General features: G+C 37.1%; 1 protein-coding gene across 1 annotated transcript; it reads left to right on the plus strand.

Moving 5' to 3' along the window:
- Nucleotides 1–5,837: 5,837 nt before the first annotated feature.
- On the plus strand, nt 5,838–22,948 carry P2RY10 (P2Y receptor family member 10). Its single transcript, XM_002763034.7, has 2 exons — nt 5,838–5,939; nt 19,750–22,948. Exon 2 carries the CDS (start codon nt 19,763–19,765, stop codon nt 20,783–20,785), a length of 1,023 nt encoding a protein of 340 aa, XP_002763080.1. The 5' UTR covers nt 5,838–5,939; nt 19,750–19,762; the 3' UTR covers nt 20,786–22,948.
- The last annotated feature ends 49,141 nt before the right edge of the window (nt 22,949–72,089 follow it).

Below are 72,089 nucleotides of genomic sequence, written 5' to 3' on the forward strand. Positions count from 1 at the left end.
AGAACTTTGAAAAATCTGCACCTGTCAACATGAACTTCATAGCTTTTTATTAATTAGTTTTCTGATGAGACTAGTAGTGATAGTAACAAATGTGATGTATTTGTGATACTGTATGGTAAACTATGTCAACAGTCAACATTTGCATAAATCAGTGAACCAATATTTTCCAAAAGACCAAAGCAGGTTGTTATTAATAATGCACCCTTAAAAGAATCATTAAAAGTACAAGATAGACCAATGAATTATATTGAAATAGAATGAAAAATGTTTATCAGCATGTTTTCAGAATCCACACTGCAATTATCTTGTAAAAAGCTACTGCTCATCTAATTTTGATATGATATGAAAGAAAAAATTTGTACATTTTTTCTGAAGAGGCTATTAAAACACTCCTCCCTTTTTTATCTACATACTCATGTGAGGCTGGATTTTTTCCAATATTGTAACTAAAACAACGTATTACAACAGATTGAATGCAAAACCAGATATGAGAATCCAAATACCTTCTGATAAGCCAGAGATTTAAAAGTTTGCAAAAATGTAAAACAATGCCACTCTTCATCTATTTTGGTAAAGTAGTTATATTTTATAAAAATGTGTTATTTTTATTAACATGTAACAAATTTATTATTTTAATGAATATGTGAAGTGTTCGTTAAATACTTTTTTTAAAAAAAGTATTACTTATTTGAGGAATGTTGATTTGGAAAATCTTCCTTTGCTTGTCAGTGCCTAAAATTGCAGACAGTTAGAACCTATTATTCTGTGTTTGTAGTACTCTCTTCCTAAATACTTTTTTTCTGTTTTAATATGAAGGATCTATTCACACCACATTATTTTGTAAAAATAGAAACCCAGAGGGTCTGGAAACATACCATATTCTTGAGTAGAATGCTGAACGAAAAGGCTAGTAGGGGAAAATAGGGTGCAAATATAGTCTTCACCTATTCCATTATTTTCTCAATAGTCAATCCTGGTGACACATATGAAAGTTAATAAGTCTCATAGCAAAATGCCTGAAGTGTAAAACTAAGACAAGAGATGCCATTCTTTACCTCATTCCTTTGCCTCTCGCTCATTGTTTATGGCTTTGACTAAATGGGCACCTAAGAGATCACTCACAATTTATTGAAATCTCATTTTCTAGTTAATTCACAGCACATTGACCCAAATGGCCGTTAATTTGACTGAATAAAATCTCATCTTATAAAAATTTTCTGAAACACAATTTATTAAAAATTCATGTTATGTGAATCATTTTTCTTGTCAAGACTACAGATTCCTCACAGGGGCCCTCAAGAACTGGCCATGTGCTAAACCTGTCTCCAAAACAAGCCTTTGAGTTTCAGAAAAAAAGAACCTGTCTTCCAGCTACAAAGTATGTTTTTTTTCCCTGAAAGAAGTTATACTTCCTCATATGACTCTAAAAAAAAGTCTTAATGGAAAATATGCAAATATTGAACCCTTTGAAAGATTTATTTATTCTTATTCATGAAAATTCATTTCCTCTTTCATTTTGTTGATTACAGTTTTAAGAGTTATTTGAGAAAAATATTTTTTGAACTACCTTCTATCTTAATTATTGTTATTGTTCCAATTCAGGCTCTAATTACCTCAAACATATTGATCTAGCCTCTAAAAGAGATCTTCACCTCCTCTTTTGCCCCCTCCTGCAATCCCTTCTGTGCACTATTGTCTCAGTGATCATTCAGAGAACAGTAGAAAGAAAGCAGACTCTAGAGCCAGAGAGATGTGAGTCTGAATCTTGCCTCTCCCACTTCCTTGTTTATAATCTTTGAGAAGTTAACTAATTTCTCTGCACTTCAATTCATGAATGGTTAAAATGGGAGATAATATTAGTCCCTATTCCATAGGACTGATGAATTAAATTAGATGATGTGTGCAAGTTGCCTAGAATGATTATAGGACATGGAAAATACTCAATAATAATTTTATTTTCCCTCCTCCAACTCTATTTATTTATTTCAATTATTTCCTGTATCCCAGGACTTGTATACTCTAAGGCATGTTTGTAGAACTCCATCCTCCAAGCTTCTTTCCCTCTGTTTCCTACTATGCTCTATGGGTCAGACAAAATTTTGTCCTCACTTTCACACAAACAGTACATGTTTATTCTCCATTCATGTACTTGGCAATATTCCTTCTCTCTCTTGGAATCCATCGCCTCCTGTATTCTCTTTAAATTTTCTGAACTTCAGACACTCAAGTGTTCCTCTGTAGATTTCATTATTTGCATATCCTGTATAGTTTTGTGGGGTTTCTTTTGTAGTTTTTTTTTAAAAATAATCACAGGATTAAAAATTTAGTTATCCACTTTAGCCTCTTCTTAAGATATATTATCTAAGAAATAACATATTTGTATGGCTAATTTTATTATATTTGAAAGATTTAATGAATATATAGCTTTAATTTTTAAGCTTTTCTTCATACCATCTAAAATACAACAAACCTTGGTATGTCTCCACTAGGACATATTTTATATTTTGGGACACACTGCTTTAAGCAAAACTTGCCCATCAAGAAAGGACCATAAAATCACCTCCAACAGATTCAGCCCATGGTTAATTTGTCTTCTTAATTTTCACACAAATTAACAGTAAATCATATACTATGCTATATTTTCTAATTATTTTATAAGTAATTAACTTGTCACTTAAACTGTGGAATCTTGGAGGATAGGAAACACAGTTTTTGCTTCTAAAACCCAGCCTTCCTATACAGCTTTGGAGAAATTTCTCATTGTTGTAGTTCATTAAGTATTTGTTAAATGATTAGTTTCTAAAAATGCTTAGGAATACCCTGCAGATATATAATCAGACATGGAAAACTCTTGATGGTAGTTTATCTGAAGCAATTTAGTTTCACTAGCTCTAATAAAAAAGAATTGAGGTTTGCAGTTCACTCTGTCCTTTATTTTTCATTTTTTGATTCCACTAATGTTCCAGAAAGGAGTGGAAATTGTTTCAGAGGAAGAATGTTATAAGAAGGTAATATAAGTTAAGAGTAGATAAATAGTAATAATAAAATTGGCAAAGACATAAAAATTGAGATACGATAAAAACAAATCCCACAAAGCACACCATAAAATATCTCCACACTTGCTACCAGTAGACTCTAAGTTGGTTCAAGATTTCAGACTTTGTAGAAGAGACACATGACCAATTATAAAGTCAGTGTTTATAAAAAATAAAATCTAACCATTTGCTTATGGAAAAAATCTAGCTTCTACCTATGCAACTATCTTGCATGTTCTTCACATGTACCCCAAAAGCTAAAATGCAATAAAAAAGAAATCTAGCTTCTCTTAATACTAAATCACATAGAGCTCTGGGGTTACCTGGGAAACACAATACATGGTAATGAATAACATCCTCAACAATAGCTATCACTTCTCATATATTGATACAGTTAAAATTAAAAGACTTTGGAGCACCAAATCATGAATTTTCCACAGCCTATGGGAGACATAATTTATCAAATAAAGTAAACTTTGATGACATACATAAGAATAAGGGAAGAATTTAGAAATATTGGTAAAATAGTACAACTGCACTTCTTTTAAGGCTCTTATAATTAGGGTACTTATTACTTGGTTTCAGTTTATAATGATTTGTGGGCCATAAGTCACACCTAATAACTAAAATACTTTCTTCTAAAAGTTAATTGAAGATGATTGTTAGGTTATCAGCTTGTCTTGTTTTTCCACAGATTTTTTTATTATAATTGTAATAGTTCATTTTCATGCTGCTGATAAAGACATACCTGAGACTGGAAAGCAAAAGAAGTTTAATTGAACTTATAGTCCCACATGGCCGGGGAAGCCTCACAGTCATGGTAGGAGGCAAAAGGCACTTCCTACATGGTGGCAGCAAGAGAAAATGAGAAAAATGCAAAAGCAGAAACCTCTTATAAAAATGTCAGGTCTCATGAGACTTACTAACTACCATGAGAACAGTGTGGAGGAAACTGTTCCCATGATTCAAATGATTTCCCACCAGGTCCCTCCCACAACATGTGGGAATGTATGGAGCACAATTCAAGATGAGATTTGGGAGGGGACACAGAGGCAAATCACATCAATAATTAACACTCCAAATTTACTTGAGTTAAAATTTTTCTACATTTGAATTGAGACACTGACTTCTGGTTTTCTTTTACTTCCCTTTTTAGGTTTTGTGATAGAAGAACATACTTGCGTGCAAGACAGAAATGAAGTAAACTGGCAGACTTCCTTCTCACGATGTGAAGGTTTCATCTATGAAATAAAGTTGGGATGTGGTGATGATAGCCAGTTGTAAGAAAAGGATTTATTTTCTTTCTCCATCCCAGGGTTTTACAGGTCTGGAACTTTTGTTTGTCTGTTTTTCAAAGGAGATTATTACCCTAAGAAAACTGGCTCATACTGGCCATAGTGAGGAAAAGAACTGCCAAATGGACTGAAATGTGGATTGGCCTGTCAGTTTATTCTCTTTTCAGTAGGGATGCCAAGTTGGAAAGCCAAATTAACAACAGCTAGGAGCTGAAAAAATATTTGAAATCAAAATTAAGAAGGGGATTGCAAGATTAAACGTGTCTCATTTGACATACATCAGCCAGGATGAGTACTGTCTCCCTTTGCCAGTCTTCACAACTTATGACGTTTCCAAGCTCTTAGTTTCCAATGCTGACAGCTTCTCTTTTTTATGTCCTGACACTCTTTTGATTTGTATTGGACATCTTTGAGTATTGGGTGTGGTTCTACTCAGTTTGCTAGTGGTTCCAGTGCTATAAAAAGAGCTTGTTGCTTATCCAGGTTGCCCTCCTGTAAGAATGTTGTCATCAACTTTTTTCTTTAATCAGTCTTATCCATGAGTCAAAATTCTCCAGTTTGACCCATCCTACAGTAATTATTTTGTCTTCTTTGCTAAGATTGTTACTCAGAAAGCTCTTTGCAGCTACTGGTCTTGGGTTTTGAATGTGGTTTGCTTACATATCCACAGAAGTTTGCGCTGCATTTTAAACCTTGTTTCTCAAAACTACTCTCAGACTTAGTTGACACTATAGTCCTCAAGCATGTGATCTTTCTGTATTCACATGGTTTTGAAGGCCCCATATACACTGTACATAAATACAAGAATTTTAGTACATTGAAGGGAGACTGTAATCAATAATATTCATTTATTTATTCATGCATTCTTTGATCATTTGTTTATTCATTAATTCCCATATGTATTTATTTAATAACAATTCATGAAAATGCCTTGTGCTGGACAAGTTGGGAATACAGCTATGAGTCAGACATGATCTTTGCTCTCAAGCAATGTGTAGTCTAGTAAAGGGCTAATAAATATACAAAAATAACCCAAACTATGTTTTACATTGTGAGCCTCGAGATGAAGGGGTTGGGAGAAAGGCACTCCAGATGGAGAGAACATCTTCAGCAGAGGTACTTCTACTGTTTCTAATTTTAACTTGTATTTTAATTTTGCCTTTGCCCCTCAGGCTTGCACAAGCTGCAGCTTTCCTGTTACTAGGTAAACACTCTTTAGATTTGCCTGAAAATTTCACCTTACCACGGAACCTACTGGAATCAATCTAGTGAGAGTCTAGGTATGTCACTTGTAAAGGATAGAGATAAGTTGAGGAAGGCTGCTATATAGCCATTGCGTGAGTATGTATAGCCTCTGACTCCCTGCTATTTGAATTTCTCTCCACCAATTAAATAAAAAAAATGAAATTTGAGTAACGTCATTTGCTCAAGGGACTTACCTTTCTTCTGTGAAAATAAGGTTTCTGTGGTGAGACACTAGATAAACTCAACTTCCTCTTTCAACAACAAATGTGTCAGTTATTAGCAGGATCCATGCTGCCAGAGTAAAGCTTTTTACCCTTTGCTCCCTGCAAAGAAACAAGAGTGCTTATCCCAGCTAAGCTCCAGGGTAAGTTAATGCCTAGCACCTGGGGATTGGTGGTTTCATGTGGGAAGACTGGTGTGATCATAAAGATCAGAACAGAGGTGGATGTGGGGCCAGAGTCTGTATTTAAATTGTCCCTGGTTTCTCATCTCAGACCTCTTATAACAGGAGCAAAGTTAACTACCGTTAAGTTTGACCAGAGTCCAAAGTTAAGGTTAATGCCATCAGTCCTCTTCATTATGCCAGGAGCATGGAGTCTGTGATGCAGCTCACTCTTTGATGAGGGCTCTTTATAGCGTGGGACCAAGGAAGATGGCACAAAGTGGTAAGAAAAGTGCACAGTGAGACTCACTGGGACAACTTGACATATTCAGCCAATAAGAGGCAATTTGATTTTTTATGGTGTATAATTTATCTAGCTACATGATGAAAAAAGATTTTTAGGTGTGAAAGTCTTGCTTTGGAAAATTGAACTTTCAGAGATACCGAGATAAATAGTAGAAAATAAGACAATATATTCTGGGGGCTGTAAGGGCTCTTAGAGGTCCAAATTCCTCATAATACAGTCAGGGAAACTGAGAGGCAGTGAAGTGAAGACACTTATGTTCACTCACCTTGTTAGTGGTATAGGTGGAACGAGGACCTGTATCTTTAAATTCATGTTCCCTTTCCCCTACAGCAGTTTGCATCTCCCAGAGAATACTGTAAACGTATTTGTGACTTTGTCATTTTTTAGGTTAGGAAAGGAGAAAATATCCAAGGTAACTTCAGAGTCTGCTCGGAGTGGTTCCTTGATCCTTTGAAAACTCCTTTTTGACTGAAGTTTAGCCTTACTGGATAGGAGAGCCCATGAGTGAGGTACTCATTTTTTCAGTTATTATTGCTTCAGTTATTCAGTTATTACTCTGAATGCTAGCAACTCTCTCATTCTGAGCTAAGAAGATTAAATTGAAAGGAGACTTTCAGCTAGGGAGTCCCTTAAAGGAGACTGTGCCAAATCAACTGGAACCAAGATTAGTCTGTATAGAGAGATACCAGATTTTGCTGTGCTTTCCAGGGAAATAGGCTCAGTTCCAAGAATCCTGCAAGTGAAAATATTTTTATTTCAGTTGTTCAAATGGATGTGTGGAGTCATTATAATGTCTATTAATTGGAGAATCTGTCTCTTAGCAATTGCAACACAGTAAAATTAATCACTTATGAGAGCAGATGAAATACAGGTATACAGAGAAAGAAAATGGTGTAAAGTATTCTCAGAATCAGACCACACATTTGGGGCAATTGTTTTTGTGATAGTTCCTGTTAAACACAGATTCTTTGGCCAAATGCAGTTTTTTGGGGGCTCAACTGGGAAAGCTGTAGAGTTCAAGTTGTACAGACTACTTAAATCCAAAGACACCAAATGAGTACACACATTTCTGGGTGGTATTGGTTTGAAGTAAGTGAGTTGGTGTCTTAAAAGACAGGCCAGCCTATGTCTCCTACAGCTCTGTCTTGGCTCAAACAAAGAGAACAGAGCTGTTTGTAGTAAAATGAGACTTTCTACAAGTTCTAACAATCAGGACAATGGCTTCCTGGAGGTCTATGATTTATTTTAAAAGCTTTTGTCCAAAAGGTTTACTTATACTTCGATCTGTATATTTTGCAGGGAAGTTTTTACCTAGTATCAGTCCATATACATCACAGGTAGAGTGATGAAGTAGATAGATCAATACACAAGGAGTCAGAAGTCTGTGTCATAGTTCACGTTCTGCCAATGACTTGTGTGGTCTTTGGTGAGTTATTTCATTTCTGCAGGTCTCAATAATCTTATCTATTATAATGGAATAGGGCTTGGAATACATGGTTTCTAATTTCCTACCTAGCAGTAAAATGATTTGATATAGGCTGTTAGATATCTAAGTAGAGTTAAATGTCATGAAGTGGTGAATAATGGGGCCATAATAGGGAAATCTATCTAGACAGGACACTCGGGAAATGTAGTTTAGATCTCCAAGAGGACAAAGTATCCTTTCCCAATGGCCATTATATTTATTTCAGGAATTCATGAGAGCTTCAACTTTTAGATCGCAAGCAAATATTTTGTAAGTAACTTCCCTTTTTCTAAAAATGATAAAATGCAAGAAAAAAGATAAAACTTGCTGAAATCTTATTTCCATAGTGACAATGACACTGAATCAGCATTTCTCAATCTTTTAAAGCCAAGGTTCCCCTTGAGAAACAGAAATATTTCACCACAAGGTTACTGTGAACTTGCCTTCCTAGAAACCAGACCCTGAACTTGTAGGAAAATCTGCTCCATCACATTGACATTTCTCAAGTACTAAGTGTCAAACAGCCAAGGAGATTTTGTAGATCTGTACTTTCATAGTTTGTATTAGAGAAATAATAACATTTTTATTTTTTTCAATTTTTTTATGATAAAGAATATGTTTTTTCAAGTAGTACTTATTTTCTACCTCTCTCTTTAAAAATTAATGCTCGGGAGGCTGAGGCGGGTGGATCACGAGGTCAAGAGATCGAGACCATCCTGGTCAAGATGGTGAAACCCCGTCTCTACTAAAAATACAAAAAATTAGCTGGGCATGGTGGTGCGTGCCTGCAATCCCAGCTACTCAGGAAGCTGAGGCAGGAGAATTGCCTGAACCCAAGAGGCAGAGGTTGCAGTGAGCCGAGAACGCGCCATTGCACTCCAGCCTGGGTAACAAGAGTGAAACTCCATCTCAAAAAAAAAAAAAAGAAAAAATACTGATCTAGATCTTCTAGTCCTCTGTTAAAGTTACACTTCTTAGGAGATGTTCTAAACCTGGAAATGTACAGGATCCAACCAAAGGCCCTTGGAGATGACTCTGTATACAAATAAAGAGAAAATAAACTTACATTTATTTAATGCTTACTGCGTATCAGATGTGAAAATAGGTACTTTCACAAAATTATTTTTAAATTTGTATTTTAATAGTTTTTGAACTACAAGTGCTTTTTTTTGTTACATGGATAAATTATATAGCAGTAAATACTGAGATTTTTAGTGTACCCACCACATGAGTAGTATATATTGCACCTAATGTGTAATATTTTTGTGCCAAGCCTGTCTCAACCTCCCCCTTCTGAGTCTCTATAATCCCTTTATCACTCTGTATACCTTTGCATAACCATAGATTATCTGTCACTTATAAGTGAGAATATCTGGATTTTGGTTTTTCACTCCTGTGTTACTTTAGTTAGAATAGTGGACTCAAGCTCCACCCAAGTTACTGCAAAATACATTATTTCAATCTGTTTTATGGCTAAGAAGCATTCCATGGTATATATACACCACATTTTCTTTATCCATTCGTTAGTCAATTGGCACATAGATTTATTTCACATCTTTGCAATTGTGATTTGTAGGATTGCTGTATCAAATGGTAGATTTACTTGTAGCTCTTTAAGGAATCTTCATACCATTTTCCATACAAGTTGTACTAATTTACATTCTCACTAGCAACATAGAAGCATTCGCTTTTATCCACACACACCAGCATCTACTGTTTTTTTACTTTTTAATAATGGTCATTCTTGCAGTAAGTTGCTATTTCACTCTGGTTTTCTCTGATGATTAGTGATGATGAGCATTTTTTTCATGTTTGTTGGCCATTTGTATATCTTCTTTTAAGGAATGTCTGTTTATGTCCTTTGCCCACTTTTTAACGGGATTATTTGTTTTTCTATTGCTGATTTGTTTGAGTCCCTTGTAGATTCTAGTTTCTAGTCCTTTGTCAGATGCATAGTCTGCAAATATTTTCTGCCACTGAGTGGTTTGTCTGTTTACTCTGATTATTATTTTCACACACATTTTTCTTTAATATTCAAAACAATTTATGTGGCAGGAACTATTATAATTTTACAAAAGAGGAAACTGAAGCCTGGGAATATGAAGTAAATTGTTTCAGGCCAGAAAGCCAACAACTGAGAAATGATATGATACCAGGACTTCCCAAAGAGCATGATTATTTCCACCCATAAAATGCTTCCACAATGGTAAAAATGATATTTAATTAGGCCACCTTCCTAAATGATTGAAAATCCAATAAAATTCATACCTGAAAGTTCAAATTCAAACTTTAAGTTGTTGTTTTGTTAATGTCGTAATTGCTTTAATTCATTTTAAGGATAAAAATAATTTTACTTCCTCTAAAAAGAAAATGTCTATACTTGCAGGATGTGTCCAAATCTGTGTGTTTCTGATATTATATAGGCTTATTTGGAGTTGATGTAGATTTATTCAAGAAACAACAGAGTTCCCAATTTTAGCTGCTACTTTTTGGTTCTGGCTGTGAGCTGTTGAATCAAGAACACCGGAGTCATGGAGATCAGATTGGATTGGATAATTCATGTGAAATTCAGTGGCTAAAAATAAAAGAAAAAGGTAAGACGAGGCAAAGCAAGTTAAGTTCCCAGATGACATGTAAAAGTTGTCCTCTAGAGAGTGGGAGGGGACCCCATCAGCAACTTTCTTTCTCTGTTTAATTTTTAATTCTCCTCCCAGGATGACAAGCCCACAGACGGGCCTCAGCATTAAATAAAATGAAGAAGTAAATTTGATAAACATGTTTATTTAGTGGTGACAGTGACCTAATGATGAGTGGTGAAAAGACAGGGAAGATTGAGAGTGAAGATTTATAGAGTTGGTACCAGCTGCATAAGTGGCGGCAGTGGCAGTGGTGATGGTATTGGTTAGGGGCAGGGTCCAGAGGGGGAATTCTCATAAAATTATGCCAAATGGGAGCTAGAAGGAAGTTAAAGTTCATGTCATTCAAATAATATTATTTTAACAATGAGGAAATGAAACTCAGAGCAGGGAAAGAGCATATCAGAGCAGCACAAAGAGTAAATATTACTGAAATCTAAGTATCTTAGCTCCAAATCCAGTACTCTTTTCAACGTATTCTACTGCTTTTAAGTCTTCTCTGTCCCACAACAAGTCTTGTTCTATTCAGTCACTTCTGTTGTAAAGAAATTGTTCCAGTACTTCTATCTACAGATTTATTATGATTTGAATTCATAAGCACAGCTCCATAAAAAACGTTAGTTTTTTTATAATTCTATCCTGACACCTGGTGTGCAGCAATATGCCATATATGCATAATGCATATGCATAAAACTGCTAGAACTAGAACTGAGAACAATAGCTTTTTTTTTTTACCTTTGAGGAACAGTCTTACCCATAGAAACACCACTTTAAAATATGTTTCTGTCCCTATAACAAGTTATTCAGTTAAAAGTTATTTTAGCTTTCTGTGCTTATGAAAAGCCTTATTACAGCTGAAATCATAACAACTCTGAACTGCTGAGACTCAATTTTCTAATCTGTAGGAGTGTATAATAATAATTCACTCAAAATTCCTACAAAGATTAAAGGTAACATACGAATAGCACTTAGCTAGTGACAGACAGGATGTGGAAATGTCTTCACTGGGACTTTAGGAAACTGATAAAAAATTCTAATGCCATAATAACATAAGCTCACTTTGGCTGTACCTTTGTGAAAACCACAATGTTGAGCTAGTTGGTTGGGAAGAGCAGCTGCTGTTAGGTAGATGATATTGGTACCTACTAAGATATTAGACTGAGCTCCTATGAATCATATTTAAAGACCTGCCATACCTTTGTATTCTGAGAAAACATTTAGTTATTTCCACAAAATAAAGTTTTCGGTGATCCAATTACTAATTAAGCTTATGGGATTTCTGTTGGATTTCAAATAGAAAGCTGGATTGCCTGCTTGGAGCTCTTAGGTGTCCGGATTTCTTAGACCAAAACCTTATTATTCTTGCTTTGACCACATTTTCTTCAGTGGCAGAAAGGGGGAAAAATATGGCTGTCACTTGGGAGAGTGGTTCATGGGAGAGACTTTAGAAGTAAAAATGCCTAAGGCTCTGCTAATACGTGTGTATGCTCCATAGTCTTACTTTTATAAACCAATGCATTTGAGCTTAACTCCTATTGCATGCCTAACCCTTTGCTAGTCAAAGTGAATGATAGGAAAGTTTAAGATGTAGAATCTTCCCTCGGTGATTTTGCATTCTCACAGTTAAGCCTATAAACTCAGTAGGAGTTCAAAGAAGAGGGGGGTGAGAATAGAGATGCCCAATGTGAGGATACAATGGGAGTTGAGATGTGATATTGAGAAGTAAAATACTGACGTATGAAAAGAGCTCCAGGTTAAGAGGAATTTGATGGTCTTTTGGTCATTACTTTGTGACATTCTTATTATCAGAAACATCTTGGAGCCACACATTGATTTTTCTTTTTGTTTTTCCCCTATTTTTTTCTTCAACTTTCATTTTAAGTTTATGGGTACATGTGCAGGATGTGCAGGGTTGTTACATAGGTAAATATGTGTTATAGTCATTTGCTGCACAGATCACCCAAGTATTAAGCCCAGCATCCATTAGCTGTTTTTCCTGATGCTCTCTTTCACCCCACAGCTCCCAACAGACTCCAATGTTTGTTGTTCCTCACTATGTGTCCATGTGTTCTCATCATTCAGCTCCCACTTTTAAGTGAGAACATATGGTGCTTGGTTTTTTGTTCCTGCATTAGATTGCTGAGGATAATGACTTCCAACTCTGTCCATGTCCTTGCAAAGGAAATTATGTCATTCTTTGTATGGCTGTACAGTATTTAGAGTCACAGTTTGTAAGTGAATCTTGTTATTTCAGAGATGGTGGCTGATTTTTCTGCTTTTCTTGTTAGATTAAAACTCTATGCTGGTCATTCCCTTCAGGATTTGGCACTCATCAACAGATCCTTCTTTCAAGTGAAAAGACATCTCTATCAATGGTCCTGATCTTTGGAATAGGAAGTATGTACTCTGTAGAGAGCACTTCCAACTAGAGATACCAAGAGTAATTTCTTCTGTAAGGCTGGTATTTGAGGCACTGGGAATTCTATTCTTACCTCTAAGTAATTCACAGCCACAGAAGTACTGACTGAAGTGAGGTTGTGGGGACATGTATGCCACCTTGAAGTGCATTAAAGAATGGATAAAAAGTGAAGAAAAGAAAAAATTGGTTTTAAAAACCATTAAGAGAAGGGCAGGAAGGCAACAAAGAGCTAGAATAAGGTGCACAGACAAGAAAATTACCTTGGGAGCCGGAGAGACTTGATAACAAAGATCTAGCTGAGGATGCAGGAAACCATGATTTTCTAGTAGTGAAAGGAAGCAATCAATGAAAGAGTATCCTGAGGGAGGTAAGAAGAGTGTGATAATTCATCTGGGGCAACAGGAAAGATAGCTGTGCTGGGAAGTAAGAAGAGTGCAGCTACAAATAAAATTGTGTGTGTTGGGAAAGGACAATAGATGAAGTTGATTTCTTCTAACCTAATAATCTTAATTTACTCTTTGAGCTAAGGGGTAAAACAAATAATGTTCTGAAAAAAGTGGGGGATGGATAACAGGAGAGAGAGAAAGAAGCTTTAGTAGAATAGTAAAGGGGCTGATTAGCCACCGTGGGAATAGAAGAAGATACTAATTAGGCTCATGCAAAAAGAAGCTAGAGGAAAAAAATCTTAGATTGGAGATCATTAATTTCTACTTGTGCCATTTAAAAAGCATACTGGTATTTTAACAGGAAAATTTAGCCATTTGGATAGTAAGAAAGAATATGGGTTATGAACTTAACCTGGGATTAGGGCCCTGCCAGGCTGGTGCAGCAGAAGAATGGAGAACAACGAAATTGTGTATTCTTGTGTAAGAGTGGCTAATTTGGCCAACTATTTATTCTGGGTTAGACACAGGAGGAAATAAGATGAGGAAGGATGCTATGTGAGGCTAGGAGAAATGAAGACATTTAGCTATTGAAGATTTCTGGAAATGTATGATGCAAGTTAGTATAGTGCAATTTGTAGTGAAGCTCAGTCATTATATTAGAAAGAGAAAGCCATTTCAAGAGGTAGGAATTGATGAGGGTTGGCAGATAGTACTACACTGAAAACTACTGGAATAAGAAAGAGGTTCAGATTGTCAGCAGAAGTGGATGCTATTAGTTGCTTCATATGAAGTTGCTCTGGAAAAATGCAAAATTGTGATACCTTTTTTATAACATTTCACATTTTGTAAATGAAATTATCTTTGACTCCTCAAGCAGTCTTCAAAATTGCTCAATTCGATAAGTGACTTTTACTTTAAATTTTAATATAATAGGGTGATCAACTATTCCCTTTGCCTTGGACTGTCACAGTTTTAGCACTGAAAATACTATGTCCAACAAAACCCTCAGTCACAGGCAAACTTGAACTGTGACTTCCTACACACTCCCATAGTGATTTGGATTCCCTGTGTCCCATTTTTTAAAATTCATTTTCCACAGGGTTGCCAGCATGACCTTTCTATTTTCTATTTATTTATTTTAAAAATATTATTTAGTTACTTATTTTTGAGACAGTATCTTGCTCTGTCACACAGGCTGAAGTGGAGTGGTGCAATCTTGGCTTACTGCAACGTCTGTCTCCCCGGCTCAAGCGATCCTCCCACCTCAGCCTCCTGAGTGGCTGGGACCACATATGTGCACAACTGCACCCAGCTAATTTTCATATTTTTTTTTGGTGGAGACAAGATTTTGCTGTGTTACCCAGGCTGGCCTCAAACTCCTGAGCTCAAGCAATCTGCCTACCTGGACATCCCAAAATGCTGGGATTACAGGTGTGAGCTACTGTGCCTGGCCACCAGCCTGACCTGTCTAAAACACAACTATGGTGATATCACATATCTTCGCAGAATCCTTTGATGATTCCTTATGAAGTGCATTAAAAATCTTTCATGATCCTGCCCACTCCCAAACCTGCTTATTAAAAAGTTGACTTCCAATCTTTCTGTTCTACTCAGGTGTTATTTCTGCTCCCACAGAAATGTCATTGTTACCTTTTTCATGGAATGTTTGAAATCTGTTATGGTTAGTTAACTTATGGCTACCTAGTTTCTATCCATAGGATATGTCTGACCACCTGTGATTTCTAAATTAATTCATTTTCTCTTTCTCAGACCTCTACAGGTATGGCTTTTCTGAGGTGAAAAGGATAGGTGTAGGGAATATTGGTAGGTGCAGCCCATGTCAGAAGAAAACCTTTTAGGGAAATGGTAGGCATCAGAAATGTATTTGTTGATATATCAAGGTTTTTTTATTTGTGCTTAATCCTTCTAAACAGAAACTTTGAACTATTATGTAAGCAATTCAGTCCAATTATACTTTTTATATATTCTTTGAGTGCTTACTAGGCTGGGTCCTGGCTACAGAGTGATGAACAAGGGAGATCTTTTTGTGGCACTGACGGACTTACCAGCATAGTGAGAGTAACAACCAATAAACAAATTTAAAATACCCAACTTACAAATGTTGATGCTACAAAGAGAAAGAACAGAGAATGTGAGAGCGTGTAATGATGTATAGGATTATCTAGATTAAGTTGGTGGTTAAGGTCTCTCAGACCCACAGACTGGGATTAAAAAGGAACAAGACATGAATTTTATGACTTCTGCACAACTTATTTAACCTCTTTGAGCCACAATTTTCTCATCTGAAATGTGGAAATAATTATAGGGTTCCTGTGAGGATGAATGAGATAATGAATAAAGTGTTTAGCCTGTAAACACTCATCCCTAAATGAGTGGTAGTCATATATAATGTTAATGGTAGACATGGTATGGGGAATGAACTTTAGGGGAAGGACTAGAATGCAAACAGTTCAGTAAGGGAACTGTTGCAATAGGCAATAGGGTTGATGACAGTAGCCTGGATTAGGATGGTGATAGTAGAAGTGAAGCTAGATTAGAGAGCATTTTACATGGAAGGAAGGATCACCTGGATTTTTATTGTCCATGGGAGGAAATACAGTGGCAAGATTCAGAATTGCTCCCTAATTTTCACCTTGAGTGTCTGGGAGAGGAGTCAGAGCACTGACTGAAAAGGGAAGCACAGACTCAGGAATGAATCACTAATCTCACATCCCTGTGAGACAGGAACCACAAATATGTCTACATTGAAGGGGAGAGAAATTGGCAACACAAAGGGAGCAAACTGCCCACAAATAGATAACAATAGAGCCAGAGTCATAGAGAGACAGAGAGATGGAGAGAAAGAGACAGGGACAGAGAGACAGAGAAAGAGAGACACAGAGATGGAGTGGGGGAACAGAGAGAAGGAGAATACTCTGATTTTATTCCTTCTTTCCAGCATTTTCTTGTTGGTGGCTTCTTAGCTTCTCTTTTCATATATTTCAGAAATGACACAATTGTCCACAGCAAGCTAAATGCTCCCCCTCTCTGAGAGTCTACATTTCTGCTTAACCTCAAAATAAATACTTCTGCCTTGTCTCATCATGGGGATTTTACATTTAATGGTCACTAAGAAGCTTTGGTGGGGGGACCTTCTTACCGTCTCTTCAGATTGAAGCAGAAAAGAGGTTTTTGGAAGGAAGCCATGCAAATCTCTAAGCTCACAATGAACTGTGAATTGCAGAGGCATAAGAACCTACAGCGGGTGGGGCGGGGGTGGAACAAAGGTATGAACTTGACCACTAGCTTGCTGTTTTCGCATAATTGGGCTCCATTTTTTAACAATGAGGTATTAACAGAACATTCCCCTTTAGTAACTGAAACTTTCTACACCAGTGAAGCAAAACAATTCGCCATTTCTTTTAAGTGCTAAAGTGGAAGTGTGACTGGACGAGGGTAGGGTTATGAACAATTCTCAGTTCTTGAAATTGTAATGCACTGATGCTCTTTCTTTGCTCTTTCACAGCCTGTGTGTGGACAATAGATGATAGTAGAAGCAGTGCCAATACTGCAATCAAAGTAGGTGTTGAGATGGGAACTGTGTTGCATAAGTAAGGACAGGTGCTTAGTTCTACTCTGACTGACTAACTAGAGGAATTCTAGTGCTATGTGATTATGAGTTCCTACTATGGGATTAGAATGGTTCTACCACAATGTGCTCTTCAAGTGTCACAGTGAAATTGAAATAATATATTTTGTAGCAACATGGATGGAGTTGGAGGCCATTATTCTAAGCGAAGTAACACAGGAGTGGAAAGCCAAAAACCAGGTGTTCTCACTTATAAGTGGGACCTAAGCTATGAGCATGCAAAGGCATGTGGAGTGATAGCTAAGACAGCCTTATTCAACTAAGTAGTCCGTCCTAGTCAGGGAGAGGAAATACCACAGGCTTCAGAGCAAGCCAGGAACGATAGTAAATCTTATCTTTACCATTTTTTGCTTTGCTATTTAAAGCAATTTATTGAATGTCTCTGAAGCTCAGTTTTTTAAATCTAGATCATAGGGTGGTAATAGTTCCTACATCATAGAATGGTTGTGAAAACTGAATTAAATAATATGCTTGAAAACTTCCATTACAGATTCTGGGATACATCCTTGATGGTCACAACATAATAATTATTTCCTATCTTTCTACCTGTGAGTGCCCCTTCTACCCTCCATCCTAAGTAACACATATATAAGCAAAATGACTGCCTATTTAAGACATATAACGAATAAGAGGGCAAACAGGGGGAAGAAATAGAACAGGGGGGAAAGTAAAAGTATTATTTACAGTAATAGCAGCTCATAACATCCACACTCTTTTATCTGTAAATTCATCGCTTGAGACTCTTTTTTTTTTTTTTTTTGAGACAGAGTTTCGCTCCTGTTACCCAGGCTGGAGTGCAATGGCGTGATCTCGGCTCACCACAACCTCCGCCTCCTGGATTCAGGCAATTCTTCTGCCGCAGCCTCCTGAGTAGCTGGGATTACAGGCATGCGCCGCCATGCCCAGCTAATTTTTTGTATTTTGAGTAGAGACGGTGTTTCACCATGTTGACCAGGATGGTCTCGATCTCTTGACCTTGTGATCCAACTGCCTCGGCCTCCCAAAGTGCTGGGATTACAGGCTTGAGCCACCCACGCCAGGCCCCAAGGCTCTGTTTTTGTTATCACAAATCTATTTCCTGGAGCAGGACTTAATGCTATCTAGGAAGCCATTCTGCTACTCACGGGGAGAATCTAAAACCGGGTTACTCCTTTGTTTTTTGTAAACTTACTTCAAGCAAAACAAAACAAAATAAAAACAATAAACAACAAAAACACTTCCCCATCTGAGAAACAAGCTCAGAACGTTATTTTTTTCCACTTCTAGCTTGAAATACAATAAACATTCCTGCAACATGCACAGAAGTTATGTTTGTGAACTTTGTCTTAGGGAGAAAAACAAAGATGAGGAGAAGGGTATACATGAAGGCAAGGCCCCTTGTCCTCCCATTTCAAGTCTCAGATCTTCCATTAATAGCTGTGTGGCCATTATAATCTCTTCTCTCTGGGCCTTGCTTCTCTCTCTATTATGTGGAGGCTGAATTTAATGATTTCCAAAGGTCCTTCCCAGTCTGAAATTCTACAAGATAGTTAAAGCAAAATGAGGAATCTGTTGCTCTCCTTACCATTCTTATGTGCAGGCAATCAGCATAATTCCATGCCCAGCCTCTGATAATCTCTAAAGATTATGCTACTCTCTATATACCTTAATATAATACATAATAAAAATAATACTAAATCATAAAATATGATTAAGAAATTCCAAAAAAGAAGGAATCTCATCATATTGATTAATGAATAAAGAAAGCATTACATTTTGAACCATCTTCAAAAAGTGGTTTTAGTGATCCTGTTTTGTGAGTGACCAAAGCAGTGTTCATTGTGACTGTTGGATAACTTGCCATGTCAGTGTTGCCACAGCAGTGCAGGATTCTACTTAGTGGTAGAATTGATTTTTTCCCCTTCAAGATTTTCAAGAAGGAAAATACTCTATTTCAGCCTATAAAATCATGTATTATTAGAGCGTTATTATGTAAATTTGGATATCCAAGCCTAGGGAGAGAGACAAACTGCAGGATAACCTCAGAGTCACAAGCTATTATGATAGAATAATGAGACCACATTCTCAGGTCTTGAAAATCAGCCAGGACACTGACAATGCAGGCTTTTGGAGGTAGGACCATTTTCCAAGTGCAGGGGTTTCAAGATAAGAAGTCTGGGGCAGGAAACGGTGGCTCATGCCTGTAATCCCAGCACTTTGGGAGGCTGAGGAGGGCGGATCATGAGGTCAGGAGATCGAGACTATCTTGCCTAACATGGTGAAACCCTGGCTCTAGTAAAAGCACAAAAAATTAACCAGGTGTGGTCGCACACAGCTGTAGTCCCAGCTACTCAGGAGGCTGAGGCAGAAGAATCGCTTGAATACCAGAGGCAGACATTGCAGCGAGCCAAGATTGTGCCACTGCACTCCAGCATGGGTGACAGAGCAAGACTCTGTCTCAAAAAAAAAAAAAAACAAGAATCAGCAGCAGTAACCAGGACCCAATGGGCAAAATGGCAGACAAAGGACAGGCAAGGGAACATAAAAGGTGTGCCTGAATTTCTGCCATTGCAATTAGTTGTGAGTAGTATTCATTCTAACCAGAGCTTTGGACAAGATGAATTTGGAGGCAAAATAAATATACTCGAATGCTATACTGTTTTTGCTGTGGTGAGAATAAAAGATTTGCTATTTCAAGACATTTTTGCCTGCAAAAATACAACTTAGAGAATCTAGGAGGGCAGTTGTGGCCAATTTTATGGTTCCTTAACTATTACATAGGGTGACTTTGGATCAATACTGTATCTTCTTTGAGCCTTAATTGTTTATATGTAAACAGGTCTCTTCTAATTATAATACTCTGTGCCTCCATAAGTATAAAAGAGAGATCTAGGTGTTAGGTAATGAACTAACTAACCATTATACTCTTTATTTTGTTTTGATTTGGACAGGAACTGTAAATCCATGGCTTACTTTGACGAATATACTGAAACATTCAAGATGCGCAGCAACAGTACCAGCACTGCTGAGACTTACTGCAATGTCACTAATGTGAAATTTCAGTACTCCCTCTATGCAACCACCTATATCCTCATTTTCATTCCTGGTATTCTGGCTAACAGTGCAGCCTTGTGGGTTCTATGCCGCTTCATCAGCAACAAAAATAAAGCCATAATTTTCATGATCAACCTCTCTGTGGCTGACCTTGCTCACGTATTATCTCTACCGCTCCGGATTTACTATTACATCAGCCACCACTGGCCTTTCCAGAGAGCCCTTTGCCTGCTCTGCTTCTACCTAAAGTATCTCAACATGTATGCCAGCATTTGTTTCCTGACGTGCATCAGTCTTCAGAGGTGTTTTTTTCTTCTCAAGCCCTTCAGGGCCAGAGACTGGAAACGTAGGTATGATATGGGCATCAGTGCTGCCATCTGGATCATTGTGGGGACTGCCTGTTTGCCATTTCCCATCCTGAGAAGCACAGACTTAGAGAACAACAACAAGTCCTGTTTTGCTGATCTTGGATACAAGCAAATGAATGCAGTTGCATTGGTCGGGATGATTACAGTTGCTGAGCTTGCAGGATTTGTGATCCCAGTCATCATCATCGCATGGTGTACCTGGAAAACTACTATATCCTTGAGACAGCCACCAGTGGCTTTCCAAGGGATCAGTGAGAGGCAAAAAGCAGTGCGGATGGTGTTCATGTGTGCTGCAGTCTTTTTCATTTGCTTCACTCCTTATCATATTAACTTCATTTTTTACACCCTGGTAAAGGAAACCATCATTAGCAATTGTCCCATTGTCCAAATGACACTGTATTTCCACCCTTTTTGCCTGTGCCTTGCAAGTGTCTGCTGCCTTTTGGATCCAATTCTTTATTACTTTATGGCCTCAGAGTTTCGTGACCAACTATCACGCCATAGCAGTTCTGTGACCCGCTCCCGCCTCATGAGCAGAGAGAGTGGTTCTTCAATGATTGGTTAAAATTAAAATGTCTCTTTAATTATAACTTTGTTTACCTACGTTCTTTGTCTTCTTTCAAAGGCCAGAATTGCCAATCAGTTTCTTTATATGGACCTTGTAAACAGCAGAAAGAAGTGTTTGCTTGTGTGATATTCATAGTCACAGGGGTGTGATGATGAAGGCAGAGTGTGAAAAATGTAAGAGAGGAAGAGAAAATAGGTTTATTTGCCTCCTCTTTGAAATTCAAGACACTTTCTTATTTATGAAACCTAGATCAAGTTTTTACAGATATAAATAAAAGTCGAATAGTTTCCCTTAATTTTTTTCAATAAGTTATTGTTAATAATGCACAGTAAATACATGAAATTTTCCTAGTATGTAAAAAAATAACTGTCATATAAACACCTTTATTTCTGAGTGAAAGTAAAAATGTCTAGTCTTTCTAACAGGTAAATTTTTCTAACAGGAAAGACAGTGTGAAGAATTGAAGCAGTATGTGCATACATTTCAGAACCACAAACCTGTTACTAAAGAAAAGGCATGGAAATACGTTCATTCCTTGAAAATGTGTTGGATGCCTGTTGTGCTCTGGGTTGTCACTTTGTTAGGTACTTCGTTTTTTTTTTTTCATATGTTGTTGGGGTACAGGTGGTATTTGATTTTATGAGTAAGTTATATAGTGGTGATTTGTGAGATTTGGGTGCATCCAATACTGGAGCAATGTACACTGCACCATATTTGTAGTTTTCAATCCCTCGTCACCCTCCCACTCTTCCACATATAACATCTCATCTGGCCCTCCTCATAAACCTGTGTAAGTTGCCAATACAAATGAATAAATGGAGCCTCAGAGAGGTTAAGCAATTTGTCTCAGGATCAACAGTGGTTAGCCAAAATTGGTCAAGTATAATACATCACAAATGCTTATGTTATTCCCTTGTTTTGTTGTTATATTTATTAGGTCTATAATAAATTAATTCTCAATGATGAAGACTCAGACTAAAGCTAAACCAATTGAGATCCAGGGCATTTCAACATGATTTGCCTGGAATTCTCTAAAAAATCTGTATGTTGTGGCTTTGGCATGTCAAGCTTCAGGTTGCAAGGTCTTAAGTGGTAAATGGATGTGTTGTCTTAATATTGTTCTAAGATACAGAATCCTGATGATAAGGAGTATAGAAAACTCAAATAATTCAATATTTCTAAAAAAATATGTATTTTAAGGCATGATACAGGTCGTACAAACCCCATAAGTAGATTTAAAAAAACCCCCTACAAAATAGAGTGATAAACATTCTATAAAATGTTGAAATGTGTTTGGAGTTCACCTAAGCTTACTTTTCCTAAATAATACTATATAGTATTGTACACAAATTTATTTTTGAAACGTTTAGGAAGATTTCTGTGAGCATTACTGACAATATCTCCATTAGAAGCAAAAAGTATTATTACATCATAAATACAAGAAAAGTATATGTGCTCTTTCTGGCAGTCTTTTTATCTTTTTTTTTTTTTCAAATGTTATGGGTGTTGTTTCAGCATCATTTTAAAAAATTTGAATACAAACAATCCCTCAGATTATCAGGTTGAAATGTATGAAGCTCACCTCATCACTCTTATCTTTTATGTCTTCAATATAAATAACATAGACATTTGTTGTGCAAGGAGGAAAAAGGAAATAGTAGTTCTGAGAATATTCATTTGAATAGAGTGGCTGTGGAAGAATGAATAACAAAAAGAGAGATTTTTTTTAAAGATCTCTCACTGGGAAAAGAAAGAGTTATGCAATTATAAAGTAATCAAACTGGTTTTTCTTGTACTTTATTAATCTGAATCTAATGACACTTCCTTAGGAGGGTTTCCAGATGTGCTTGTAGTTAATGGCAACATTATCATACTGACTACATAGACAGGCCTATTCTAAGGAGATGACTTTGGAAAAAACCTATTTGGAACTCCACATTCTGCTACGTCTGTGGAGAAATGGAACCCCAGTTCTTAAGAGTCACACTTTATATTCCCTACTTTCAAGTGGTTGACAAAAGGTCGTGCTTGAAGCACAAGTTGTATGGAATAGTGAGCCAATTAAACAACATGCTTTTTTTTTTAACTACCATTTAATTGGAATCTTTGAGCTTTTTCTGACATGTGAATTGCAATGTAGTGAGAGAGAAAAACGTAAAACCATTCGAGAAATTGACAATCAGTTCTTTAATTTTAAAGGGGATATCTTACATAATGCCAAAAGAAAAGGTGACCGTGCTTCAGCTGATGATATAGCAGTGCAAGAAATCAGTGAAATTGCTTTAAGGTATTACAATAAACAACAATTTAAAAAATTATTCCTATGCTTGTCACAATGACATAATTTGAGCCAAACAAAACATCAAAACATATATCCTTTAATTAGTTTTTCAAAAAGTCAAAACTAAAGCTAAACATTGCCCCCCAAATCTCTGCAAGGCACTTAGCAAAATCCACACAGAATCCATTCAGAATCTCATAATGCTAATTTTACTGATGAAACACTGTTTAAACTTCTGATAGTTTTGGTAAAAATGGGAAGGAATTCAGTAAAAATGGGAGAAACATAACCTTTGTAACAATTTATGTGAGCTTAAATGCCATTTATGCATAATCAGATATGCTGTTTCTCTTTACATTTTAAAATAACTTAAAGAGGGTTATTGGTTAGCCAGGCATGGTGGTGTGCAACTGTAGTCCCATCTACTTGGGAAGTTGAGGTGGGAGAACCACTTGAACCCGGGAGATGATGTCAGTGAGCTGAGACTGTACCACTGCACTACATCCTGGGTGACACAGCAAGACTCCATCTCAAAAAAAATAAGTGTTATTGGATTTTTTGTAACTCAAAGGACAAATGCCTGAAGGGATGGATGCCTCATTCTCTATGCTGAGCTTATTTCACACTGCATGTCTGTATCAAAACATCTCATGTACCCCATAAACATATACACCTACTATGCACCCACAAAAATAAAAATACAAAAGCTTTAAATACTACCACAGATTATAGGTATAGCATTTGCCACTTATCAAATGAATTACCATTATAAAGTAGGTATTCTGAAGACTGTACAAGAATTATAGTGCCAGCTTCTGCTTCTTGCGAGACCCTCGGGAAGCTTATAATTATGATGGAAGGTGAATAGAGAGCAGGCATGTCACATTGTAAGAGAGGCAGCAAGAGAGAGTGAAGAAAAAGGTGCTACACTCTTTTAAACAAACATCTTGCATGAAATCATAGAGTGAGAACCCACTTATTACCTTGAAGACAGATCAAGTCATTCATGAGGAATCTGCTCCATGAACCAAACACCTCCCTGCATGCCCACCTCCACCATTAGAGGTCACATTTCAGCATGAGTTTTAAAGAGGATGAAACATTTCTACAATATCAGCACTAAATACAGAGGAAGAGTAAGCCTTCTTATTGGAAATCCTTCTGTGTTAGGGGTGGAAAGAGAAAAAAGCTAAGGAGTGCCTAGTACTGAGTAACATAGCTTGGCTAGAAATATAGAAAGGAGCAGTAATTAACAAGGCTGTAAACGTTAGAAGTTTAGAATATAAAGGGCCTTAAATGTCAGGTATATAATTTGTACTTTTGTGTGGTGAGGTGAGGCAAGATGGATCATAAAAATAGTGGAGATAAAAAAGCTTATACAGATCTTGAGAAACAATGATATGGCATGGCATAATAACACGGGCAAAAGCCTGCTGGCAAGTAAACACTATTGCTTACTCCTTCATTTTGAGATTTGGATTATCTAGATGATTTCACAGACATACACATGAATTATAAGAAACGTACAACAGGAATAGCTGTCATTTATTGAATCCAACTATTTGAGGGGCTTTACATGGATCATCATATTTAATTTTCTTTGTTTTCTATTTTTTTTTGACAGAGTCTTGCTCTGTCACCCAGGCTAGAGGTTGGAGTGCAGTGGAGTGATCTCAGCTCACTACAACCTCCACCTCCCAGGCTCAAGCAATTCTCCTGCCTCAGCCTCCCGAGTAGTTGGGACTATAGGTGAGCGCCACCACACATGGCTAATTTTTTAAATTTTTAGCAGAGACAGGGTTTCAATATGTTGACCAGGCTTGTCTTGAACTCCTGACCTCAGGTGACCTGCCCACCTCAGCCTCCCAAAGTGCTAGGATTATGGGCATAAGCCACCACACTCAGCCAGGGCATCATATTTAATTTTCACAATCCCATGAGGTAGATACTATAATTAATCCCACTTTTAAGATGTAAAACACATATAGATAGTTTAAGTAACTTTTTCAAGAATACACAGCTAATAGATGATAATGTCAGGATTTTTAACTCTGAAAATCGGAATCCAGAACTCATGTACTTAAGATGGTATTATTGGCCTACGTATTACTATAATACAATAAATTTCATGGGAAATGTTCATACTTTAAAAATGCTCTTCCCTAGTATCCAACATAACTATACAATTAAAATGTATAGTTATGATACTTGTGTTGTATTTTTTTTTATTTTCCAACATTCTAAAACTTTGTGCACAACTATAACTTGTCAATTTACAATACAATTTTTTAAAAAATAAACTAAAAATTTTAAACCCTCATTTTATTACACTCCTCTTTATAAATGCTTATTCTAGTCTCTCGTATGATTGCAAAGTTAAGGATAAATGCGAATAAATATAGTATGGATGGCCTCAGCCATAAGTACACATATTTTTATTTGTAAAAACTAGAAAAAGACATTGAAATATTAAAATTCGCAACATTTGAGAGATCTGATTATAGATAATTATTATTTTCTACTTTAAATTTTTCTGATTTTTCAAAACGTTTTTGGTAAGCATATTATTTTTAATCAGAAAGTGATAAATATTATAAAGCATGAGTAGACAATTAGACAAAGAAAAAATACAATTGCTTCAGAACAAACAAAGGTTTTAAAATAAATTTAAAAATCCAATAAGGCAAAAGAAATGTTTGGCAGACATTAAATTACATAAAATGGGAGTGTACGTTTTGCAACATCCATGAAATTTTTATAAACATTGATTATATGCTAGGTAATAAAGGCTCAGATGCAAATAGGAGGAATTATGCATATGATATTACACAAACAAAATTAGAATTACCAAAAATGTAAATATTAGAAAATTTAAAAGGACACATGTTGATTACAACATGAGATAAAAAATTTTAAAATACTGTGGTAAATCTAATGCCAATAAGTTTGAAAATCTTACTGAAATGGATGACTTTCTGTGTCAAAGAATTATCAAAATAAAGCAAGAATAGAAAATTTGAATAATTGACTACATAAGAATTTTTCTTTTGAGTTACAGTCTGCTCTAGAATTTATTTTTTATAATTTTAATCTCATTTTGAATTTTAGATTCAAGAGAGTCAGAAGTGCATGTGCTGGTTTGTCCCATGGGTATATTTCATGATGCTGAAGTTTGAGCTTCTGTTCATCTTACCAACTAAACAGTGAACATAGTATTCAGTAGGTAATTTTTCAACCATTGCCCTATTCTCTCTCTCCTCCCTTTTTGAGTCTCTGGTATCAGCTGACCTAATCTTTATGTCCATGTGTACTCAATGATTAGCTCCCGTTTATAAGTGAGAATATAAAGTATTTGTTTTTCTGTTTCTTATAAATTCACTTAAGTTAATGGCCTCCAGCTGCATCTCTGTTGCCAAGGAGGACATGCTATTTTTTGTGGCTGTGTAGTATTCCATATACAGTTTCTTTATCCAATCGACTATTGATAAGCACTTAGTTTAATTCTATTTCTTTGCTATTTTTAATAGTGCTGCAGTAAACGTGTGAGTACAGGTGTCTTTTCGTTAAAATGATGTATTTTCCTGTGGGCACATACCCAGTCATGGGATTGCTAGGTTGAATGGCAATTCTATGTTTAGCTCTTTGAGAAATCTAGATATTGTTTTCTATAGTGGTTTTTATTATTTGCTTTTCCTCCCACAGTTTATGTGTTCCTTTTTTACAAATTCCATACCAGCATATATTGTTTTTGAACTTTTAATTATAGCCATTCTGACTTTTGTGAGATGAAATCTTACTATAATTTTGATTTACAATAATGTGATGATTAGTGCTGTTGAGCAGTTTTTCATGTGTGTGTTGGTTACTCATATGCCTTATTTTGAGAAGTGTCTGTTGATATATTTTGCCTATGTTTTAATGGGGTTATCTATAGTTTTCTTGTTGATTTATTCAAGTTTCTTGTAGATTCTGGATATTAGTCCTTTGTTAAATGCATACTTGCATTCTTCTCCCATTCTGTAGATTATATGTTTGCTTATAGTTTTGTTGTTGTTGTTGTTTGTTTGCTTCTTTTGTGTATAGAGCTTTTTGGTTTGATTAAGTCTCAATTGTCATTTCTTTTTTCGTTTTTTTCTTCATTTGCTTTTTGAGGATTGGTCATAAATTATTTGCCTGGGACAATGTTCAGAAGAGTATTTTCTACTTTTTCTTCTATCATTTTTATAGCTTGAGGCCTTATTAAATTCTTTAATCTATCTTGAGTTAATTTTTGTATGTGGTAGGAAGTAGAGGTCTAGCTTTATTCTTCTGCACTATTTATTAAATAGGGTATTGTTTCACTAGTGTTTATTTGTGTCAACTTCATCAAAGATCAGTTGGTGTGGGTGTGTGTATTTAATTCTGGGTTCTCTATTTGGTTTCATTGGTCAATGTGTCTTTTTTTTGTACCAATATCATGCTGTTTTGTTTTCTGTCACCTTGTAGAGTAGTTTAAAATTGGGAAATGTGATGCCTCTGGTTTTGTTCTTTTTGCCTAGGACTGTTTGGCTATGTGGGTTCTTGATTGTTTACATATTAATTTTAGATTTTTTTCTAATTGTGTAAAAAATGATGCCTGTAGTTTGCTAGGAATAGTATTGACTGTACAAATTGCTTTAGGATATTTTAATGATATTAATTCTTCCAATTAATGAGCATCAAATGTTTTTGCATTTGTTTGTATCATGTATGATTTCTTTCAGTAGTGTTTTGTAGTTGTCTTTGTAATGATCATTCACCTTCTTGGTTAAATGTATTCCTAGCTATTTTATTATTATTTGGCTATTACAAATGGGTTTACCTTCTTGATTTGCTGTTCAGCTTCAAAGATACTAATGAATAAAAATGATAATAATTTTTGTACATTTGTTTATTAACCTCAAAACTTTACCGAAGTCATTTATCAGGTCTAGGAAACTTTTGGCAAAATTATTAGGATTTTCTGGGCATAGAATCATATCATTAGTGAAGAGAAATAATTTGACTTCCTCTTTTCCAATTTGGATGCCTTTTATTTCTTCTTCTTGGCTGATTTCTCTCAGTAGGAATTCCAGCACTATATTCAATAAGAGTGGTGAGAGTGGACAGCCTTGCCTTATTTCATTTCCTTGAAACAATGCTTCCAACTTTGCCCATTCACTATGATGTTGGTTGTGGGTTTGTCTCAGATGGCTCTTATTCTTTTGAGGTATCTTCCTTTGATGTTTAGTTTTTTTAAATGTTTTTAACATAAAGGATTATAGATTTTACTAAATGCTTTTCTGTATCTATTGAAAAGATTTTACAGCTTTTGTTTTTAATTCTGTTTATGTGATGATTCACAATTATTGACCTGCCTATGTGGAACCATCCTTGCATCCAGGAAAAAAAGCCTACTTGCTCATGGTAAATTACTATATTAGACCATTTTTACATTGCTGTTAATATAAAGAAATATCTGAGACCAGGTAATTTATAAGGAAAACAGGTTTAATTTGCTCACAGTTCTGCAGGTCACAGAGGAATCGTGATGCTAGCATCTGCTCAACTTCTGGAAAGGCCTCAGAAAACTTATAATCATGGCAGAAGGCAAAGAGGAAACAGGCACATCACATGGCCAGAGCAGGAGCAAGAGAGAGGAAGGGGCAGGTACTGCACACTTTTAAATGACCAGGTCTCACTAAAACTCACTCACTATTGTGAGTGACACTATAGTGACCACTATAGTGGTGTCACTAAAGGCAATGGTGTCAAACCATGAGAAATAATCCCCATGATTCAATCATCTCCCACTAGGCCTCACCTTCAACACTGAGGATTGCAATTCAAAATGAAATTGTGTGGAGATGAAAATACAAATCATATAATTCCATCCCTGCCCCTCTAAATATCAAGTTATTTTCACATTGCAAAATATAATCATGCCTTTTCAATAGTTTCCCAAAGTCTTAGTCATTCTAGCATTAACTCGAAAGTTCAAAATCTAATGCTTCATCTGAGATAAGGCTGGTCTCTTCCACCTATGAAAATGTAATATTAAAAACAAGTTAGTTACTTCCAAGGCAAGATAGGGTACAGATATTGAATATCATTCCAAAACGAAAAATGTCAAAAGGGGCTAAATGTTCCATGCGAGTCCTAAATCCAGTAGAGCACTCATTAAATATTAAAGCTCCAAAATGATAGCCTTTGACTTCATTTCCCACATTAAGGACACACTGGTACAAGCAGTGGGCTTATAAGGCCTTGGGCATCTCTGTACCTGTGGCTTTCCAGGGTTCAGCCCTGGAGGCTGCTCACACAGTTGTTGAATCACTGCAACTTTTCCATGCCGAGGTTGCCAGCTGTCAGTAGATTGCTAAGACTTAGATTCCCAAGACTCATCCACTCTTGTACTCTGTTCATCAACAGGTTTAACATCATATGGTAACCTCCAATGCTTATGTCAGTCTTTGTCCCCTGGAGCTATAGCCCAAACTGTATCTGGGCCCCATCTAGCTGATGCTGGAGCCAGAATGGTTGGGATGTGAACAGTGTCTTGACACTGTGCAGGGCAGCCAGACCCTGAGTGTTGCCTTTGAAGACAATATTTCCTCTTGGGCCTCAGGGCATGCGATGGGAAAGGCTGCTGCAAAGTTCTCTGATATGCCTTCAAGTCCTTTTCCTCATCCTCTTGGATATTAGCACCTGGCTTCCTTTTTGTTATGCAAATTTCTCTATTGAATAATTAAAATAAATGTGGAGAGCTGGCTCCACAGTCTGCTTGTATTTCTTTCCCAAGAAAGAATTTTCTTTCTCTATCACATGGCCAAAGTACAAATTATTCAAATTCTTATGCTTTTCTTTCTTTTTAAATGTAAGACCAAATTTAAGTCATTTATTTGTTCCCACATATGAGCATAGATTGTTAGAAGCAGCCAGGCTAAATCTTGAATGCTTTGCTGCTTAGATATTTCTTCCACCATATACAATAAATCATCATTCTAAAGTTCAAAGTTTTGTAGTTCCCTAGGGTAGAGGTACAATGCAGCCAAATTCTTTACTAAAGAATGACAAAAGTGACCTTTGCTCCAGTTTCCAATAAGTTTTCCATTTTTATTTGAGACTTTTGCAGTCTAAATTTGATTGTCCATATCACTATTAGTATTTTGGTCACAACAATTTACCCAGTCTTTCAGATGTTCTAAGCTTTCCCTCATCCTCCTGTCTTCTTCTGAGCTATCTACACTCTTTCGACCTCTGCCTGTTACCAAGTTCCAAGGCTGCTTCCAAATTTTCAGATATATTTGTAGCAATATAGCAATATTTTATTCCTAGTACCAAATTTCTGTAATAGTCCATTCTTTCATTGCTACAAAGAAATATCTGAGACTCGGTAATTTATAATTAAAAGAAGTAAAATTGGCTCATGGTTCATCATGATGTACAAGCATGGCACCAATGTCATTTGGCTTCTGGGGAGGCCTCAGGGAGCTTTTACTTATGGTGGAAAGTGAAGTAGGAGCAGGCACATCACATAGCAAAAACATGAGTAAGAGGCAGGCAGAGTGCCACACATTTTTTGATAATCAGACCTAGTGAGAATTTACTCACTAATGCAAGGATGACACAAAAGCGATGATGAGAAACCATTCATGAAATATCTGCCCCCATGATCTAATCTGCTCCCACCAGGCCCCACTTTCAACATTGTGGATTACAATTCAGTGTGAAATTTGTATGGGGACACAGATTCAAACCATATCAATTGGCTGTTTGTTGAACTTCTGGATTTGGTTTGCCAGTATTTTTTTCAGGATTTTTTGTCTATATTTATCAGAAATATTGGTTTGTAGTTTTATTTTTAATGTGTGTGGATTCTTGCCAGGTTTTGATACCAGGATGATACTGGTTTATAGAATGAGTTGGGGATGAATTCTTCCTCCTTTAGTTTTTAGAATAGTTTCAGTAAGATTGGTACCAGGTCTTCTTTGTACATCTGGTAGATTTGACCTTGAATATGTCTAGTCCAGGGATTATTTTGGTTGTCAGGTTTTATTTTTATTATTGTTATTAATTTCATTTTTCAAGTGTTTACTGGTCTATTTAGGATTACGATTTCTTCCTGGTTCAATGATAGGTAATTGGGTGTTTACAGAAATTGTTTTATTTTCTATAGACTTTTTAGTTCACACAGAGGTGTTCACAGTAGTCTCTGGGGTTCTTTTTCATTTTTATGGAATCACTTGTAGTTATTACATTTATCATTTTTAATTGTACTTACTTAGATCTTCACTTTTGTTCTCAGTTAATATATGTAGTGGTCTATTTTATTTATTCAAAGAACAAACTTTTAATTTAATTGATTCTTTGCATGTTTTTTGTTGTCTCAATTTTATTTAGTTCTGCCCTAATTTTGATTATATCTTTTCTTCAACTACCTTTGAGTATAGTTTTTCTTTCCTTTTTTGTAGTTCCTTTGGGTATAACATTTGATTATTTATTGAGATCCTTTTATCCTCTTGATGTAAGTGTTTAACCCTATAAACATTCCTCTTGTTATTACTTTTGCTATATCCCAAAACGTTGCATAAGTTGTTTCTCTACTTGTACTTTTTTTTTTCAAAATTTCTGCCTTTATTTTATTGTTTACCCCAAAATCATTCTGGAAAAAGTTGTTTAGTTTCCATGTATTTGTATGGTTTTGATAGTTCCTCTTGGTATCAATTTTTAGTTTTTTTTTTCCATGGTGGTCAAAGGAGATGCTTGGTATGATTTTAAATTTGCTGATTTTTTTGAGACTTGTATGGCAAATATGTGGCCAATTGTAGGTTTTCTTCATGTGCAGATATGAGGAATGTATTCATTGTGATTGTTGGATGCAGTGTTCTGTGGATCTCTATTAGGTTCAATTGGTCAAGTTTCAAATATAAGTCTAGAATGTTTTTGGTTAGATTTCTACCTTCATAATCTATCTAAAGCTATCAGTGTGGTGTCAAAGTCCCCCACTATTATTATGTGGCTTTCTAAGTCTTTTCTAAGTTCTAGTAGTAATTGTTTTAAAAATACATGTGATGCAATATCGGGTACATACATATTTAGAATAGTTAAACTTTCTTGTAGAGCTAAACATTTTATTATTATGCAATTCCCTTCTTTGTGCTATTTTACTGGTACAGGTTTAAAATCTGTTATATATATTATATATATATAACATATATATTATATATAATATATATATCATATATATAACATATATAATATAGATATATATTAAATATATATATATTTATCCATCTCTTTATCTTGAGTATATGGGTGTTGTTACATGTGAGATGGGTTTCTTGAAGACAACAGAGATATGGGTCTTAGTTTGCCATTCTGTGACTTTTAGAAATATATATATATATATATAAAATACTTTAAGTTCTGGGATACATCTGCAGAATGTGCAGGTTTGTTACATAGGTATACACATGTCATGATGGTTTGCTACACCCATCAACCTATAATCTACATTAGGTAAATACCTAATATAGGTAGAGAAATCTCCTAATGCTATCCCTGCCCTAGCCCCTCACTCCCTGATAGAACCCAGTATGTGATGTTCCTCTTCCTGTTTCCATGTGTTCTCATTGTTCAACTCCCACTTAAGAGTGAGAACATGTGGTGTTTGGTTTTCTGTACTCATGTTAGTTTGCTGAGAATGATGGATTCTAGCTTCATCCATGTCCCTGCAAAGGACATGAAGTCATCCTTTTTTTATGACCACATAGTATACCATGTTGCAAGTGTGCCTTTTCAGAGGAGTGTTTATCTTTTAAGTGCGGTGTGTAGGATGTTTATGTTCAAAGTTAATATTGATATGTGAAGTTATTTTTTTTCTGTTGTAATGTCATTAGCTAGTTGCTTTTTAGTCTTTGCTGTGTTGTTGTTTTATGGGGCCCATGTATAATATGCTTACTTGTGCTTTTGTTCTGGTAAGCATTATTCTTTTGTTTCCATGTTTACCACTCCCTTAAGCATCTTTTGTTGGACTACACTGGTTGTGGTGAATTCCCTTAGTGATTGCTTGTCTAGGAAAGACTTTTTTTCTTCTGTGTTTCAGAAGCTTAGTTTGACAGGATGTAAAATTCATGACTGGTATTTATTTTCTTTAACATGCACAAGAAAATTTTTGAAAAAGTATTAAATGAATTTCCAGCAAAGGCTAAACCTAATATATTATTTAACAATTTCAATTAGCACATAATTTCAATTCTATATCATTACTAATAAAATCCAGAAATGAAAGTCAACTTTTAATTTACTCTGTAATGCAGCTTTTATTCTTATTACAAAACACAATAAATAATATAATGTATAAATATAGAGTAAAAAATGCTAAATAAATTGCTGGCAAACATAATTCAGCAACGCATTAATTTCTTGATACTACCATATGTAAGCAGTAAATCTGTAGCATAATCTATTGAAGCATGATTTTAGTGTAAATTTAAGAACATAAGAACTGTTCAACATAATGTTTTATCATATATAAATTAATCTGAAATATCAATCCTTCTTTTCTCATTCCGAAACTGAAAATAAAACTAACTTTAAGGGGAAAATCCAAACACTTGTCAATCTGTGAGAGATGGATTAATAAAACAATAAGTATTATCTGGCTGTTCCTTACTAGTTATTATCAAGTGGTCAAAGAGGAAAGAAAGCACATATGTGTCATATGATTTTCATCATTTTATCAGCAATGGAATCCAATGATGGATTCTACCATTAGGTTCCAGAACAAATGACCTTTAGAATGTCTTCAGCCACTTGGCAACCTATGTATACTTGACCCATAGAAGGTAATTTTTAGTTTTCAAAGTACATCATCAGTCTCATCAAAATTTGAGAAAGAAGAAATATTTGCTAACAGTCTCTATAGACAGTCTCTGTCCAGGCCAAAAAACTGTTATATATATACACATATATATATGTATATATACATATATATGTATATATAACATATATGTGCATAGTGCATATGTGCACATATATGTTTTATACATATGTGTGTGGTGTGTATGTGCATATATGTGTTTTACACATATATATACAGAAAGAGAGACAGAGAGACAGACAAAATTTAAACAAAGTTGAAAACATGAGTCAATGCTGTATTTTGGGGACATCTAGTATATTTTTAAAACTAAGATCTGTGTCTTTTAGAAGGATAGCTCTAAAGACTTTCATCATATAATTAATGAGCCACCAAGAAATATAGGTCCTCATTTCACTGCATTAAAAAGCAAATTTCTTCTTGCTATTCAAAACACATGAAGTGTTTGAGGGAGAGGAATTTAGCCTATGCTTTTTTTTTATGGAAAATCAAACATACTTAAACAAGTAATACTGAGTTGCTTTCTCATTGCCACAGCAATGAGTCACTAGTTCCTGATACCCAGTGTGGCTATACTTGGATTTTTGACATAAATCTAAAGATGTCTTGGACACACATTCCTTCCAACCACAAACCAAATGAGTGTGACCAAGTTCTCTCTATGATTGAAAACACATGCAAACCATAAGGAAGGCAGGTCGGAATAATAATATGTTTGTAAATGATGTAAAAAATGAGACAGATTATGGGAAGAAACCCATATTAGTTTGTCCTTACTTTTTCTTGGCTTCTACCTGCTTTAGAGATTGTTTTATTTCCCTACTATGAGTGGACAGAGGCTTTGTTTCTTTCCTCTGCTGTTATAACAGTCTCTGTCCTGTCATTATTTTCTTCACTCACTCAAATAATCATGATAGTGAAATACGTGCTTGATTTTCAAGTCAAACAGACAGGCTTCAGGTTCTGGTATTTACACTTACCAGTGGTTTGACCTCATGTAAGTTATTTTATGTTATTTCCTTGGGACTTTCTGAGCCTCAGTTTTCTCATACATTAAGAGAAGCTACCAATATTTTCCTCTCAAGACTGTCATGAAAGTTAAATAATGAGTATGAAAGGGCTCTAATTTGTTTCATCATTCATTCTGTACTTGCAATGAATAAAATTCACTTTTCTAGGTCTCTGAGGGCATAAAGTGAAATAAGACAGTCTCCACCTTTGAAGCAATTCATTAAGATCTATATATTTTCTATCCTACATTCTACCCTATATAAGTGCTTATCAAAACTTAACCAGTTTATGTCTCATTCCATCAGGGTTTGGATCCAAGCTCTTCAACATAATAAAATGATTTTTATGAATGTGTTCATGCCTCCTGAGGGCATCACACATTACCCTTCAGGATATATATATACATTTAAAATAGAGTTTTTGGTGACTATGTGACAAAGGAATGACTAGCACTGGGAATTCCGAATGTCCCACCTTCCCAAAGTTCAGCTTTCTATAAATAATATATAGAAGTGGTTTTGTGTGCTGACAATGCTTGAAGACTAGTATTGTTAATAGGTTAGTGCAAGGAGAAAAGATAACTCCTTTTCAGGAAAGCAATTTAGAAAACTATAGCAGGAACTTCAAAGATGTTCACTCACATTAACTTAGTAATTGCACCTTGAGGAATGTCTTAGTAAGTTGCATTTGAAAAAACTGACTTCCAAATAAAAATTTATTTTAGTGCAAACAATTGTAAGCAGTGTAAATGACAAATATCAAAAGAATTAATACATAAAATATACCATATCTATCTGATATAATGTTGCAGAGCCATTAAAATTACTTTATGAATATTTTAATGAAATAAGAAAACACTTTTGTTAAAATAATGATTAATATAAAATGCGGTGGACTCTTCTAGATGGCGGGGTAGGAGCAGCTCGGGGTTGCAGCAGCTCGGGGTTGCGGCTCTCAGTGAAGGCTCAGAGGGTGAGTTCAAGCTGCATTTTCAGATGGATCTTTGTTGCCCACAGAACGGGGGGATTCCCAGGTAGAGGAGAGACATGGAGCGCCACCACGGCTGTTTTGGCCGGCACTGCCATTGTGGCCAGCACAGCAGCGCAACAGCACTCTGCACAAGGCGCACTGATCTGGATGCCCTGTTAAACTGGCAATCTGAGATTTGGGAGGGCAGATTAGCATATCCATCTGATTGAACGGGACTTGGACAGTGACCCACACCAGGAGATTCCCGGGAGGCAACACTTGAGCTGGCGCAGTGGGTTGCTGCATGGGAAATTGCATGGATCCCAATCCCCAATCAGTGGGTGACTGAAATACCTGGGAGAGAGTCAACCTTTCAACTTAGGAAAGGGAAAAAGAGGGGCTCTGAGGTGGCAAGCCAGGTGACCAGGCTCGGCAGGTCCCACCCCCACAGGGTCAAGCAGGGCGGCGATTCCATACGCCCAGGGTTGAGAGTTTCACTGCGGATGCAACTGAGCCTGGGATGGTGCAGCTCAGTGGGGGAGGCGCGTCCCCCATTGCTGAGGCAATCTGCCCCATGGAAGTATACTCCCATTGCTGTCACAGCCTGCCATTGCCGAGGCAACCTGCCATAAGAGATACTCTGCCAATACAGAGGCAACAGAGCAGAGCACATGACAGCAGGGTGGAGTGCTCAGCAACAGGGCGAAGCCCAAGGCAACAGAGGAGACCCCGCCACAGTAGGGTGGAGCCAACGCCAACAGGGCGGAGCCTTGGCAGGCAAATAGTGACTAGACTTCCCCCTAGCTGGGAAAGAAAGTGCAACAGATACTCATAAAGAAAGCCCTAATGCCCAGAGATAGGGCATCTGAGGAAAAAAAAAGAGTTTTATGAGTTCTGCTGCAGCAGACTTAAAAGTATCTGCTGAACAGTCCTCAATGAACAACGAAGCTCACAGCCCAGCACTTGAGCTCCTATAAAGTACAGACCGTCTCCTCAAGCAGCTCCCTGACCCCTGAATATCCAAAGAGTCACCTCAAAAAGGACTGATCAGACTGACATTTGGTGGACATTATTCTGGGACAAAGATAGCAGAAGAAGAAACTGGTAGCACCCCTCACTGTTCCGCAGCTGCTACAGGTGTACCCAGACAAGCAGGGCCTGGAGTGGACCTAAGCAGTCGTACAGCAGACGGGTTAGACTGTTAGAAGGAAAACTAAGCAACAGAAATACTTCACCATCAACAATCTGGGTGTCCACTGAGAGAACCAACCAAAAAGTCAGCACCTACTCAGACCACAGGAGGATAAACCCACAAAGATGGGAAGAAACCAGCGCAAAAAGGAGGAAAACACCCAAAGCCAGAACACCTCGCCTCCTACAAAGGACCAAAACTCCTCATCAGCAAGGGAACAAAGCTGGATGGAGAATGACTGTGACAAAATGACAGAATCAGACATCGGAAGGTGGATAATGAGAAACTTCTGTGAGCTAAAAAAACATGTTCTAAATCAATGCAAAGAAACTAAGAACCTTGAAAAAAGATTTGAAAAAAGATTTGAGGAAATGATAACAAGAATGGACAACTTAGAGAGGAATATAAACAAATTGAAGGAGCAGAAAAGCACAACACGAGAACTTCGTGAAGCATGTACAAGCTTCAACAGCCGAATTGACCAAACAGAAGAAAGAATATCAGAAGTCGAAGATCAACTCAATGAAATAAAATAAGAAACCACGATTAGGGAAAAAAACGCAAAAAGGAATGAACAAAGTCTCCAAGAAATGTGGGATTATGTGAAGAGACCTAACCTATGTTTGACAGGTGTGCCAGAATGTGATGAAGAGAATGACTTCAAGCTGGAAAATACTCTTCAGGATATTATCCAGGATAATTTCCCCAACCTAGCAATACAGGCCAATACTCAAGTCCAGGAAATAGAACACGACAAAGATATTCCGAAAGAAGAGCAACCCCAAGGCACATAATCGTCAGATTCAACAGGGTTGAAATGAAGGAGAAAATACTAAGGGCAGACAGAGAGAAAGGTCTGATCACCCACAAAGGGAAGCCCACCAGACTCACAGCAGATCTCTCGGCAGAAACTCTACAAGCCAGAAGAGAGTGGGGGCAAATATTCAACATCCTTAAAGAAAAGAACTTTCAACCCAGAATTTCATATCCAGCCAAACTGAGCTTCAGAAGTGAAGGAAAAATAAAATCCTTTGCGAACAAGCAAGTACTCAGAGATTTTGTCACCACCAGGCCTGCTTTACAAGAGCTCCTGAAAGAGCCACTACACATAGAAAGGAAAAACCAGTACCAGCCATTCCAAAAAAATAACAAATCCTAAAGAGCATCAAAGAAAAAAAAAAAAAAGAAGAAGAAGAATCTGCACCAACAAAGGGGCAAAACAGCCAGCTAGCTTCAAAACGGCAGTATCAAATTCACACATAACAATATTAACCCTAAGTGTAAATGGGCTAAATTCACCAATTAAAGGACACAGACTGGCAAATTGGATAAAAAGCCAAAACCCATTGGTGTGCTGTATTCAGGAAACCAATCTCACATGCAAGGATGCACAAAGGCTCAAAATAAATAAATGGAGGAAGATTTACGAAGCAAATGGACAGCAAAAAAAAGCAGGAGTTGCAATTCTCATCTCTGATAAAATAGATTTTAAAGCAACAAAGATCAAAAGAGACAAAGAATGTCATTACATAATGATAAAAGGATCGATACAACAAGAAGAGCTAATGATCCTAAATATATATGGACCCAATACAGGAGCACCCAGATATATAAGGCAAGTTCATAATGATCTACAAAGAGACTTAGACTCCCACACAATAATAATGGGAGACTTTAACAGTCCACTGTCAATATTAGACAGATCAACCAGACAGAAAATTAACAAGGAAATCCAGGACTTGAACTCAGACCTGGAACAAGCAAACCTGATAGACATTTAAAGAACTCTCCACCCGAAATCCCCAGAATATACATACTTCTTAGCACCACATCACACCTACTCTAAAATTGACCACATAATTGAAAGTAAAGCACTTCTCAGCAAATGCAAAACAACTGAAATCATAACAAACTGTCTCTCAGATCATAGTGCAATCAAGTCAGAACTAAGAATCCAGAAACTAACTCAGAACTTCACAGCTTTATGGAAACTGAACAACTAGCTCTTGAGTGTTGACTGGACAAACAATGAAATGAAGGCAGAAATAAAGAAGGTGTTCGAAACCAAAGAGAATGAAGACACAACATACCAGAATCTCTGGAACTCATTTAAAGCAGTCTCCAGAGGAAAATATATAGCAATAAGTGCCCACATGAGAAGAGTAGAGAGATCCAAAATTGACACCCTATCATCAAAATTGAAAGAGCTAGAGGAGCAAGATCAAAAAAACTCAAAACCTAGCAGAAGGCAAGAAATAGCTAAGATCAGAGCAGAACTGAAGGAGATAGAAACACGAAAAACTCTTCAAAAAATTCAATAAATCCAAGAGCTGGTTTTTTGAAAAGATCAACAAAATAGACAGACCAATAGCCAGATTGATTAAAAAGAAAAGAGAGAACAACCAAATAGATACAATAAAAAAATGATAAAGGGGAAATCACCACAGATTCCACAGAAATTCAAACCAACATCAGAGAATATTAAAAACAACTCTATGCACATAAACTAGTAAACCAGGAAGAAATGAATAAATTTCTGGACACCTGTGTCCTCCCAAGCCTAAACCAGGAGGAAGCTGAAACTATGAATAGACTAATAACAAGGTCTGAAGTCGAGGCAGCAATTAAGAGCCTACCACACAAACAAAGCCCAGGTCCAGATGGGTTCACAGCCGAATTCTACCAGACACACAAAGAGGAGCTGGTACCATTCCTTCTGAAACTATTCCAAATAATCCAATAAGAGGGATCCTTCCCAAATCATTTCATGAGACCAACATCATCCTGATATCTAAACCCGGCAGAGACTCAACAATAAAAGAAAACTTCAGGCCAATATCCATGATGAACATAGATGCAAAAATCTTCAATAAAATATTGGCAAGCCAATTGCAACAGCAAATCAAAAAACTTATTCATCATGATCAAGTAGGATTCATACCGGGGATGCAAGGCTGGTTCAACATACGCAAGTCTATAAACGTAATTCACCACATAAACAGAACCAAAAACGAAAACCACATGATTATCTCAATTGACGCAGAGAAGGCATTTGACAAAATACAACAGCCCTTTATGCTAAAAACACTCAATAAACTCGGTATTGGTGGAACATATCTCAAAGTAATAAAAGCTATTTATGACAAACCAACAGCCAATATCATACTGAATGGGCAAAAACTGGAAGCATTCCCTTTGATATCTGGCACTGGACAAGGATGTTCTCTTTCACCACTTCTATTCAATATAGTACTGGAAGTTCTAGCCAGAGCACTCAGGCAAGAAAAAGAAATGAAGCGTATTCAAATAGGAAAGGTGGAAGCCAAATTGTCTCTATTTGCAGACGACATAATAGTATACCTAGAAGACCCCATCGCCTCAGCCCAAAAACTCCTGAAACTGATAAGCAACTTCAGCAGTCTCAGGATATAAAATCAATGTGCAAAAATCACAGGCATTCCTATACACCAATAACAGACTGAAAGAGAGCCAAATCAAGAACGAACTGCCATTCACAATTGCTACAAAAACAATAAAATACCCAGGAATACAACTTACAAGGAACGTAAGAGATTTCTTCAAGGAAAACTGCAAACCACTGCTCAACGAAATAAGAGAGGACACAAACAGATGGAGAAACATTCCATGTTCATGGTTAGGAAGAATCAATATTGTGAAAATGGCTATAGTGCCCAAAGTAATTTACAGAATCAACACTATCCCCATCAAGCTACCATTGACTTTCTTCACAGAACTGGAAAAAACCACCATGAACTTTATATGGAACCAGAAGAGAGCCCGCATAGCCAAGTCAATTCTAAGCAAAAAGAACGCAGCAGGAGGCATCACACTACAGGACTTCAAACTATACTACAAAGCTACAGTTATCAAAACAGCATGGTACTGGTACCAAAACAGAGATCTACACCAATGGAATAGAACAGAGGCATTGGAGGCAACACAGCATAGCTACAACCATACAATCTTTGAGAAACCCGACAAAAACAAGCAATGGGGAAAGGACTCCCTGTTTAATAAGTGGTGTTGGGATAACTGGCTAATCATATGCAGAAAGCAGAAACTGGACCCCTTCCTGACACCTTACACTAAAATTAACTCCAGATGGATTAAAGACTTAAATATAAGACCTGGCACCATAAAAACCCTTGAGGAAAATCTAGGCAAAACCATTCAGGACATAGGAGTAGGCAAGTACTTCATGACCAAAACACCAAAAGCGTTGCCAACAAAAGCCAAAATAGACAAATGGGACCTAATGAAACTCCACAGCTTCTGCACGGCAAAAGAAACAGTCACTAGAGTGAATCGGCAACCAACAGAATGGGAAGAAATTTTTGCAGTTTACCCATCTAGCAAAGGGCTGATATCCAGAATTTACAAAGAACTCAAACAAAATTACAGGAAAAAAACAAACAAGCCCATTCAAAAATGGGCAAAGGATATGAACAGATACTTTTCCAAAGAAGACATACATGAAGCCAACAAACATATGAAAAAATGCTCATCATCACTAGTCATTAGAGAGATGCAAATCAAAACCACATTGAGATGCCATCTCACGCCAGTTAGAATGGCGATCATTAAACAATCTGGAGACAACAGATGCTGGAGAGGATGTGGAAAAATAGGAACACTTTTACACGTTAGTGGGAGTGTAAATTAGTTCAACCATTGTGGAAGACAGTGTGGCGATTCCTCAAGGCCTTAGAACTAGAAATTCCATTTGACCCAGCAATCCCATTACTGGGTATATATCCATAAAACTAGAAATTATTCTACTATAAGGACACATGCACATGAATGTTCATTGCAGCACTGTTTACAATAGCAAAGACTTGGAACCAACCCAAATTTTCATCCACAGTAGACTGGATTGGGAAAATGTGGCACATATACACCATGGAATATTATGCAGCAATCAAAAAGGATGAGTTTGTGTCCTTTGTAGGGACATGGATGAATTTGGAGAACATCATTCTCAGCAAACTGACACAAGAACAGAAAATAAAATACCGCATATTCTCGCTCATAGGCGGGTGATGAAAAAAGAGAACACATGGACACAGGGAAGGGAGTACTACACACTGGGGTCTACTGGGGGAAATAGGGGAGGGACAGTGGTGGGGGGAAGGGGGAGGGATAGCCTGGGGAGAAATGCCAAATGTGGGTGAAGGGGAAGACAGCAGCAAAACACACTGCCATGTGTGTACCTATGCAACTATCTTGCATGATCGGCACATGTACCCCAAAACCTAAAATGCAATAAAAAATATAAAATGCAAGTTGGATTTGGTATGAATATACAAACTTATATATGCAATATTTACCAACCATATACAATAGATTCATAATATAAAATATATATTTTAGAAGTTAAATATTTACTTCTTAATTAAATGGATCTCTATTGAACAGTTACTATTTACTAGGAGCTTTCCTTACACTGGCTATATACAGGTGATCAAGGCAAAACAATTTCTTTTCTCATAAAATTAAAATAGAAGAAAAAAGCTAGTTATTAATTATATAGAGTGTGAAAAAGGAAATAAATGGAGTTATGCAAAATAAAATATTTACAAGAAACTTAAGAGTAGGTGGTAAACGAAAGATTTGTTGAAGTGATATTTTTGTTTATTCCTGAACAATGTGATGATGCCAGTCATCAAAGACTTGGGCAAAAGCTGTTTGGCAGAAGAGATGGCATGTGCAAAGGCTCTGAGGAGATAATTGAGCTGACATGTCCATGTAACATGTAAAGAACATGATCACAGGTAACAGTGAGGTATAGAAAAGTGGTATATTATAAATTTGGAGAGGTAAGTATGAGCTAGATTATGGATTTTCTTGCAGCTATGATTAAAAAGCTTCAGTTTTGTTTTAAGAGGAATAGAAAGCCATTGTATGGCTAAAATTTTGATTACATATATGGAACCACAAGAGAGCCCACATAGCCAAGACAATCCTAAGCAAAAAGAACAAAGCTGAAGGCTTCATGATACCTGACTTCAAACTATACCAAATGGCTACAGTAATCAAAACAGCACGGTACTTGTACCCAAAGAGATATTGATGAATGGAACAGAACAGAGACCTTGGAGGCAACACCAAACATCTACAACCATCAGATCTTTGACAAACCTGACAAAAACAAGCAAAGGGGGAAGGATTCCCTGTTTAATAAATGGTGTTGGGAAAACTGGCTAGCCATGTGCAGAAAGCAGAAACTGGACCCCTTCCTGACACCTTACACTAAAATTAACTTCAGATGGATTAAAGCCTTAAATATAAGACCTAACACTATAGAAATCCTAGACCAAAATCTAGGCAAAACCATTCAGGACATAGGCATAGGCAGGCATTTCGTGACTAAAACACCAAAAGCATTGGCAACAAAAACAAAAATAGTCAAATGGGATCTAATTAAACTCCAGAGCTTCTGTACAGCAAAAGAAACAGTCATTAGAGTGATCTGGAAACCAACAGAATGGGAAAAAATTTTGCAATCAACCCACCTGACAAAGGGCTAATATCCAGAATCTACAAAGAAATAAAACAGATTTACAAGAAGAAGAAGAAAAAAAACCATTCTAAAGTGGCAAAGGATATGAACAGACACCTTTCAAAAGAAGACATATATGAGGCCAACAAACATATGAAAAAATGCTCATCATCACTGGTCATTAGAGAAATGCAAATCAAAATCACATTGAGATACCATCTCACACCAGTTAGAACAGCAATCATTAAAAAATCTGGAGTCAACATATGCTGGAGAGGATGTGGAGAAATAGGAACACTTTTACACTGTTGATGGGAGTGTAAATTAGTTCAACCATTGTGGAAGACAGTGTGGCAATTCCTCAAGGACCTAGAAGTAGAAATTCCATTTGACCCAGCAATCTCATTACTGGGTATAAACCTAAAGGAATATAAATTATTCTATTCTAAAGACACATGCATATGTATGTTCATTGTGGCACTGTTTACAATATCAAAGACCTGGAACCAATCCAAATGTCCATCGTTGATAGACTTGACAAGGAAAATGTGGCACATATACACCATGGAATACTATGCAGCCATTAAAAAATGATGAGTTTGAGTCTTTTGTAGGGACATGGATGAATCTGGAAACCATAATTCTCAGCAAACTGACACAAGAACAGAAAACCAAACACCGCATGTTCTCACTCATAGGCATGTATTGAACAATGAGAACCCATGGACACAGGGAGGGGAGCGTCACACACTGCGGACTGTTGGGGGGGCTAGGGTAGGGACAGCAGGGGGTGGGGAGGTTGCGGAGGGATAAGCTCAGGAGAAATGCCAGATATATGTGATGGGGTGATGGAGGCAGTAAACAGCCTTGCCATGTATGTACCTATGCAACAGTCCTGCATGATCTGCACATGTACTCCAGCACCTAAAGTACAATTTGAAAAAAAAGTGGATGCTAGCTGGTTATTTTGCCGACTTCTTTATGTAGTTGCTTCATAGTGTCTCCGGTCTGTGTTCTTCAGAGTATTTTTGTAGTAGCTGGTAATTATTGTTCCTTTTCATAGTTCATGCTTCCCTCAGAAGGTCTTGCAAGGCAGGCCTGGTGGTGACAAATTCCTTCAGCATTTGGTTATCTGAAAAGGATCTTATTTTTCCTTTGATTATAAAGCTTAGTTTGGCCAGATGTAAAATTCTGGATTGGAAATTATTTTCTTTAGGAATGTTGAATATTGACTCCCAATCTCTTCTGGCTTGCGTGGTTTCCACTGAGAGATCCACCATTAGTCTCATGGGTTTCTCTTTGTAGTTGATTTGGCCTTTCTCTCTGGTTTCCTTTAACATATTTTTTTTCATTTTGACCTTGGAGGATCTGATGATTTTGTGTCTTGGGGTTGTTCTTCTCAAGGAGTATCTTACTGAAGTCTCTGGATTTCCTGAATTTGAATGTTTAATTTTCTTGCTAGGTGGGGGAAGTTCTGGATGATATCCTGAAGTATGTTTTCTAACTGGGTGTCATTCTCCTTTCCCTTTCAAGTACCCCAATCAGTCATAGGTTCTGTCCCTTTACATAATATCATATTTCTTGGAGGTTTTGTTCATTACTTTTTTTTCCTCTACACTTGTCTCTCTTATTTTAGAAAGATAATCTTCAAGTTCCGATATTCTTTCCTTCACTTGGTCTATTCTACTATTAATGTTTGTGTTTCCACTATAAAGTTTTGTGTCATGTTTTCTAGCTCTATCTTGTTAGTTATACACCTCTCTAAACTGTCTATTGTAGCTATCAGCTCCAGTCTTGTTTTATTATAATTATTAACTTCTTTGCATTGGGTTACAACATGATTTAGTTCAGCAAAGTTTGCTATTACCCAACCTTTGAAGCATAATTCTGTCAATTCAGCCATCTCAGCATCAGCCCAGTTCTGAGGCCTTACTTGGAGAGGTGTTGTAGTTATCTGTAAGAGAAGAGGCACTCTGGCTTTTTAAGTTTTCAGCATTTTTGCATTGATTCCTGTCATCTTTGTGGGCTTATGTACCTTTGATTTGGGGGTTTGCTGAATGAAGACTTTTAAATGGAGGTTTTTGTGGGGTCTTGTTTTTGTTTTTGCTGTTGTTTTTATTGTTTTCTGTTTTCCTTTTTAACAGTCAGGTCACTGTACCATAGGACTGTTGTGGTTTGTTAGGGGTCCACTCTAGAACCCAGTTGCCTCTGTTTCTCCCATACTTGGAGGTATCACCAGAAAGCTGCAAAACAGCAAAGGTTGCAGCCAGCTTTTCCCTTTGAAAGCTTTATCCCAGGGGGGTGCTGACCTGTGGCTGACCTGCATACTCACCTGTAGGAGGTGGCTGAACACCCCCATTGAGAAGTCTCACACAGTCAGGAGGAATGGGATCAGACACCCACCAAAAGAAGCAGTGTGACTGCTCTTTGGTAGAACAGGTGTGCTGTTGTGAGACATCCGAACTCAAGTGCTGTTTTGCTACCTCATCCAAACTGCCTGTATTCTCCAAAGCTGGCAGGCTGAAGCAGCTGAGTAAATTGAACTACAGAGGTGGTGACCACCCCTCTTCTGAAAAGTTTTATCCTAGGGATACATCAGAGCACTCTCTGCATATTTTTGGGTGGAGCAGCTGAAGCCCTTGCAGGAATGTCTTGTCCAGTAAGGAGGAATGAATTGGGGTCTCACTTAAATAAGCAGTTTGACCACAACTCCACAACCTGGCAAGGCAGCTGTGCTGCATTGTGGGGGACACTTCCTCATCCAGACTATCTGTGTTTTCCACAACTGGAAGGCTGGAATGGCTGAGTCTATCAAAGACTCATAGATGGTGGCCACTTCTGCTCCCCCACCCCTGGGAGCTTTGTCTTAAGGAGTGATTGGAGTTCTGTCTGTAAAGTCCTTCCTAGAGTGGCTTGACTCCCTACAGGGAGGTACCACTTAGAGAAGCAGTCTGGCCACAACCTGGCAAGGCAACTGTGCTGTGTTCTGGGGGATCTTTCCTCATCCAGAATGTTTGTAATATACACAGCTGGCAGGCTGGAAGGACTAAGTGTGCCAAACTGCAGAGATGGTGGCTCATCCTTCCCCTGGGAACTTGGTCACATTTCAGGCACAGTCCAAGCCACTGTCATTGGATGGCTGGTATTCGAAGCCAGTGATCTGTCAAGATTCCACACAGCTCTGTGTATCATACCCAAGGCCCTTGTGGCATTGGCTCACAAAGGGAACTCCTAATCCATGAGTTTCAAAGATCCATGGGAGATGCATGGTGTCCCAGGAGAGGCTGCACAATCACTCTCCACTTCCCTTGGCTGGGGCATGGGGATTCCTTTGGTTCCATGCCACTTTTGAGTGGGCTGTCACTTCCTCGCTTTATTTTTAGTGAGTCAAGTTGTTTGCCTAGTTAGTCCCAATGTGAGAACCTAGATGTTTCAGTTGAAGGTGCTGATTCAACCACAACTGAAGTCTTGAATCAGTCAGAGTCTTTCATAAGAATTGAAATCAGCTTCTCCCCAAACCTTTCTTTTTTTTTTTTTTTTTTTGAGATGGAGTCTCACTCTGTCCCGAGGTTGGACCACAATAGCATGATCTCAGCTCACTGCAACCTCCACTTTCCATGTTCAAGTGATTCTCTTGCCTCAGCCTCCTAAGTAGCTGGGATTACAGGCATGTGCCACTACACCTAGCTATATAATTTTTGTATTTTTAGTAAAGATGGGATTTCATCATGTTCACCAGGTTGGTCTCAGACTCCCGACCTCAAATGATCTACCTGCCTCAGCCTCCCAAAGTTCTGGGATGACAGGCATGAGCCACCATGCCCAGCAACAAACTCCTTCTAATGTTGACATTTTGAACTCCTCCAATTAATCACAAATGTTCTTCATGACATCTAAAATGGTTAATTCTTTCTAGAAAAAAATTAATTTTCGTTGCCCAAATGTATCAAAGGAATCACTATCTATTGCAGCTATAGCCTTACAAAATGTATTTCTTAAATAATAAAATTTTAGAATAGAAATTACACATTGATTTACGAGATGTAGAATGGATATTGTGATAATTGGCATGAAAAAAAAAACATTGATCTCCTTGTACAGAGCTCTTGGATGCCTATAAGCAGTAATATTTTGAAAGAAGTGTTTTTTTTTCTTTTTTCTGTGCAGGAGGTCACAACAGTGGGCTTAAAAGATTCGGCAAAACATGCTATAAACAGATATGCTATTTTCCAGAGATTGTTTCATTGATAGAGCATAACTGGAATAAAAACAGCATACTTTTTAAGGGCCCTAGGATGTTCAAAATGTCAAATGTACACTGGCTTCAACTTAAAGTCACAAATTGTATTCACTTCTATCAAAGAGTCTGCCTGTCCTGTGAAGGTTTAAAGCCAGGCATTGACTTCTCCTCTTTAACTATAAAAGTCTTAGATGACATCTTCTCCTAATAGAAGATTATTTTGTCTCCACTGAAAATCAGTTTAGCAACCTTCATCAATTGTCTTAGCAGAATCTTCTGGATAATTTGCTGGACACTCTACAACAGCACTTGCTGTTTTACCTTGCACTTGTATGTTATGAAGACAGCTACTTTCTTAAACCTTGTGAACCAACTTCTGCTAGATCCTGACTTTTCTCTTGAAGTATTCCAATTTTTCTCAGCCTTCATAGAATTCAGAAAAGTTACATATTGCTCTTGATTAATCTTTGGCTTAGGGGAATGTTATATCTGGTTTGATTTTCCTCTCCAGACAACTAAAATTTTCTCTACATTGTTCTCAGCTAACTAACACGGGAACAGAAAACCAAACATTGCATGTTCTCACTTATAAGTGGGAGTTGCACAATAAGAATACATGGACACAGGGAGGGAACATCACACACTGGAGCCTGTCAAGGGGTGGGGGGCTAGGGGAGAGAGACCATTAGAAGAAATACCTAATGTAGATGATGCGGTGATGGGTGCAGCAAACCACCATGGAATGTGCATACATATGTAACAAACCTGCACGTTCTGCACATGTATCCTAGAACTTAAAGTATATTTTAAAAATTGTATTGCTTTCATAATGAGTGAGAGTGAGCTTTTTCATGAGTTTAAAAGATTATGAAAAAATACTGTACCTCTTAAAAAAGTTGTCTAAAAAAGTACAAAATTTTCCTCTCTAATCCCAGATCTGAAGAGCAATTATTGTTTATGTGTTGGGGTGTATTTCCCAGACAATTTCTTATGTTCAAATCAACATATTTATACAGATATTTTATTTTTTCAGAAAATGTGTGTGCCTATACATACACCCCTATACATATATAATTACATGAACTCTAAACTTGCATTTTCTTTCAATATATTATAGAAATTTTTCAATGTCTGTCTCTCATTTTACGTCTCCTTACTATGATATTTTTAATATGCCATAATCTATTTATTTTCTTTTTCTTAATTGCATTTTAGGTTTTGGGGTACATGTGCAGAACATGCAAGATAGTTGCATAGGTACACACGTGGCAGTGTGATTTGCTGCCTTCCTCCCCTTCACCACATCCGGCATTTCTCCCCATGCTATCCCTCCCCAGCTCCCCCCGCACTGTCCCTCCTCATTCCTCCTAATAGACCCCAGTGTGTAGTGCTCCCCTCCCTGTGTCCATGTGTTCTCATTGTTCATCACCCGCCTATGAGCGAGAATATGTGGTATTTCATTTTCTGTTCTTGTGTCAGTTTACCGAGAATGATGCTCTCCAGATTCATCCATGTCCCTACAAAGGACATGAACTTATCATTTTTGATTGCTGCATAATATTCCATGGTGTATATGTGCCACATTTTCCCTGTCCAGTCTATCATCGATGGGCATTTGGGTTGGTTCCAGGTCTTTGCTATTGTAAACAGTGCTGCAATGAACATTCATGTGCATGTGTCCTTATAGTAGAACGATTTACAGTCCTTTGGATATATACCCAGTAATGGGATTGCTGGGTCAAATGGAATTTCTATTTCTAGGTCCTTGAGGAATCGCCACACTGTCTTCCACAATGGTTGAACTAATATACACTCTCACCAGCAGTGTAAAAGTGTAAATCTGTTTTAGTTCTTTGTAAATTCTGGATATCAGCCCTTTGTCAGATGGGTAAACTGCAAAAAAGTTTTCCCTTTCTGTTGGTAGCTGATTCACTCTAGTGACTGTTTCTTTTGCCGTGCAGAAGCTGTGGAGTTTGATTAGGTCCCATTTGTCTATTTTGGCTTTTATTGCCAATGCTTTTGGTGTTTTGGTCATGAAGTCCTTTCCTGAATGGGTTTGCCTAGATTTTCTTCTAGGGTTTTTATGGTACCAGGTCTTATATTTAAGTCTTTAATCCATGTGGAGTTAATTTTAGTGTAAGGTGTCAGAAAGGGGTCCAGTTTCTGCTTTCTGCACATGGCTAGCCAGTTTTCCCAACACCGTTTATTAAACAGGGACTCCTTTCCCCATTGCTTGTTTTTGTCAGGTTTATCAAAGATTGTATGGTTGTAGATATGTTGTGTTACCTCCAATGCCTCTGTTCTGTTCCATTGGTCTGTATCTCTGTTTTGGTACCAGTACCATGCTGTTTTGATAACTGTACCTTTGTAGTATAGTTTGAAGTCCGGTAGTGTGATGCCTCCTGCTGCGTTCTTTTTGCTTAGAATTAACTTGGCTATGCGGGCTCTCTTTTGGTCCCATATGAAGTTCAAGGTGTTTTTTTCCAGTTCTGTGAAGAAAGTCAATGGAAGCTTGATAGGGATATCATTGAGTCTGTAAACTACTTTGGGCAATATAGCCATTTTCACAATATTGATTCTTCCTAACCATGAATATGGAATGTTTCTCCATCTGTTTGTGTCCTCTCTGATTTCGTTGAGCAGTGGTTTGTAGTTTTCCTTGAATAGGTCCCATACATTCCTTGTTAGTTGTATTCATAGGTATTTTATTCTCTTTGTAGCAATTGTGAATGGCAGTTCGTTCTTGATTTGGCTCTCTTTCAGTCTGTTATTGGTGTATAGGAATGCTTGTGATTTTTGCACATTGATTTTATATCCTGAGACTTTGCTGAAGTTGCTTATCAGTTTCAGGAGTTTTTGGGCTGAGACGATGGGGTCTTCTAGATATACTATCATGTCGTCTGCAAATAGAGACAATTTGGCTTCCTCCTTTCCTATTTGAATACTCTTTATTTCTTTTTCTTGCCTGATTGCTCTGGCTAGAACTTCCAGTGCTATGTTAAATAGGAGTGGTGAGAGAGGGCATCCTTGCGTTGTGCCAGATTTCAAAGGGAATGCTTTCAGTTTTTGCCCATTCAGTATGATACTGGCTGTTGGTTTGTCATAAATAGCTTTTATTATTTTGAGGTACTTTTCATCAATACCGAGTTTATTGAGGGTTTTTAGCATAAATGGCTGTTGAATTTTGTCAAATGCCTTCTCTGCATCAATTGAGATAATCATGTGGTTTTTGTTTTTGGTTCTGTTGACATGGTGAATTACATTTATAGACTTGCATATGTAGAACCAGCCTTGCATCCCCGGGATGAATCCTACTTGATTATGGTGGATAAGCTTTTTGATGTGCTGTTGCAAGTGGCTTGTCAGTATTTTACTGAAGATTTTTGCATCTATGTTCATCATGGATATTGGCCTGAAGTTTTCTTTTCTTGTTGAGTCTCTGCCAGGTTTAGGTATCAGGATGATGTTGGTCTCATAAAATGATTTGGGAAGGATCCCTCTTATTGGATTATTTGGCATAGTTTCAGAAGGAATGGTACCAGATCCTCTTTGTGTGTCTGGTAGAATTTGGCTGTGAGCCCATCTGGACCTGTGCTTTTTTTGTGTGGTAGGCTCTAAATTGCCACCTCAACTTCAGACCTTCTTATTGGTCTTTTCAGTTTTATGAAGCTGTGCGGTTCTGAGTTAGTTTCTGAATTCTGAGTTCTAACTTGTTTGCACTATAATCGGAGAGACAGTTTGTTATGATTTCAGTTGTTTTGCATTTGCTGAGGAGTGCTTTACTTCCAATTATATGGTCAGTTTTAGAGGAGGTGTGATGTGATTCTGAGAAGAATGCATATTCTATGGATTTGGGGTGGAGAGTTCTGTAAATGTCTATCAGGTTTCCTTGTTCCAGGTCTGCGTTCAAGTCCTGGTTATCTTTGTTAATTTTGTGTCTGGTTGATCTGTCTAATATCAACAGTGGAGTGTTAAAGTCTCCCACTATTATTGTGTGGGCGTCTAAGTCTCTTTGTAAATCATTAAGAACTTGCCTTATATATCTTGGTGCTCCTGTATTGGGTCCATATATGTTTAGGATCGTTAGCTCTTCTTGTTGTATTGATCCTTTTCCCATTATGTAATGGCCTTCTTTGTCTCTTTTGATCTTTGTTGCTTTAAAGTCTATTTTATCAGAAATGAGAATTGCAACTCCTGCTTTTTTTTGCTCTTCATTTGCTTGGTAAATCTTCCTCCATCCCTTTATTTTGAGCCTTTGTGTATCCTTGCATGTGAGATGGGTTTCCTGGATACAGCGCACCGATGGGTTTTGGATTTTTATCCGATTTTCCAGTCTGTGTCTTTTGATTGGTGCATTTATCCCATTTACATTTAGTGTTAATATTGTTATGCGTGAATTTGATACTGCCATTTTGATGCTAGCTGGCTGTTTTGCTCGTTAGTTGATGCAGATTCTTCATTTTGTTGATGCTCTTTAGCATTTGTTATTTTTTTGGAATGGCTGGTACTGGTTGTTTCTTTCTATGTGTAGTGGCTTTTTCAGGAGCTCTTGTAAAGCAGGCCTGGTAGTGACAAAATTTCTGAGTACTTGCTTGTTCGCAAAGGATTTTATTTTTCCTTCACTTATGAAGCTCAGTTTAGCTGGATATAAAAATTCTGGGTTGAAAGTTCTTTTTTTTAAGTATGTTAAATATTGGCCCCCACTCTCTTCTGGCTTGTAGGGTTTCTGCCGAGAGATCTGCTGTGAGTCTGATGGGCTTCCCTTTGTGGGTGATCGGACCTTTCTCTCTGGCTGCCCTTAGTATTTTCTTCTTCATTTCAACCCTGGTGAATCTGAAGATTATGTGTCTTGGGGTTGCTCTTCTTGTGGAATATCTTTGTGGTGTTCTCTGTGTTTCCTGGACTTGAATATTGGCCTGCTTTGCTAGGTTGGGGAAATTATCCTGGATAATATCCTGAAGAGTATTTTCCAGCTTGGGTTTATTCTCTTCGTCACATTCAGGTACACCTATCAAACGTAGGTTAGGTCTTTTCACATAGTCCCACATTTCTTGGAGACTTTTTTCATTTTTTTTTTTGCGTTTTTTTCTCTAATCGTGGTTTCTCATTTTATTCCATTGAATTGATTTTCGACTTCTGATATCCTTTCTTCTGCTTGGTCAATTTGGCTGTTGAAACTTGTGCATGCTTTGCAAAGTTCTCGTGTTGTGTTTTTCAGCTCCTTCAATTCACTCATATTCCTCTCTAAGTTGTCCATTCTTGTTATCATTTCCTCAAATCTTGTTTCAAGGTTCTTAGTTTCTTTGCATTGATTTAGAACATGTTCTTTTAGCTCACGGAAGTTTCTCATTTCCCACCTTTTAAAGTCTGATTCTGTCATTTCATCACACTCATTCTCCGTCCAGCTTTGTTCCCTTGCTGGTGAGGAGTTGTGGTCCTTTGTAGGAGGTGAGGTGTTCTGGTTTTGGGTGTCTTCCTCCTTTTTGTGCTGGTTTCTTCCCATCTGTGTGGATTCATCCACCTGTCATCTGAATGGTTGCTGATTTTCCGATTGGGTCTCTGAGTGGCCGTCCAGGTTGTTGATGATGAAGTATTTTTGTTTCTTAGTTTTCCTTCTAACAGTCTGGCCCCTCTGCTGTAGGACTGCTGAGGTCCACTCCAGGCCCTGCTTGCCTGGGGGACTCCTGTAGCCCCTGCGGAACCATGATGGTTGCTACCAGATTCTTCTTCTGCTATCTGTGTGAATCTTCTTCTGCTATCCTGAATGATGCCTGCCAAATGTCCGTCTGATCAGTCCTTTGTGAGGTGACTCTTTGGATATTCGGGGGTCAGGGAACTGCTTGAGGAAACAGTCTGTACTTTATAGGAGCTCTAGTGCTGAGCTGTGAGCTCCGTTGTTCATTCAGGGCTGCTAGGTAGGTACGTTTAAGTCTGCTGCAGCAGAACTCATAAAGCCCCTTTTCTTTTCCTCAGGTGCTCTGTCCTGGGGAGTTAGGGCTTTATTTATGAGTATCCGTGGCACTGTTGTGCCCAGCGGGGAGGCACTCTAGTCACTGCCTGCCTGTAGTGGCTATGCTGAGCTGCTGTGGGCTCCGCCCTGTTGCCATGGGGTCCACCCTGTTGCTGTGGGCTCTGCCCTGCTGTCGTGGGCTCTGCCCTGCTGCTGTGGGCTCCACCCTGCTCTTGTGGCCTCTGCCCTGCTGCTGTGTATAATTCCCTGTAGTCTGTTTATATGGGTGTGGTTAGAACTGCCGTGGCGATGGTGGCCCGCCTCTGTAATGGCGGACTCTCTCTGTTATGGCGGGTTGCCTTGGCAATGGCAGGCTGCGTCAGCAATGGCAGAGTATCTCCATAGGGGTCGAGTTCCTTGGTAATGGCGGATGCCCCTCCCCCACCAAGCTGCACCTTCCTGGGTTCAGCTGTGCTTGCTATGAAACTCTCAACCTCGAGAGTTTCCAATTGCTGTTTTGTTTGTTTTTGTGGGGGTGGGACTCGCTGAGCCTGATCACCTGGCTCCCTGCCTCAGAGCTCTTTTTTTCTTTTAAGTTGAATGATTGACTGTTTCCCAGGAGTTCCAGTCGCCTGCTGAAAGGGTGCCAGGATCTGTGTAATTTCCCGTGCAGCGACCCACTGTGCCGGCTGAAACAACATTGCTGCCTGGGAATCTCCTGGCCTGGCTTTCTGTTTAAGTCCCATTTAATTAGATGAATGTGCTAATCTGCCTTCCAAAATCTCCAATTGCCGGTTTAACAGGGCAACGAAACCAGTGTTTTTTGTATGGAGTGCCACTGCACTGTGGCCCCGGTCCAAACAGCTGTGCCGGCCCAAACTGCCACTCTGGCAACTCATGGGGCTCCTACCCCTGGGAATCTTTTGGTCTGTGGGCAATAAATATCCATCTGGAAATGCAGCATCCACTCACCCTCTGCGCTTTCACTGGGAGCTGCAATCCTGAGTTGTTCCTACAGCGCCATCTTCCTTGCTCCAGTCTATTTATTTTCTCTTTGAATTTCTAAGTTGTTAAATTACTGTGATGCTACAACAAATTATCTACATAAATTTTTGGGCTAATATTTTTGTTTTTACTTTACATGCTTTTTATTTCTAGGAGTTTTGTTCTGTTATTTTTTATTGCTACATAATATTTGTACATATTCATGGGGTATGCATAATGCTATTTTGTTACATACTAAAGAATGTGCAATAATCAAGTCAGGACATCTGGGGTATTCATTTCCTCAACTACTTATCATTTCTATGTGTTGGAAAAATTTCAAGTCCTCTCTTGTAGCTATTTTGAAATAAACAACATATGGGTCATGCTATATAGCTATCCTAGTGTGCTATGGAACATTAGAACTTATTTTTTTTATCTAACTGTAAGTTTGTACCTGTTAACCAACCTGTCTTCATCTCCCCCTTACAAACACAGCATTCCCTCACGCTGATATCTACTATTCTACTCTCTACCCCTATAAGATCAACTGTTTTGGCTCTTACATATGAGTGAGAACCTGAGGTATTTGTCTTTTTGTGTCTGGCTGATTTCACTTAATGACCTCCCATTCTAGGCTTGTCGCTGTGAATAACATTATTTCACTCTTTTTTATTGCCAAAGGCTGTCTGTTTTGCATTTTTATAATTTGTGTGTTTACTAGAATAGTATGTTAGATTTCCTTCAATAAGTTTTCTTTTGCATCTACAGCTTGGCTAAATATTTCTCACAAGAGACTTGGTTTCAAGCCTATCTTGACTTTGGAACATAGTTTTCTCACTAAGCTTAATTATCCTTAGCTTTGTATGTAAAGTGAGAGATGTGTGATTCTTTCTTTCTCTTGAACAACTAGAGCCCATTGTAAGTTTATTAATTGGTCTAATTTTAATATTGTTATGCCTCGTGGAATAGGGAGGTCAGAGAAGAGAGATTTCCTATAAGGGAATGGTTGGCTGGTGGAGCAGGCAGAGCAAAAACATTTATTGATTAAGTTTGCAGTCTTAGGCTGGGTGCAGTGGCTTATGCCTATAATTCCAGCACTTTGGGAGGCTGAGACAGGTGGATCACAAGGTCAAGAGATTGAGACCATCCTGGTCAACATGGTGAAACCCTGTCTCTACTAAAAATACAAAAATTAGCTGGGCATGATGGCACATGCCTGTAGTCCCGGCTACTCGGGAGGCTGAGGCAGGAGAATGGCTTGAACCCAGGAGATGGAGGTTGCGGTGAGCTGAGATCGTGCCATTGCACTCCAGCAACTGGATAAAAAGAGCAAAACTCCTTCTCAAAAAATAATAATAAATAAAATAAAAGTTTGCAGTCTTACATGGGTGCAGTTCATGTCTTTATAAACCAATTACAATAGTGACATCAAAGAAAATGAATCAGAGATTACCATTACAGATATAATAATAATAGTAATAATAATAAAAGTTTAAAATATCATGAACATTACCAAATGTGACATAAAGATTGTAAGTGAGCATATGTTGTCGGAAAAATTATGCTGATATACTTGTTTAATGCAGGATAGCCATAAAACTTCAATTTGTAAAAAAATTTAAGAACCATGAAACACAAAATAGCAAATCACAATGAAATGAAGTAGACTGTACTATTTACTACTTCATTTGTTTCTAATTTTTAAATTATTTTTTTCTTCTTAATATTGATTTACTTTGTTCTTTCTTTTTTTAATTTCTAATGGTGGAAAGTTCTATCATTGATTTCAGATTTTTTTAAAATATAGGTATTTACATCAATAATTTTTTTTCTATTTATTTTCTCCAACAAATTTTGATATCTATTTTTATATTTTTATTTATCTTGAGGTATTTTATAATTTCCTTTGAGATTTATTTTTGATTTGTTATTAATTCAAGATCATCTTTTAAAATTTCCACATTTGTGAACTTCCCACATGACTTATTCTTGCTTTTAAATTTTATTCCCTTTTCTTATGAGAAGAGACTTTGTATTATATTAATTCTTTCTTTTGTTTGTAGGCTTGTTTAACATATGTTCTATCTTGGAGTATGTTTCATATGCATGTGAGAAGAATGTATATTTTGCTTTCATTGTGTCTAATGTTCTCAAGGTACTTATAGATACATAGCATTTCTATTTTGTCCACAAAGGTATTTTCTAAAGTCACCAGTGGATGCCAAAACTATTGTTAATATCAAACCCTACATGTGCTTTGTTTTTTCTATATATACATACTTATAATAAAGTTTAGTTTATACATTAGACACAGTAAGAAATTAACAATAACATAATAAAACCATAACAAAATATAGTTTAAAAGTTACATAAATGTGGTCTCTCTCTCTTTAAACACTATAATGTACTTACATTTTTCTTATAATTATGTGAAATAATAAAATTTGATGAGATGAAGCAAGGTGAATGATGTAGGCATTGTGATATAGCACTAGTCTTCTCTTGACCTTCTGATGGCATATCAAAAAGAGAATATTGTGCTTCTAGAGACTATGGGTCATCTAGCCATAATGGTGTTAATGATTGATTGGATATCAGGAGCAAGTGATGTTAATGACTAATGGGTAGTAATATGATTTTGCTCTGCCCCCCAACCACATCTCATGTTGAATTGTAATTTCCAATGTCGGGGGAAAGACTTGGTTTCAGGTGATTAGATCATGGCGGCAAATTTCTACATTTCTGTTTTGATGATAGTTCTCATGAGATATGCTTGTTCAAAAGTGTGTAGCATACACACTCTCTCTCCTGTCACCATGTGAGGACATGCTTGCTTCCCTTTCACCTTTCCTCCATGATTGTGTATTTCCTGAGGCCTCCTTAGTCATGCATCCTGTATAACCTGTGGAATTGTGAGTCAATTAAGCCTCCTTTTTTTATAAGTTATCCAGCTTTGCTGGGCATGGTGGCTCATGCCTGTAATCTCAGCACTTTGGGAGGCTGAGGTGGGTGGATCACCTGAGGTTAGGAGTTCAAGACCAGCCTGGCCAACATGGTGAAACCCTGTCTTAAAAAAATAATAAAAAATAAAAAAGTAAGTTATCCAGCCTTACATAGTTTTTTATAGCAGTGTGAGAAAGCACTAATACAGAAAATTGGTACCAGATAAAAGGGGCATTACTCTTAAGATATCTAAAAATGTGGAAGCAACTTTGGAACTTGGTAATGGGCAGAAGTTGAAACAGTTTGGAGGGCTCAGATGAAGAATGGATAATGAAGAAAAGTTGGGACTTCTTAGATACTTCTTGAATGGTTGTGACAAAAGTGCTGATAGTGATATGGAGATTGAAGTCCAGCCTAAGGAGGTCTTAGATGGAGATAAGAAACCAATTGGGAAGTGGTGTAAAGATCACAGTTGCTGCTCTTTAACAAAGAGACTAGGGGCATTGTGCCCCTGCTTTAGAGATCTGTGGAACTTTGAACCTGAGAGAGACTATTTAGATTATCTGGTGAAAGAAATATCTAAGCAATAAAGCATTCATATGTGGCCTGGCTACTTCGAAAAGCCTAAGTCATTTACACAAAGAAATAATCTGAAACTAGAACTTACGTTTAGAATGAAAGCAGAGGCCAACCACAATGGCTCACACCTGTAATCTCAGCATTTTGGGAGGTCAAGACGGGCAGATCACTTGAGGCCAAGAGTTTGAGACCAGCCTGGCCAACATCGTGAAAACCCATCTCTACTAAAATACATAAATTAATTAAATTAAATTAAATTAAATTAAAGCTGGGAGTGGTGGTGCACACCTGTAATTCCAGCTATTCAGTAGGCTGAGACACTAGAATTGCTTGAACCCTTGAGGCAGAGGTTGCAGTGAGTTGGGATTGCACCACCACACTCTCTAAAATATATACATAAATAAATGAAAGAAAACAGAACTTAAAACTTTGGAAATTGTGTGCCTGACTATGGGGCATAAAAGAAAAAAAAATTGAGAGAAGTTTAAGGCTGCAGAAATTTGCATAAGTAAAGAAGAGCTCAATGTTAATATCCAAGACAATGGGGAAAATGTCTCAAGGGCATTTCAGAGACCTTCCTGGAAGCCCCTTTCATCACATGGTTGGGGGCCTGGGAGAAATGAATAATGGTTTCATGGGCAAGGTCCAGAACCTCTTTGCAACCTTGAGATATTGCACCCTGGATCCCAGCATTCCAGCACCAGCCATAGCTAAAAGGGGCCTAGGTACAGCTTGGGCTGTTGCCTCAGGGGGTGCAAAACCTGAAGCCTTGGTGGATTCTTCATACAGTTGGGCCTGCAGGTGTTCAAAAGGCAAAAGTTGAGGTTTGGAAGCCTCCACCTATATTTCAGAGGATGTATGAAAACACCTGGATGTCCAGGCAGTAGTTTGCTGTAGGGGGAGAGCCCTCATGAAGAATCTCTACTAGGGCACTGCAGAGGGAAAATCTGGGGTTGGAGTCCTCACACAGAATCTTCATTGGGGTACTGCCTACTATGTTTGTGAGAAGAAGACCATCATCCACAAGGGAAGGGACCTAGTGGGAGGTGATAAGATCATGGGGTCAAATCTCCCCCTTGCCTTTCTCGTAATAGTGAGTTATAATGAGAACTGGTTGTTTAAAAGTGTATAGTACTTTACCTTTTGCTCTCTCCTGCAACCATATGAAAACATGCTTGCTTCCCCTTTTTGCTTCTCCATGAAAGTATGTTTTCTGAGGCTTCTCAGCCATGCTTTCTGTATAGCCTGTGGAACTGTGAATAAATTAAATTTCTTTTTTTCATTAATTACCCAGTCTCAGGTATTTTATTTTATAGAAGTGTGAGAAGAAACTAATACAGGTAGGTTGCATATACAGTGTGGATATGACGGAAAAAGGAATTCACATCCTGGGCAGGTCAGAGCTCCTTTGTATGAGATTTTATCTCATTGCTTTGAATAGCATGCAACTTAAAACTTATGAATTGTTTCTTCTTTAAAATTTTCATATAATATTTTCAGCTCACAGTTGACCACAGGTAGCTGAAAATGTGGAAAGTGGAATTGCAGATGAGGGAGAACTACTGTAGTTTAGTTAAGTCCTCCATATCCTTGTTAATTCTCTCTATTATTGAAAGGTGGGATTGAAGTCTCCATATATGATTGTGGATTGTGAATTTTTCTCTTTAGTTCTCCAAGTTGTCTCATGTGATTATGGTTCTGGTCATAAATACATATATGTGTATAATTGTAACATGTTTCTGATAGAGTTACACATATATCATTATGAATTTTCATCATCTTTAATAATAGTTTTGACTTAAAGTATACATTTTCTGATATTACTAAGATTGGTAGTTAGTTCCTTTATGCTTGCTGTTTAAGTGGTTTATATTTTATATAACTTTAAGATTTAATAGATTTTCTTGAGTGAATGAGTCTGTCTATTCTCTGTGGCCTTAAGGCAATTTCTACATACTTTAAGTAAGCATTTAGATTGTTTTTTCTGTCAAATAGCTCTTTTGTTGAGGAGGATTTACAGTGCACTCTTTATTCCATATCAAAAGTCAGTCTCTCTTTCTTTCTTTACATTAATGTTTACGGTATATCTTTTTTCCATTTTTTTTTTTAATTTTCAGCCAAACTGTATCATTACATACTAGGAGAGGAGAGGTTTTTTTTGTGTACAAGATATAGTTAAGTTAAATCACACCTTTAAAGAATATACCTTGCCCAATTTTTTTTTTTTAATGGAGTATCACTCTGTTACCAGGCTGGAATGCAATGGCACAATCTCAACTCACTGCAACATCCACCTCCTGATTTCAAGCAATTCTCTTTCCTTAGCCTCCTGTTAGCTGGAACTATAAGCACATGCCACCACACCCAGGTAATTTTTGTAATTTTAGTAAAATGGGGAATACGGTTTCACCATGTTGGCCAAAATGGTCTCAATCTCTTGACTTCATGATCCACCCACCTCAGCCTCCCAAAGTGCTGGGGTTTTAGGTGTGAGCTACTGCACCCAGCCCAATCTTTGTGTTTTAATGTGATTACTTAGATATTTATGTCCACAAATTTACTAATGTGATAGGGCTTAAAACTTTTATTTCACTTTTTGTTTTCTGTTGTTTTCCTCTGTTCTTTCTTTCTCTATTTTTTTTTTCAATCTCTCTATGGGTTATTTGACCACTTTTCAAATTCCACTTTGATTTATTTATGGCATTCTAAAGACATGAATGTTATATATTTTATTATACATACATGAGTATCTATTTATTCAGTTTTTTCTTTTGATTTTTTATGTTGTATACTTTTTTTGTTTTATCTTCATGTTTACTAATTTATTTTGTCATCTGTTTCTGCTGTTGATGCCATTCATTGAGATTTGCATTTTGGTTATTGTATTTTTTAATTCTAATATTTTTATGTTGACCTTCTTTGTATGTATTATTTTTCTGTAACAATTTCTTTGTTCATACTTTCTATTTTTACTTATTTCAAGTGTGTTTACAATTACTCATTGAGATATTTTTATGATTGCTAGTTTAAAATCATTGCCAAATTATTTTAACAATAATATACCTCAATATTTACTTCTCTTTCAGTTTGTTTTTCCAGTCCTGTTGTAATTTATTTGGCTACGGATATAATGAATACTTTTTAATTGAAACACGTATTATCTTATGAGACACTGGATCATATCTAACTATACTCTAAAAACAGTCCTCCTCTAACATAGCTTTAGCATTAGGAGGGAAATATTGTCTTAGTACTGAAAGATGCACTGGAAGATTAGTTTTCTCAGTCTACCACCATTGACACTTGGAGATAATAAGTGCCTTGTTTCTCCTTCCATGGGGCATCCATTGACATTATGAGGGATGATATCCTCATTACTATTAGTGAAAGTCCTATCTCTCCGCTAGTCCCCCTCTGATTCCACCCCAGCTAGAAGGGTCAGAGTGCCTTATTACTATCAAGGCTTAGTGGAAGTCCAGGTTCCACATATGGTTTCCACTGACACTACACGTGGGAAGAAGATTATTTCCACTCAGTAGGGATAAAAGTCTTGACTCCACCCTTCTCTTAAACAATTCCAATGGGGGCATGTGAAAATAAAAGTTAAAGCTTCTTGTTTTACTCTGGTATGGGAGTAAATCTAGGAACCCTACTTGTTTTGTGCTAACAATGGCAGAGTTGGAAGCAATAGTATTTTCTTTGCATTTGACTAGGTAGAGGTGTTATTATCTAGATGTTTGCTACTTTGCTAAGTGCTCTTTTCCTGGTCCTTTGATTTTTTTTTCTTTTTGAGACAAGATTCTTGCCCTGTTGCTCAGGCTGGTGTGCAGTGGCATGATCTCAGCTCACTGCAACCTTTGCCTCCTGGGTTCAAACAATTCTCTGCCTCAGCCTCCTGAGTAGCTGGGATTACTGGCATCTGCCACCACACCTAGCTAGTTTTTGTAGTTTTAGTAGAGATGGGGTTTCACCATCTTGGCCAGGCTGTTTTTGAATTCCTGACCTCATGATCCACCCGACTTGGCCTCCCAAAGTGCTGGGATTACAGGTGTGAGCCACTGTGCACAGCCAGTCCTTTGATTTGAGTAAAGCTTTGCATGGGAATTATCTACTCTGCACCTATTGATATTTTTAGCTTACTACTTCTCCAGCACCAAATTTGGCATATATGAGGCAAAAAGAAAATCCATGCACTCATTTATTTGTTTGCCCTTGAATTTTGGGGCTCATAGCCAGTCTCTCTTTTGTATATTCTTATTAGCCTTGTAATAATGTGGGGGGGGGGTGGAGAAAGAAAGAAAGAAATAGAGAGGAGAAAGAGGATGTTCAGAGCGTTTTATTTTATTGTGGGGGAAATAGAAAAAAGCACATCTACTCCATGTATCCAGAAGCAAACACCACTAATTTAATTTCTTAAAATTTTTATTTATTTGACTGAGCAGGAGGACCAAATTTTTTTTCAAAATGTGTATTATCTATTATTGTCTCATCTCTTTTTATTTTCAGCACATGTGTTACTTTTCTTGTTAGTTTAATTTTAAACTTTTTTCTATTTACTTGTAAGAGCTTTTTATTCACACAAGCTCAATATTGTTTGCAAATTTTTTCCCCAGGTTTAGTCATTTTGTATTTAATTTTCTTACTTTGTAATACACAGCAGATTTTTTTTATCTTTAGCCAACTCAATCATTATTTTCTTTTAAAATTTTGCATTTAGCAACTTGCCTTCTCTAAACTAAAATTATGTAAATATCCATTTAATATTATCCCACTGGCTAGAAATCCTGGCTTATGCAAATGTTATTTTTTTAATTTGTTACACATAGGGTTTTTAAAATTAAGTTGATCTCTAATATACAAAAAATACTTATCTTAAATATACAGTGGAAAGAGTTATTGTTGAATACTTATCCATATCTGGCTCTCATTCTGTACTTTTTAATGTATTCTGTTTATTTGAAGTCTTTCTAAAAAAATTTTTGGGGGTAAAAAACTATCTCTTGAAAATTAGATTTTTAATTATTTTCTGCCCTTGTAAAGAGAAGTTTAAAAAACTTTTTAATGTTAACACATGGCAATTAAGTATTAGCAGAATCTTCACCAGCTTGTTAATTATAAGTGGCTTTGATAGTTTCCAAGCCCAGCATTGACCAGTATTTGCGTTTGAAGCTGGAGTTTGATCCTTAAATAGAAAGGCTCTACCAAAATCAAGGCCCAAAATGATACTGTTTGAATTTGTGTTCCCACCAAAATCTCTTGTTGAAATGGAATCTTCAATGCTGGAGGTGGGGCCTGATGGGAGGTGATTGAATTAAGGGGAAATTTCTAATAGTTTAGCATTATGCCCCTAGTGCTACGCTTGTGATAGAGTTCTTATGAGATATGCTTGTTTAAAAGTGTGTGACAGCTCCCCTGCTCTCTCTTCCTTCTGACCTGGCCACATAAGACATGCCTGCTTCCACTTCATTTTCAGTCATGATTGTAAGTTTACTGTGGCCTCCCCAGAGGTCAAGAAGATGCTGCCATTCTTCCTTTACAGTCTATGGAAACATAAGCCAATTAAACCTCTCTTCTTTATAAATCTTCCAATCTCAGGTATCGCTTTATAGCAATGTGAGAATGGACTAAAACAAAATATTGGTACCAGGAGTGGTGTATGTCTTTAAAGATACCTGAAAATTTGGAAGCACCTTTGGAACTGGATAACAGACAAAGGTTGAAAGAGTTTGAAGGGCTCAGAAGAAGACAAAAAGATCAGGGAAAATTTGAAACTCCCTAGAGACAAGTTAAATGTTTGTGAATGAAATGCTGATAGTGATATGGACAATAAAGTCCAGACTTAGGGATCAGTGGAAATTTGAACTTGAAAGTAACGATTTAGAATATGTGGCTGAAGAAATTATTAAGCTGCAAAATGATCACTGTGTGACCTGGCTGCTTCTAACAGCCTGAGCTCATAGGAGTGAGTAAAGAAATGATGTAAAACTAGGACTTATGTTTAAAGAAGAAGCAGAGAGTAAGAGTTTAAAAAACTTCCAGTCCAGCCATGTGGTAGAAAAGAAAAGCCTATTTTCTAAGAAGAAATTCAAGTAAGCTGCTTAAATTTGCATAACTAAAAGGAAACCAAGTGCTGACAGCCAAATCGATGGGAAAAAGACACTGAAGACATTTCAGAGACCTCGATGGCAGCCCCTCCCATGACAGGATCATAGGCCTAGGAGGAAATAATGGTTTTGTGGGCCAAGCCCAGGGTCGTGCCACTCTGCACAACCTTGGGACACTGCTCCCCATATCCCAGTCAATCCAGCTACAGGCATGGCTAAAAGGGGCCAAGATACTGCTTAAGTCACTGCTTCTGAGAGTGCAAGCCATATGCCTTGGTGGCTTCTTTGTGGTTTTAATCTTGCCAGTTAGCTGAGCACAAGAGTTGAGGCTTGGAAGCCTCCACCTAGATTTTAAAGGTTGTATGGAAAAGCCTGAATGTCCAGGCAGAAGCCAGCTGAAGGAATAAAGCCCTCATGGAGAACCTCTATGGTGGCAATGCAGAAAAATGTAGGGTTGGAGCCCCCACAAAGAGTCCCCATTGGGGCACTGCCTAATGCAGCTGTAAGAAGATGGCCACCATTCTCCAGAACTCAGATGGAAGATCTACTGGCAGCTTGCACCCTGTACCCAGAAAAGCTGCAGGCACTCAACATCAGCCCATGAGAACAGCCACAGCTATGAGGGCAAAACTGCCCAAACCTTTGGGAGTTCATCCCTTGTACCAGTACACCCTGAATGTAAAACATGGAGTCAAAAAGGATTATTTTGGAGCTTTAATATTTAGTTACTTTCTTGCTTGCTTTTGGACTTGTGTGAGACATGTAGCTTTTTTTTTTCCTTTTGGCTCATTTATTTCTTTTAAAATGAGAGTATTTCCCCAATGCATACACACTCATTGATTCTTGTGGGCAACAAATTTGTTTTTGATTTGGTAGGCTCATAGGTGGAAGAAACTAGCTTTGTCTCAGATGAGTCTTTGGACTGTGAGCTTTTGAATTCATGCTACAATAATTTAAGACTTGGCAAGACTATTGGGAAGGCATAATTGTGATTCAAAATGTGAGCAGAACCTGAGATTTAGGAAGAGACAGGGGCACAACGATATGGTCTGTATGTGTGCCCCACTCAAATCTCATTTTGAAATAGAATTCCCAATGCTGAAGGTGGGTCCTTGTGGCAGGTGACTGGATCATGAGGGTGGTTTGTAATGATTTAGCATTATCCAACCAGTGCTGTTCTCGTGATAAATTTCTCACAAGATCTGGTTGTTTAAAGGTATATAGCACCTCCCCCTCTCTCTCTTCTTCCTGCCCCAGCCATGTAAGAAATGACTAGTTGTGTTTCACCTTCTGCCATGACTGTAGGTTTTTGAGACCTTCCCAGAAGCTAGGCAGATTCTGCCATGCTTTCTGTACTGCCTGTAGAATCATGAGCCAACTAAACCTCTATTTTGTATAAATTTCTCAGTCTCAGATATTTTCTTATGACAGTTTGAGAATGAACTAATACACCATATAGCATTCATATTAAACATCAGGATTATCAGATAAAAAAAAAGCAGGGTCCTGGAGTGTTCTACAAAAAAATGCTGGCACATATTTGAAGGTTAAGCCTGTAGAAACAGATGAAAACAAGTTAAGACTTTTCATAAAACCCCCAAATTATCACTTTCCCTCTGGACTTCTCTCTGTAGGAAATACTGAGTAGATTTCCTGGAAAGACAAACAGAACAAAAGGACATAGTCCTTTGCCCTCCTGTGAATAGACTATTACACAAAGCTCATCTAAACTGTAGTCACAGGATTGTAAGCAATAGACTGAATAAAAATAACTTATTTTATTTATGTTATTTATTTGTAATACCCAATGATGCTTTTAGATTTCTGGACCAGCAGCTGGGTGCAAATGTGGGCATGGAAATTATAAACTCATTGTTTACAATAGATGGTAAGATTGTATGGCTTGCTGTGGTCTGTCCATTGGTGACCTTTCAGAATATATACTTCTGATGATGAACAAAAATGTTCTCTCTTGGGCAGCCCAAGATCACTGGGGTACAAGACACAGACCGTGACTAAACCACTGGAAAGTATTAAAGTGTCAGAGGGGGTTGATGGAGCTTAAATAACCTTTACAGGCAAACAAGCACTAAGAAAACCCATCACCACCAGACCCACCTTACAAGAAGTCCTGAAAGGAGTGCTAAACATGGAAAGGAAAGACATCACCAGCTTCTACAAAAAACACACTTAATATGTAGACCAGTGACAGTATAAAACAACCACACAAACTGGTATGCATAATAACCAGCTAACAACATGATAACAGAAAAAAATCTGTGCATATCTATACTAATGTCTAATGCAAACAGGCTAATGCCCCAATTAGAAGGCACAGGGTGGCAAGTTGAATGAAAAAACAAGATTTAATGATATGTTGTCTTCAAAAGACCCATCTTACATACAATGACAATGATAGGCTTGAAGTAAAGGGCAGAAGAAAAATCTCCAAGGAAACAGTAAATAGAAACAAAAAAAGCAGGGGTTGCTGTGATTCTAATTTCAGACAAAACAAACTATAAGCCAACACAGATAAAAAAAGACAAAGAACACTATTACATAATAGTAAAGGGCTCAATTCAATGAAAGAAACTATCTTAAATGTATAAATACCCAGCAAGAGCACCCAGATTCATGAAGCAAGTTCTTGGAGACCAATGAAAGGATTTAGATAAGCACACAATAATAGTGGAAAAGGATTTTTTTCTAATTTGAATTTTAGAATTGGGGGTACATTTACAGGTTTGTTATGTCATTCATGTCATGGGAGTGTGTTTTACAGTTCATTTCATCACCCAGGTATAAAACCTATTACTCAATAGTTACTTTTTCTTGTCCTCTCCATCCTTCCAGTCTCCACCCTCAAGTAGGGCTGTTACTTTTTTGTTGTTCAGGATTTATCATCATTTAGCTGTCACTTATAAGTCAAAAAATGCAGTATTCAATTTTTTGTCCCTGTGTTAGTTTGCTAAATATGTCTCCAGCTCCATCCATGTTTCTGAAAAGGCATTATCTCATTATTTTTTTATAACTGCATAGTATTCCATAGTTTACATGTATCACATTTTCTTTATCCAATCTGTCATTGATAGACATTTGGGTTGATTCCATATCTTTGCTATTGTGAATAGTGATGCAATGAACATGTGCATGCATGTGTCTTTATGATAGAATGATTTCTATTTCTATGAGCATATGCACAGTGATGAGATTGCTAGGTATAATGGTAGTTCTGTTTTTAGCTCTTTGAGAAATTGCCAAACTGCTTTGGAAAATGGCTGAACTAATTTACACCTACACCAACAGTATATAAGTGTTCCTTTTTCTCCATAACGTTGCCAGTGTCTGTTATTCTTTGACTTTTTTATTAATACACATGACAGACATCTCATTGTGGTTTTAATTTATATTTTTTGTAGAGATAGAGTTTTGTCATGTTATTCAGGCTGGTCACAAACTCCTGGACTCAAATGATGTGCCTGCCTTGGCTGCCCAAAGTACTGTGATGACAGGTGTATGCTACAGTGCCTGGCCTGATTTTTTAATAGGCATTCTGACTGGTGTGAGATGGTATCCTATTGTGATATTGATTTGCATTTCTTAAATAATCTGTGGTATTGAGCTATTTTTTTCAATATGCTTGTTAGCCACATGTATGTTTTATTTTGCAAAGTGTCTATTAATGTCTTTGCCTACTTTTTAAAGAATTATTTTCTTGTAAATTGTTTTTTATACATGCTGGATGTTAGGCTTTTGTCAGATGTATAGTTTGCAAAATTTTTCTCCCATTCTGTATGTTGTCTTTTTACTCTGGTGAGAGTTTGCTTTGCCATGCAGACACTCTTTAGTTATATTAGACTCTTTTATCAGTTTTTGCTTTTGTTTTGCTTTTGATGTCTTTGTTATAAAATCATTGCTCATCTCTGTATCCAAACTTGTTTTGCCCAGGCTGTCTTCCTGGGTTTTCATAGTTTTGGATTTTACATTTGAATCTTTAATTTACCTTGAGTTGACTTTTGTATATGGTATAAGGAAGGGGTCCAGCTTCAATCTTTTGCATATGTATTCTCAGTTATCCCAGCACCCTTTATTATATAGGGAGCCTTTTCTTCATTGCTTTTTTTTTGTCAGCTTTGTCAAAGATCAGATAGTAGTTAGATGTGTGGCCTTATTTATGGGTTCTCTATTTTGTCCCATTGGTCAATGTGCCTGTTTTTGTACTAGTATTACGCTGTTTTGGTTACTGCAGTCCTGTAGTATAATTCGAAGTTGAGTAATATGATGCCTCCAGCATTTTTTTCTCCTCTTAGGGTTGCTTTGGTTATTTAGGCTCTTTTTTGGTTCAGTATAAATTAAAGAAATTTTTTTCCTAGTTCTGTGAAGAATATCGTTGGTAGTTTGATAGAAATAGCACTAAATTTGTAAATTGCTTTTGACAATGTGGCCATTTTAATGATATTGATTCTTTCTATCAATGAGCATGGAATAATTTTCAATTTGTTTGTGACTTCTCTAATTTATTTGAGCCATGTTTATTAATTCTTACTGTAGAAATGTTTACCTCCATGGTTAGTTGTATTCCTAAGTATTTTATTCTTTTAGTGGCAATTGTGAATGGTATTGCTTTCCTAATATGACTATCAGTTTGGGTGTTGTTGCTGTATAGGAATGCTAGTGATTTTTAACAAGAATTTTGTATTCCAAACCTTTGATACAGTTATCAACAGAAAGAGCTTTTGGACTGAGACTATTGGTTTTTAAAGATGTAGCATTATGTTATCTGCAAAGAGAGATAGTTTGAGTTTCTCTCTTCCTATTTGGATGTGCATTATCTATTTCTCTTTCCTGACGGCTCTGGCTAGCACTTCCAATACTATGTTGAATAGGAGTGGTAAGAGAGGGCATACTTTTTTTCTTTTTTTTTCTTATTTTTCCTAAGTGGAAGGCTCCAGCCTTTTTCAATTTGGTATAATGTTGGCTGTGAATTTGTAGGTGACTCATTATTTTGAAGTTTGCTTCTTCAATATCTTGTTTATTGGGAGTTTTTAATATGAAGAGATGGTAAATTTTATCAAAAGCCTTTTCTGAATTTTTGGGATAATCATATGTTTTTTGTCTTTAGTTCTGCTTATGTGATAAATTACATTTATTGATTTGTGGACATTAAACCAACCTTGCCTCCTGGGGATGAAGCCTAGTTAATCATGGCAGATTAGCTTTTTGATGTGCTGCTGTATTTGGTTTGCAAGTATTTTGTTGATGGCTTCTGCATCAGTGTTTATTAAGAATATTGGCCTAATTTATGCTTTTTGTGTATGTGTCTGTGACAGATTTTGGTATCTGGGTGATGATGATATCATAAAATAAGTTGGGTTAAAAATCCCTCCTCCTGTTTTTTTTTCAAATAGTTTCAGTAGGAATGGTACCAGATGTTTGTACATCTGGTAGAATTCAACTGTCAATCCATGTGGTGCTAGGCCTTTGTTAGTTGGTAGGGCATTTATTGTATTTCAATTTTGGAGCTTGTTATAGGTTCATTCAGGGAATCAATTTCTTCCTGGTTGAGTCTTATGAATAACCAGGTGTCCAGGAATTCATCCATCTCTTCTAGCTTTTCTAGTTTGTGTTCATAGAGTTGTTCATAGTAGTTTTTGGTGGTTGTTTTTATTACTCTGGGGTCAGTGGTATGCCTTGTGTCATTTCTAAATTCTGTTTATTTGTACCTTTTCTTTTCTTTTTTTTTTTTCTATCAGTCTAGCTAGAGGTCTACTTATTTTTTTTTACCTTCAAAAAAATAGCTCCTGGATTATTGGTCTTTTCAATTGTTTTTTATGTCTCAATTTCCCACAGTTCAGTGCTAATTTTTTTATTTCTCACCTTTTTCTAGCTTTGGAGTTGATTTGTTCTTCCTTTTTTATTTCTTTCATTTGTTATGTTAAGCTATTAATTTGATATCTTCCTAATTTTTTGCTGTGGGCTTTTAGTGCTATTAATATCTCTCTTAACACTGCCTTAGCTGTGTCCCTGAGATTCTGATATGTTTTATCTTTGTTCTGATTAGTTTCAAAGAACTTCTTAATTTTGCCTTAACTTCATTATTTACCCAAAAGTAATTAAGGAGCATGTTGTTTAATTTCCATGTAATTGTGTAGTTTTGAGTAATTTCGTTAGTCCTTACTTTCATTTTTATTTTTATTGCCCTGCGGTCTGAGAGTGTTTGGATATGATTTTGGTTCTTTTGTATTTGCTGATAATTGTTTTGTATACAGTCATGCTGTCAATTTTAGAGTATGTCTTTTGTGGCAATAAAAAGAAGGTTTATGCCATTTTTTTTTGAGGGAGGGGGTGGAGAATTCTGTAGAGGTCTATCAGACCCATTTGGTCCAATGTTGAGTTCCAGTCCTGCATATCTTTATTTTCTCCCTCATTGATCTGTCTAATGCTGTCAGTGGAGTGTTGAAGTCTTCCACTATTACTGTGTGAGAGTCTACATGTCTTTGTAAGTCTTTAAGAACTTACTTTATGAATCCAGGTGCCCTATTTTGGTTGCATATATATTTAGGATAGGTGATTCCTCTTGTCGAATTGATCCCTTCATCATTATGTAATGCTTTTCCTTTTCTTTTTAAATCCTTGTTGGTTTAAAGTTTGTTTTTTTTCCCTGAAGTTAGAATTGTAATCCCTACTTTTATCTGTTTTCCATTTGCTTGGTAGAGTTTCCTCCATCCCTATATTTTGAGTCTGTGGGTGTTTTTACCTGTGAGATGGGTCTCTTGACGTCAGCATACCAATGGGTCTTGCATTTTTTAATTGAGCCTGCCACTTTGCCTTTTATGTAGGGCATTCAGCCTGTTTACATTCAATGTTAGTATTGATATGTGTGGATTTGATTCTGTCATTGTGCTAATAGCTGGTAATCATGCTAGCTTGTTTGTGTAGTTGCTTTATGGTGTCACTGGTCTGTGCATTTATGTGTGTTTTTGTATTAATTGGTAGCAGGATTTTCTTTCTGTATTTAGTGATCCTTTCAAGGTCTCTTGTAAGGCAGGTCTGATAAAAACAACATCCCTCAATATTTGCTTATCTAAAACAGATCTTATTTCTCTTTTGCTTAGGAAGTTTAGTTTAAATATGAAATTCTTGGTTAAATATTTTTTCTTTAAGAATGTTTAATATAGGCCTCTAATCTCTTATGGCTTGTAGGTTTTTAGTTGAGAAGTCAGCTGTTAGTCTAAAGGGATTTCCTTTGTAGGTTACCTGCTCTTTCCTTCCAGATGCCTTTAACATTTTTTCTTTTATTTCAACCTTAGAAAATCTTATGATCATGTGTTTTGGGGATAATCTTTTTGTGTAGAATCTTGAGTATTTTCTAAATTTCAGTGCTGGCTTCTCCAGCAAAGTTGAAAAGTTTGTATGAATGATATCTTAAAGTGTGTTTTCCAAGTTGTTTGTTTTCTCCCTCTCACTTCCGGGGATAGCAGTGATTAATATATTTGCTCTGTTTATATAATCTCATACTTCTCAGAAGTTTTGTTTATTCATTTTTTTTTCTGTATTTCTTGTCTGGCTGTCTTATTTCAGAGAGCCCATCTTCAAGTTTTGAGACTCTTTCCTGACCTTCACCTATTCTGCTGTTAATATTC

This window comes from Callithrix jacchus, chromosome X, assembly GCF_049354715.1.
Source record: "Callithrix jacchus isolate 240 chromosome X, calJac240_pri, whole genome shotgun sequence".
Classification (NCBI taxonomy): domain Eukaryota; kingdom Metazoa; phylum Chordata; class Mammalia; order Primates; family Cebidae; genus Callithrix; species Callithrix jacchus.

Coding starts and splice junctions, on each gene's coding strand:
- P2RY10 (XM_002763034.7), top strand. CDS start 19,763: ATGGCTTACTTTGACGAATATACTGAAACATTCAAGATGCGCAGCAAC.